We start from the raw sequence: 72089 nt of genomic DNA on the forward strand, positions 1-72089 counted from the left end.
AATGAATCCTTATATCTATAAAGATGTAAACTGACATCAAATAAGTGTAAACCGATAAACAGAAATCATACCGTAAGGTTTGGTTAGACCTAAGTTACCATAAGTATTGATCCTTTTGCAATCTTTATAAAACTGAATTAAAGGATTTTGAATCCATAAGTATTGATCCTTTGGTGATCCTCAGAATCTAATTTATGATACTTGATGCAACTAACTTATGATATTATCTGGGATTAAACCCAATAAACCAGGGACAAGCCCAAAAAATAAACTGGGGACAAGCCCGTGCAACTGGGGACAAGCCCGTGAACTGGGGACAAGCCCGTGTAATCTGGGGACAAGCCCGTGTAATCTGGGGACAAGCCCGTGTAATCTGGGGACAAGCCCAAAAACTGGGGACAAGCCCAAACTGGGGACTGGCCCAAGGATACGGATGTCAACTGGGGACTCGCCCAAACCGGGATTTAGCCCAAACGTGAGATAACGTGAAAACGTTATAAACCTTAGCTAACATGAAAATGTTAGAAACCTTTGTCTTGAGATAACGTGAAAACGTTATAAACCGGTGGTATGGTACGTCTACCATAAATCATAGGATCATCCATATAGCCGAAGACAACGAAATTGTCAGCCACTAAGCGTGTGCTGGTCCCGCTGCCCCGGACTATACGTTGGATAGCGTGCGCTCCAGGCGAGAGTGGAGAAACTCTAATTTATAAGAAAGGTGAAAACCTTTAAACCTTGGAGGGTATGACCATCGGGGGTCATACCCAATCATGGGCTAGGCCAAGGAAAATAGCGATGTACCTTAAGCGTGAGGGAGAGGTGGCCAACCTCTTAGACATTGAACCTCTTATTGAAACCTGCATTGTTACTTAAAAACTTCGAAAAGACAAACGTTAAAAATATATTATCCTTAATTTAATAAGAATCTGAAAAGGATAAGTGATCAGATAGATGTTACCGATTTTAGGATCCTAGATCATTTAAGGATACTCAATCCTCTTAGGATACTTGATCCTGATCAGAAAAAGTACTTCTTGAGGTGGATAGCATTCCATGCTCTTGGTAACCTGTTGCCTTCCATAGTGAGCAAATGATATGCCCCATTTCCTGCCTCTGACTCGATCTGATAAGGACCTTCCCATTTGGGTGCTAACTTCCCATCAGCCGGATTGGCTGTATTTTGGAAGGCTTTCCTCAAAACTAAATCTCCTTCTTGAAATCTTCTTATCCTTGTATTTTTGTTGTATGCCCCAGCTATCCTTTGTTGATAAGCTGCCATTCTGATCTTGGCCAGGTCTCTAAGTTCTTCAACAGTATCGAAGTATTCAAGAAGGATTTCTTCGTTGGCCTCAGGATCATGTATGCTCGTTCTTGCTGTAGGAACCACCATCTCTGTTGGGATTACTGCTTCTGATCTGAATACCAACGAAAAGGGTGTTTGGCCTGTTGCATTCTTGGGTGTTGTCATGTCAGCCCAAAGAACATAAGGTAGCTCTTCAGCCCACTTTCCTTTCTTGGATCCTAGCTTCTTCTTTAAGTTGTTGATGATTATCTTGTTCCTAGACTCCGCTTGACCATTAGCTTGAGGATGTACCGGTGTGGAAGTAATCATCTTAATGCCCCAACTGTCACAAAAGTTAGTGGTTCTTTTCCCAATAAACTGGGAACCATTGTCACAAATAATTTCTGAAGGGATACCAAATCTAGTAATAATATTTCTTTTAATGAAAGATATCACCTCTTTTTCGCGTACTTGAACAAAAGCTTCTGCTTCTATCCATTTTGAAAAGTAATCAGTCATTGCAAGCATGAATACTTTTCCTCCTTGTGCCTTAGGTAGTTTTCCCACAATATCCATGCCCCACTTCATGAAAGGCCATGATGAGGATATAGGATACATAGGTTCTGTTGGTTGATGTAGGATGTTTGCATGCTTTTGACAAGCATCACATTTCTTTGAGTATTCCATGGCATCTCTCTTCATTGTTGGCCAGAAGTATCTTGTTCTTAGAATCCTAGAAAACAGAGCTCTACCTCCAGTGTGATTACCACAATCACCTTCGTGAAAATCTTTGAGCACCTCTTGAATTTCAGGATGCTCGATTCACCTCAAGTATGGACCAGCAAGAGATTTCCTATACAGCACATCATGTAAATAAATGTATTGTGATATCTTGAGTTTGAAAGACTTCGGATTCTCCGTGGCTGGAATTTCTCCATCTTGAATGTACTTTTTGATTGGGAGGATCCAAGATCCTTGGTTGTTTGAGGATGATGGACCCCAAAGTATGATTTTTTTGTCAGTTGTTATCTCCCAACTTCTTGTTCTCCTATTGCTGGCTAGAGTATATGAACGATTGGGATCTTCGTGTCTTTTGGAATCTTTAAAGATGAGGATAAATTTGCCAAAGCATCTGCCCCAGCATTCTCTTCCCTTGATACCTGTAGAATGCTAAACAATTCGAAGGATTTTGCTAATTCCTTCACAACATCTAGATATTTGATTAGTTTTTCTCCTTTAACAGCATATGAGCCATTAAAGTGGTTAGCAATCAACAATGAATCTATATATACTTGAAGATACCTGATCCTCATGTACTTAGCTAATTACAAATCTGCGATCAAAGCTTCATATTCTGCCTCATTGTTGGTGACTTGAAATGCGCATGCAATGGACTGGGGTATTATGTCCCCCTGTAGCGATTTTAGTAGTATGCCCAATCCCGTTCCTCTTACGTTGGATGCTTCATCTGTGAAGAGGATCCAAGGATCCCTGGTTTCTTCTAGTTGCTGCACTTCTAAATCAGCTTCCTTTTGCATGTCACTGTTGAAATCAGCCACAAAGTCTGCAAGTGCCTGTGATTTGATAGCTGTTCTAGGCTCATACTGAATGTCATATGCACTCAGCTTCATAGCCCACTTGGCCATCCTTCCTGACAATTCTGGTTTCTAAGCACATTCTTAACAGGATAATTAGTTCTCAAAATAATAGTATGTGTTTCAAAGTAATGTCTTAATTTAGTGGAAGCCATAATCAAAGCAATGATTAATTTGTCAAGGTGAGAATACCTGGCTTCTGCATCTAATAGACTTTTACTTACATAATAAACCAGGTGCTTTTCACCTTCATGATCCTTGACGAGGACGGCACTTACTGCATTACCTGAAGCTGCTAGATACAGATATAAGGATTCTCCATCTACAGGCTTCATCAGAGCTGGATCTGAGGATAAGTAATCCTTCAAGGCTTTGAGCGCAGCCTCATGCTTTTCTGTCCATTCAAACTTTTTGTTTTTCCTAAGGATGTCATAGAAGTCTTTGAACTTCTCTGAGGATCTGGAAATGAATCTGTTGACAGCAGCTATCTCCCCGTCAATCTTTGGACATCGTTAGCGTTCACATGGGACTTCAAGTTGATGATGGCTTCGATTTTCTCTGGGCTTGCTTCAATTCCTCTTTTAGTCACCATGTATCCTCGGAACTTCCCAGCCTTGACACCAAAGTGGCATTTTGAAGGATTCAGCTTCATATTGTACTGATCCAGGATGTTGAAAGCTTCTTCAAGATCATTGAGGTGATCCTCGGCTTTCTTTGACTTCACCACCATGTCATCTATGTAGACTTCCATGGTTATAAGAGTTGCAACAAGACAGGCCTGCCAAGAATAACATTGCAACAAGACAGATTGTCAATAACACAAAATTTTTTATAAGAGTTTAACCCTTCAATATAGATTGGGAGGTTGATGTCCCCCAATGTTTTCTTGGTTTCTCCACTGAAACCAACTAACACCGACGTCCTCGGAATGATCTCCAATTCTGGGATGTTCATCTTCTGAAGCACACCGTGTTGTATGATGTTGACCGAGCTTCCACCATCAACTAGGATCCTGTGCACATAATGGTTAGCAATAAATAAAGTTACAATCAAACCGTCGTGGTGAGGATCCTGGATGCTTGTCTTATCTTCTTCATCAAAGAAGATTCTTTTGTCAGTCGTCAAAGTACTGGATATGACTGGTCGTTCCCCATTATCCAACTTGGTTTCCTTGGCAAGTCTCTTAGCTGCGGAGAAGGAAGTTCCACATATGTCTGAGCCACCGGAAATGAAGCTAATCACTTGAGCATATGGTGGGGGCGGAGTTGCTTTTTGAGGAACCTCTTCAGGATCCTGGATCCTTGACTTTTTTCTTCCCGACAGTTCCTTAAAATGGCCCTTACACAGGAGGTATCCAATTTCCCTCCTTAAACCGATGCAATCGTCCGTCATGTGGCCAAAATCCTCATGGAAAGCACACCATTTGGATTTGACTCTGAAGGTGGTTGACTTGTCGTTCTTTCGGGGCCACCATGCTTTCTCACCTAGATCCTTCATGGCACAAATTAAACCATGAGTATCTACTGAGAAGCAGTATTTTGAGATGCTTGGGTAGTCTTCATCATCGTCTCCTTCTTTAACCGCTCGAACATTTTGATTGTTGAATTTGGAATAGGGTTTCAAGTTGTTGTTCTTGAACGAGAACCCTTACTTCTTGTTGGAGGATTCTTGCTTTGCATGACTCCCCAGACGATCCTGGATCCTCTTGCCATCTTCCAACCGTATGAATCTGAGTTCCCTGTTTCTGACTTCATCTAAGGACCTGCAAGGAGTCATCACAAGATCATCATAAAAGGGGGATCCCCTCTGAAGTCCCATCTTGAATGCTTCAACAGCAGTAGCCATGTCAAGATTAGGGATTTCCAGAGCTTCCCTGCCAAACCTTGTAACAAAATCCCTAAGGGATTCATCACTAGGTTGGATAACTCGGTATAAATCACTAGTTAACTTCTCAAATTTTCTACTACATGAAAATTGACTGTTGAACAAGTTAACTAAGTGCGAGAAAGAAGTAATTGAAAGGGGAGGAAGACTTAGCAGCCACTTTAATGCAGATCCTGTCACTGGGGATCCGAAGCCCTTGCACAAACAAGCTTCTTTAAGTCTCTTAGGAATAGGATTGATCTCCATCCTTTCCCTATATTGTGCAACGTGCTCCTCAGGATCTGTGGTCCCATCATAAGTCTTCATGTTGGGGGTTTGGAATCGCTTCGGGATTTCGGCATCACAAATAGGTGGAGCAAATCTGGATAACTTGTGGCTTCCTTCTGGTATCTCGGGAATTGGACGGACCACCCCCGGTACACTGGATATCATATCCTTCAGCTTTTGTAGTTCCTTAGCCATAGCTTGGTTGATACCTACATCCTGCATGGAACCACGGTTAGCATCTAAGGATATGGGATCATAAAAGTTACCTCTTTGCTGGGTGAAGGTTGGCATCCCGGATGAGTAGCTGAGGTACGAAGCATCCGCTACAGGGGTCGGTCCACCGGAAGCGATGGTCTGCATGAGGATCATATCTCCTTCATGGACCTCGGATAACCTCTGATGTTGAACCCCTGAGGATCCTTGATCCTGGAAAAAGGATCTTTGACTGGGGGTTGAAGGATCCTAATGGTTGTGAGTTGAAGGATCCTGGTTGAAGGATGGATGATCCTTGTTGAAGGAACGAGGATCCTTGAGTTTGTTGACCCACGGACCCTTGTTGAAGGATAGATAATCCTGGCTGAACGAACGAGGATCCTTGAGTTTGTTGACCCATGGACCCCAGTTGAAGGATAGATGATCCTGGCTGAAAGAACGAGGATCCTTGAGTTTGTTGACCTATGGAGCCCTGTTGAAGGACAGATAATCCTGGCTGAAAGAACGAGGATCCTTGAGTTTGTTGACCCACAGACCCTGGTTGAAGGATGGATGATCCTTGCTGAAGGATCGAGGATCCTTGAGTATGTTGAGCCACGGATCCTGGAGTAGTGAAATCCAGCACCTTAGGTATCAAGGGAGTCTGATCCTTCGCTGGCCCTTTTCTTTTCTTGAGATCTTCAATTTCATGTAGGATCCTCTGGTTGGTTTTGTTCTGCTGCTCCATGTATGCCTTAACCTGTGAAAACATAGCAGAAACATCCTTGTTAGATTTAAACACCGAAGTGGCAACAGTGGTTTTTGAGCCCTGGAACACTGGAAGTTGCGTCTTGTTTCCAGCAGTAGTAGCCCTTGGTGCTCCCGCAATTGGAGGCATTGTTAGCGAGGATCTCGGTGGGAGTGAAACTGAGGAAGACATGGTTGATGAAGCAAAAGATTGTTGAGAGGCCATTGATGGTGATATGGGTATGAAAGGTTGAATATTGATAGGGTATTTTCTGGATTATAGCACCAATTACCCCATGGTGGGCGCCAAATTGTTTTGGATAAAAATCTGCTAAGGATAATGTATCCAAATTCGTTTAGTGAGGATTAGTGCTATGATGATGAAAAAAAGTATGTATCGATTGCAAACACAAACACTCGGATTTGTTACAGGGAAAAGCCCTTGATCTGGTTCGCATCGCCGGCACAAAAACCCCGGGTGATGACAACTCGTCGATCACCACTTTATTAATATAAAATATGAGGATACAAGGTTGGAGATTATGATCAGTGTTTACAATAATTCTAAGTGTGTATGTGTGTATGCTGCTGAATTCGTAGTGAGCAGAGTGTGTTGTTCTCTCTTTTCCTAACTGATCATAGCCTCTATTTATACATCAAAGATAATAATTCAATGGAGTTATGAATAATAAAGACTATTAACTAATAATCCCTAAAAATCCGCCATTGCCTTCAATATAATCATAACTGCCACTTTGACCACGTGCTCCATCACTCAGGCTGCGAAATAGGAGGTAGACCAGGTCTTGGAGCCGTTACACTTGATAAATATCAGCCTTCATATAAGAAACTACCGTTAATAGCACCAAATACCGAGGATCCATGATCCTGACATAGCTCTGGAACTCTTCAGAAGGATAATTGATCCAGACACGTCAATATCTTCTTTACTGCAAGTTAGTGGATAGACTAAGTCTTCTAACTGTTATACCTTCTAAATATAAGACTACACATGAGAACAACCGTTAATTATTAATAAGTACTGAGGATCCTTGATCCTGATACGATCTAGAATACATGCTAAGGATAACTGATCCAGACATATGTCAGGATAACGTATCCATAGTGTCAAATTTCTGTGCACTAACAATATATACCTTTAATCACCCATTTAATTCATTTTACACACATTCCATACACCTCCCAAACACACACTTAAGCTCTCTCTCTAGTCTCTCTCTCTCTCTAGCCGAAATCTCCAAGGAAAACCGATCCCGATCTAGGGTAATGATAGTATGATATTGTATGAGCTTAAATTTGTTAGATATGGTCACGAAACGATGAGCCAACACCGTTAAACCGTTTAAGTCACGAGATCCAGGTGGAATCGGGTATAAACAGAACCTATGATGAGTATAGGGGTCACCCTAGCTCAGATCTGGATCAAACGGGACGAAAAACGGTGAAAAACGAGTTAAAACTCGTTTTTCCGGCGAACCCGCGGTTTTCCAGCGGCGGCGCCGGAAAGGCGGCGTGTACGAGGAATGGAATGTCAGAGCTTGTTTCTGACATTCTCTTATCTAACCCTAATTCGTTAGCGGAGGTCTAACGAACTAGCTTTGATTTGTTACTGATTCATTAAGGAAAGACTAACGAACTAGCTCCAATTCTTTAAGTCCATTTCGTATGTTGACCAGTTCGTTATAAGGTCTAATTCATTATGAGGATTGGTTCGCTATAAGGGGTCAATTCGCTAAGAAGTTCAATTCGTTAACCAGACCAAGCTCCAATTCTTTAAGTCCATTTCGTATGTTGACCAGTTCGTTATAAGGTCTAATTCATTATGAGGATTGGTTCGCTATAAGGGGTCAATTCGCTAAGAAGTTCAATTCGTTAACCAGACCAAGCGAATATGGCCCAGTTCGCTATAAAGGCCAATTCGTTATGAAGTAACGAATTAGCCAATTCGTTATGGAAGACAGGAGTAACGAATGAACCCCAATTCGTTAAAGAGCATATTAACGAACTAGACTTTGAAAGAATGACAGAATAGTCCCTAGACTTAGAGAAGAATGATTTAATTACTAAGAAGCCCTTGAACTTTTAAGATATCAAATTAATTAATGATTCAAAATTCTAATGAAAAATGTGATAAGACGGTTATTGGAAATTAAATTTTTCCAAGATGACCTGGCAGCTCGACCCCAGCCAGGGGCTCTGCCCCTTGAACCCTGCTAGGGGCTGCCGCCCCTAGACCCCGCTGCCAGGGGCGCTGCCTCCGGACCCCCGTTCGTTGAGGGTTATAACTAAACTAGAAACGCGATGTGAGTAGTGATAGTTAATTGATACGTGTAATTGTTATACAGTTAGTCGAGCACAGCTAAGGAAAGGAATAACAATTAACGGTGAACGTAATCGAGTTTAGGTGAGTTTCTAACCCCACTTCCTTGTTATGTTTTCGAGGTTGTGTGCATACTCGATGTGATAGTTAATACACTTACCTTAAGTGGTAAGTGTATGCTTAGTATGATGTATGAATGATGATTGCTTGACAGTGTGTGAACGATCTTCGGATATTGCATGTACCGTTAGGTGATAGTCAAAGTTATGAATGATATATATGATGTATAAATGATGTATGTATGAATATATGTGATGCATAAATGATGTATGAATAAATAAGTACAAAGTAAGCATGATATGTTGACGGTACGTGAACGCTCTTCGGAGATTGTACGTATTGTCAAGGAAAATATGTAAAGGACAGGTATGTTTCAGTAGCATGAATTAAAAGGGACCAGACCCCAATAATATCTGTGAGGATAGGGACCAGACCCTAATAATATCTGTGAGGATAGGGACCAGACCCTAATAATATCTGTGAGGATAGGGACCAGGCCCTTATAATATCTGTGATGGTAGGGATCAGACCCTAATAATATCTGTGATGTTGGGGACCAGACCCATATAATATCTATGAGTTTATAGGGCGGAAGGCTCTTTAAGTAGTATGGATATTTATGTATGTAAAGCAAGGTATGAATAATGTACACACCTTCGGGCTCGTGTGCAAGTTTGAGAACAGATTGTATGTTGTATGATTAACTAGAACTCACTCAGCGTAGCTGACTTTAGTATGCACGCAGGTGAGTAGAATGAGGAAGATCGCTTAAGAGGAGGCACATGGCATGGACTTGAAGAAGTTGGCATCTCAAGGAAATGCTATGTTATTTTAAAGACAATGTTTTATGTTAAAATATTTGGAATGCTCCTTAAGACAAGAAATATGGTTATGTAATGTAATGGTTTGAATGTTTTAATATTCTGCGAATGTTTTTATTAACTCTGATATTTAGAACTGCGTTTATGAATAAATCCAACGTCAAAAGTGAGGCACTGGTAACGGGGCCTTACAATGAAGGGTCGTCCCCCAAGCCTAAAATGAGAGTCATGATTCCATACGAAAGATTCCGCATGCCCTCGATAGTGAAGGAGACTGCCCAGCTGATGGAGGAAGAGGAACCTGAGGAAGAAGAGGATCTGGAAGAAGAATCCGAAGAGGAATATCCAGAAAACCCCAACGAAGTAACAACACCAACGGAAGAAACATTCTCTCACCGAAATCTAAGTTATGGCTCTGTCGATCCTTATGTGCCATATCTCGAGGAACTCAAAAACAAAATATCATCAAGCTTCCCACCATACCAAGGCGAGATTCCGTAAATTGAAGACCAAGCAAATGAAATCTGTGAGCAGAATGAGGCTGCTGAAGCTTTCTTCAATTACTCGTCTAACGTCACCGCATCGCCATACCCAGATCCGAGGAACCATTACGATGTGGTCATGATGGGGTACCGCGATCTGCCACCAAAGTATGGATACCCAAACGAGATCCCTCAGTCACAAGAGGAGCATTTAAACCGAGCCTTACATGAAACAGATGACTTGAGAAAGAAGATATCTGTGTATGGAAAGAAGAAGAAGAAGATGGGAGAAAAACTTCTAAGGAAATATAACAAGATGACAAAGATGGTAAAGAAGTTTATCAAGGACTGAAGAAATGTGATATGAGAGAGTGGTATTGTGAGGAATATGTGTGTTTGATGTACGAATACATGATATGTGTAATATGTGTATAATAAGGATAAGTACATATATATCAAGTAAATGATATATATATGAATGTTGTAAAAATAAATAAATATATATATATATATATATATATATATATATCATGTTAAGATATATATATATATATTGTGAAATAAATAAAATGTGTGTTTTAAGAAAATAATTTCAGTTAAAAGAAAAAGTCAAAAAGAAAAGAACAATGTCTCAACAAAGAAATAATATTGAAAATGCTCGAAAAGAAGCTGAAATAAGAAAAGAAAAGGGAAAAGATCCTGAGAAAGAACAAGACGAACAAATTCCCGACAAATATATGAATCAAATTCAACGCATGATCAAAGAAGCCGTTAGGGATGAAACCGAAGCTAGATCTCAATCTAAACAATCTAAACATTCCCAATCTGTTGAACTTTCTCGTAAATCTGTCAAATCCCGTCCAAAACCATCCCATATTGAAGAGAGTGCACATGAGTCAAATGTTGGAGATTGTATTAGACAAGAGTTTAAGAAGTTAAAGATAAGTGGTTGTTCATTCAAAGATTTCAAATATTATGGACCCAAAGAGTTTCATGGTGACAAGGGAGCCATTACAACTGTGAGATGGCTGGAAGAGATGGAATCGATAGTAAGCATAAGCAAATTTTATGATCAAGAGAAGATTCAATACCCTGCCCAGATGTTCAAAGGTGAAGCGTTAGAATGGTGGAACGCGTTGATTATGAGTAGAGGAAGACAAGTGATGTACAATCTATCGTGGGAAGAATTCAAGGAGATGTTGATGGCGAAATTATGTCCGATGCATGAGACATACCAAATCCAAACTAAATTTCTCATTCACAAAGTCGCGGGAACTAACCTCCGCGAATACAATACCAAGTTCCACTAGTACTGCGCCTCGTTCCCCAGCTGGTTAACTCTGAGTCCAGCAAAGTCACCCGATACATATGGGGATTGCCGCGGGAAATCCGTGTCATGGTGAGATCTCATCTCCCACAAACTTCCGACTCCGCGATGGAGTTAGCTGGCTATCTAATGGGCGGCATGATCCGCAATAAGGAGGAGGACAAGAAGGTCGTATCGACCAACGACCAAAGGAGAACGAGAGGAAGTGCCCGATTCAAGGGCAAAGGCGTAAATCAAAACCAAACTAGATTCAGTTCTAATACCACGCCATGTAAAACATGCAAAAGGTATCACAAAGGTCGATGCCACTTCACTCCGTCTACCACTGCAACTTTCTGTGAATCATGTAATAGACCTGGCCCTGGGACTTTGTTACCTGCTTTACTAGCTATAGCCCTTGTTGCTGGAATGAAACGAAGCTTTGGAACAGAATTATGCTTCTTGCTAGGCCCTGATGGCCGTAGGAGGCCTTCACGCAACGATCGATTGCTGGAAGAAAAGGATGACTTGTTACAACTGCAAGGAAATGGGGCATCTTAGCTTTGAATTCCCTAAAAACAAACCCGTGACTGTTGGTGCGGGTGGAAGTGGTCAAGCCAAGAAAGGCAACGCAAGAGTCTTCATTCTTGACACTAAAAAGGCTGCTGACATGCCGAAAACCATCATCGGTAAGTTTCTAGTCAATGACACTTATGCTAGAGTTTTGTTTGATTCATGTGCCAATTTAAGTTTTATAGATTATAACTTTTGTAGTCTATTAAACGAACCTTTAACAAAACTAAATAAAAGTTTAAGCATCGAGACTGCTAGCGGTGAAATAGTTATGATCTCCGAAGCCTTTGAAAACAGAAAAATTCTTTTAGCTGGTTATATTCTGCCCATTCAATTATTGCCAATGACTCTTGCTGGTTTTGATATTGTACTTGGTATGGACTGGTTATCCAACAATCATGCTCGTATCATTTGCAATAGCAAAACCGTTGAACTTCAAGCACCTGATAAACGAACTATTCGAATTGAAGAGGACAAAGATGCTGGCCAAGTTAGCATAATTTCAATGATTAGGGCTAACAAATGTTTGAATCAAGGATGTTTAGCATTCATTGCCTATGCCACTGAAGAATCCAAACCATAGGAGATAAAGGACGTGCCTATTGTCTCTGAATTTGCCAATGTTTTTCCAACGAACTTCCTGGAATCCCTCCCGATCGTGAAGTAGAGTTTAGGATCAATCTCATTCCCGGTACTGCTCCGATCGCCAAAACACTGTATCACTTAGCGCCAACTGAGATGAAGGAATTAAAGAAACAACTCGAAGAGATTCTTGAGAAAGGCTTCATTCGACCGAGTTCTTCACCATGGGGAGCACCAATTCTATTTGTCAAGAAGAGAGATGGATCCATGAGGATGTGCATTGACTACCGAGCGTTGAACAAAGTTACTATCAAGAATCGTTATCCACTCCCTCGAATCGATGATCTCTTTGACCAACTCCAAGGCGCAAGCTTCTTTTCCAAAATCGATCTTCATTCTAGTTACCATCAACTCAAAGTCCAATCCAAGGATATTCCGAAAACCGCATTCCGAACAAGGTATGGCCATTATGAGTTCACCATTATGCTATTTGGACTTACTAAGCGCCAGCTGCATTCATGGATATGATGAATCGAATTTGCAAGCCATACTTAGATAAAGTTGTTATCGTATCCATCGACGACCTACTTATTTATTCTGAATCTAAGGATGAGCATGAAAATCACCTCCGAACATTGCTTGAAATAATTAGAACCGAGAACTTGTACGCCAAGTTCTCGAAGTGCGAGTTCTGGTTGCACGAAGTACAATTTCTTGGTCAGATCATCAATGTCAGTGGTATTCAAGTGGACCCCGCTAAGATTGAAGCTATCTCTAAGTGGGAGATCCCAAAGTTGCCAACCGAGATCCAAAGTTTCTTAGGATTGGCCGGCTATTATTGTAGGTTCATTGAAAACTTTTCTCGTATAGTCGTTCCCCGAACTTCTTTGACTCGCAAAACATCAAGTATGAATGAGGAACTAAGCAGCAAGAGGTGTCCAATATACTTAAACAAAAGCTTACCCAAGAACCTATACTTGCCTTGACAGAAGGTACCGAAGACTTCATTATCTTTAGTGATGCGTCTCATTCCGGGTTAGGATGCGTACTGATGCAACGAAAGAAAGTGATCGTTTATGCCTCTCATCCACTCAAGGTGCACGAAAAGAATTATACAACAAATGATCTAGAGTTAGGTGCCATAATTTTTGCTTTGAAAATATGGAGGCACTATCTCTATGGAGTAAGATTTATCGTGTATACCGATCACAAGAGTTTGAAACACGTATTCAAGCAAAAAGAGCTTAACATGTGTCAACGATGATGGATGGAAACTCTCAACGACTACGACTGCGAGATCGTTTATCACAAAGGCAAAGCCAATGTTGTGGCCGATGCCTTAAGTCGTAAGGAACATGAAAAGCCAAGAAGAGTCTGAGAATTAAGACTAGAACTTCAAGTAGATCTTCTCGAACAAATCAAATCTGCTCAACTACAAGCGATCAATGAAAACAAGATCACCGATGAAAAACGTAACAGCACCATTGACTCGCTAGTCAAGGGTGACAATGGTATCCTTAGACTCGGTAATAGGATTTGGGTACCAATCGTTGGGGACTTGCGAGAAAGAATAATTAATGAAGCTCATAAGTCCAAATACATGATGCACCCCAGTAGTGACAAAATGTATCAAAATCTCAAACCAAACTACTGGTGGAATGGGATGAAAAAGAGCATCGCTTTGCATGTTGCGAAATGTCTAACTTGTTTAACAGTCAAGGATGAACATCAAAAGCCATCGGGATTGCTTCAGCAACCCGAACTTCCTGTTTGTAAGTGGGAGTTAATAACCATGGATTTCATCACTAAACTCCCGAAAACGACTCGACAACATAATGCTATTTGGGTTATTGTGGATAGATTAACAAAATCCGCACACTTCATACCCCATCAACGAATCGTATTCAATGGATAGATTAGCGCGCATCTATGTGAACAACATCGTTACTTTGCATGGAGTACCGTTGTCTATAATTTCTTATCGAGACAACTGTTTTACGTCTCATTTTTGGAAAAGCTTCCAACAAGCGTTAGGCACAAAGTTAAACCTTAGCACCGCCTATCATTCACAAACTGATGGGCAAAGCAAAAGGACAATTCAAACGTTGGAAGACATGCTCCGCACTTGTGTGATAGACTTAGGTGGAAGTTGGGACGACCACATGCCCCTAATGGAATTCTCGTACAACAATAGTTATCACACGAGTATTCAAGACGCACCATTTGAGGCGTTATATGGTCGAAAGTGTGTTGGTCTGAATCCAGAGACAATCAATTATCTGGACCCGAGATAGTCCAAGAAACCACCGACAAAATATTACAAATCCGCGAACGACTTAAGACGGCCCGTGATCGCCAAAATAGTTTCACTGATGTCCGTCGTAAGCCGTTGGAATTCAATATTGGTGACAAAGTTCTTTTGAAAGTCTCGCCATGAAAAGGCGTAGTTCGTTTCGGAAAGAAAGGAAAGCTAAGTCCTCGATTCGTTGGACCCTTAGAGGTACTTGAACGAATTGGTACTGTTGCATACCGATTGCGAATACCCGAGGAAATTCAAGGGATACCCGATGTATTCCATATCTCGAATCTGCGTAAATGTTTAACCGACGAATCTCTAACTATGCCATTAAAAGATGTTGAAATTAACGAGAACTTAAAATTTGTTAAAAAACCAATACAAATCGAAGATTCGAAACTAAAGAAATTAAAGAGATGAACATTTAAGATAGTGAAAGTAAAGTGGGACTCACGAAGAGGCCCCGAGTACACTAGGGAACTTGAATCCGGAATGAAGAAGAATATCCCCACTTATTCTAAAGAAGCAATATTGAGGACGAGATTTATTTCAAGGTGGGGAGGATGTAACATCGGGAAAATATCGGATTAAAAATACCAAATTTTCAAAATCAAAGGATCAAAACTGTCAAATTCTAAACCTTAGGGTTTAAAACAAAAATTCTAGTTTCCTATCGCGATGGATCAGAAGGGAAACCCAATGCGTGTCGCGATGGGTTGTCTGACAGTGAGGCACGTGGCATGCCACGTGGCCACACGTGGCGCCACGTGGCATACCTATATGGTGACTGGCCGTGGCTACGTCACGATACGCGACGGGCTAGCTTAAGGCCATCGCGTATCGCGATGCCTCCTCAGATTTTGCCTATAAATAGCAAGCTCGGGTTCTTCACAATTCACACCAAATTTCACTTATATCTCTCTCTCTAGCATCTCTCTAAGCCCAAGAAACATACCCTCGATTACCTCGAAGTTCGTGCCCTCGATTCCTCGATAATCTTGTCAAATAACCGACGTTTCCTCGATATTGTGCCACATCCCATCGATGATCCACAAAGAAGGTGTTGCTATTCTGACATCTCAACGACTCGTCTCGAGAAGCGTGTTGGTGTGTAGAGAAGTGTTGGAGTTTATCGTTGTTCGTGTGAAGAAGAGGTGTCGAAGGAAAAAGGGTTTTGGTCAAGAAGAAAAAGAAGGCGAAGCGGCGTTGAAGTGTTGCTCAATTTTATAAAGTTTCATAAGCCAACAAAGGTAGGCATAATGACGAATAAAATAATGATAAAATATTATAAAGGCTTAACACCCTAAGTCGAGGTTATACTCGATACTTCGATAAATAAAAGAAACATATAACAAAGAAAAGAAAAGAAAAGAAAGAGATATGTATATATATATATGTGTGATTATATATATGATTCTTTGTTATAGAATATTATTCAAGCAATAATAACTATTCTTAAATAATAAAGAAAAGAAAATAATACGTTTCTTAAAGAAGAAGAAACGTAGGGTGTTATGAAAATAAACTAAAGGTTTATATTATAAAGGAATATAGGTTAAAACAAAGACTTTTAATTTATAAAAGAAAAAGAACACTTTTTAACTAAAGGTTTTAAAGTAAAGAAAAGAAAAGAGATTTGAACTAAATTTTCACATAATCGAGGTAAAGATTATAAAAGACTAAAGGTCTTAAGCCGGATTGTATATCCGACTAACAAAAGGTTATACTCGTACTATAGGTGCGAGATAGCAACGGGAAAGACCCTCGGACGGTGAATTGAAGTCGATCCAAATAAAAAAGGTGAATACGCCCCAAACTTTACAAACTTGTTTTCAAATGAGTCAAACGTGTTAAATGAAAAGGTTTAAATAAGACTACGTGTCTCTAAAAACATTTATAAACAAGAGTATAAGCCTAGCCCTCAGGCTGTAATATACGTTTGTCTGGATCCTTACATATGTGGTATACACGGTGGGCACACCGCACCACGCCTGATCGTATTACGCTTTCATGCGGGGAGCACGACCATGTGTATATATATAGGTACTTAACTAAGTCGAACACTGCGGTGTTTGCTGAGGTATTTAGTGTAAAGACTCGAGTTTATATTTGTGTTGTTTTAGCTTTGTTATTCCTAAGCCACTATGGGCCGAGACATGCGTAGTCTCGAGGTAATAAAGTAAAAGAAAATAATTTAACGTCAGGATATTCACCAGCATTCGTTGCTGATGTATTTTCTTAAAATTTTGCATGTGACCAAAGTTAGAGCTTAGGAAGACGAAGTGCTCAAGATATCCGATGGCTCGGATCTTTTTGTATAAAACTTAAATATAAAAATGGTGGTTTGTAAATTTAACGAGTAATATTTTTTTTTAACTTAAAACGGGTATTTTATAATCCCGTCTTTGTAATGCAAATATTATATTTCAAATCCACATGTTTTCAAGACTTCCGCTTTTACTACGTAACTCTAAATTATTTACAAATGTGGTGCCAACTATTGGTCATACGCCCAGGTCTAAGATGGGGTGTAATAAGTATGCATGCTATAATTGTATTATTAGTTTTATTAGTGTATATTCAATTTGGTTTTTGTTTTATACAAGAATGATAGATTTTTAGGTTTAAAATTTATGAAATAAAAGATTAATCGTACTTTATGTAATTTGTATACTTTATGTAAATGTGTATTTTTGTGTAATATATGTAATTGGTATATAATTTGTATAATTTATGTAATTTGGATAATATTGTGTAATTTGTGCATCTTATGTAATATTTATGTTTTTGTGTAATATATGTAATTGAAAAATTTGTGTAATTTGTGTATTTAATGATTGGGTAATTAGTGTAATTGATGTAACTGTAATTTGGGTAATGACAAAAAATATTTGATTTAAATTAGAATATTATTTTTTAATAAAAAAATAAAATGGTAAAAAATTATTATAATTAAATATAAAAGTACAATATTAATGTTTTGTCTTATTTGTATGCATACTTTTTTCACCATTTAGTAATATTATTATTTCTCTCTCCTATATTAATAGTATATTAAGTTTAATTTCTAACTACATACTTTATAACAGTTAATTAATGTGTGGTTAAAAATTAAGTTTTTAAAGTTTTTAAAACTCAACATGTTTTCAAATTATCTCTCCTTTATATATATATATATATATAGGGGGGGGGATTTAGAGAGAACTCTTTTTAAAGAGAAAACTAGTAAAGAATTATTTTTAACTATTTTAAAAAAAATTATTTTGTGATTTTTTTTGCTTTCCTCATTCTAATAATAAGATGATATTGATACTAAAAAAAACTTGTCGGTGTAGTACTGTAATGCATATGTGCACTAATGCCTATTGCATATATACAATAGTGTTTTATTGCATATAATACAACACAATTTCATTATTCAATACACACTATTGAATATATGCAAATAGGACACTAATAATTGTATGCAAAACACATTATCGCATATATGTAATACAACACTAATGCACATATGCACTACATCGATTTTTTTTTTAATTTTTGTATATAATATAACACTATTGCAAATAAACAATACAAACAACTATATATATGTTATTCAACACTATTTCAAATATCAAAATGCACACTATTGCACATATGCATTATAAAAAAAATCGGTGTATTGCATATATGCATTACTCGTTAATTTTTTTTATTTTTATTTTTTGTTGTGGTTAAGAATAACAACATATAAGAAGGATGAAAGAAAAAAAATTAAAATATTTTTTTAATTAAATTAAAAATACTTCATTATTAGTTCTCTAGTTCTCTCCATAAAATGAAATTATCTCATGATCCTCTATATAAGTGTGTTATTTGGTGATATCATAACAATTCTTCTTAAACTTATTTTCTTTCTATATTGTTGATATGTTGTTTTCACAACAATAACAATGTTTTTCAAAGGCCCTGCCATAGTTAATTCTTAGCAAAGTAACGTAACATTGGTACTATACTTATACTGCTAGTTTTGATCATTCAATTAACATGCATTGTAGACCACTGAAAGTTGCACAAAGAATAAGGCATATTTATGTATACATAATGAAGACTCCCAACATCTTCTGCATACTTACAATAACGACACGACACAACTTTTGTTCTCACTTTTTGATTAGCTTATATTTGGCTACCCAGTTTTAGCTCAAACAAATTTGGGTCACTTTTACTCACGCACAAGCTATTGCATACTTGCTTGATCAATTTAAGCATTAAACTTATTGTAATGTCTATTTTTATGGCCACGCGTACTCTCAAATACTTACAGGTTGGTAACATTACACAATACCACTTTGCAAAGCACATATCGCATGCTTGAATTAATGTAAATCATACTCGTCATAAAACATTAGAAATAACAACAATCTCTAATTGTATGTATTTAAACGAGCTTTGAAATTATAAATTAATGATATATACTCATTTTACAAACATCACATGTATCAAATTGTAAAACCCTTCGTGAAGTATATTGATCAAACGTGTCACGCAAAACTCTGATACATGAGTGAAAAAGTATATACACGGGGCATTTCACATATTCCCTATTTGTCATTCTTAGAGCATTCCCAGCCTATCTCATCTCTATAATTACACTAAAAAACACTACGTTTCTACCATGTTCAATTAAATAATATATTTTTTGTATTTAACATTAAAATTTTTCTCTCCTCTACTTACAACCAATTTAAACAAATCTTAAAAAATAAACTGGAGCAAACAGATTTTTTCCAAATTTATAAAAAAGTCACAAACTTTTTAATCTCCTCCACTCAATCATTTTTAATCCTGTCCTATAATTCATAAAACTATATAAAAAAATTAGATGATGAATTGAGAATCAATTAATAATTTTTAGTTTTCTATGTAAGAAAAGGTACATAAACGGCCCAAATGTTGCATGGTTCATACCATACCCAAACTATTATGTCCTTGTTAGTGCATAAGTGGTAAAAGAAATGAGAATATATTGTGGAGGTCTTGGATACAAACATCGACACCACCATATTTACTTTGTGACACGTAATTTATATTCCTAATGTTGGACGTGAAACCGATCAGTAGCTGACGATTAAACCATTATTTGGAAACTATTACGTAAATCTAATCCTACTATACTATTAAAACAAATTAGTTTGCCTCCACATGCCCCTTTCCTATTAGAAGATTACCTTTCCTTCCAAAATTATCTTGCACTTCTCTATTTTTCTTATCATTTAAATAAATCAAACATAAATTATATTCCTAATAATTAAAATAATTAATGTATTCATTTAAGTCAATAATAATACCGGTTTCCAAGTTTCAATTCTTTCAACTTCATTACACCCTTTCCTTCATACTCAACCTTAGCTAATCAACAAAATCCTCCATACAATCGGCTATTATTTTATGTCAATCAGACAATGATTTGATTAGATCCGACATATTCAATTGACACCGTCGTTCGTCTAAATAAGAGCAATCGACAATAAACGGAATACTCAATTACATCCCGGAAACGATTTTCGTCAATCGATGAGTAGATCCATGTCGATTGTTAATCAGATCTTCACTTCGATGGTTGTTTTACCGTCAATCGATGTTTTTTCTGGTTAATATTTTATATTGTTAGGATAGTATGTTTAATTATCCTAGGTTAGTATTTTATATTGTTAGGATAGCATGTTTAATTCTTAATCTTAATTGTTAATGTTAATTGATATTTTTAATTGATAATTCCTATGTTTCCTATGGTTAATAGTTAATGTATAATTCATTCCAGATTTCAATTACATTATAAGTTAAATGTTAAATTTTTAATTTTTAATGTGTCATTGATTAATTTTCAATTATGGTATTTGTTAAATTTTTAATGTGTAATTGATTCCAAATTACAATTATAGTATTTTGATTTTTATTGATTCATATCATTAATAATACCTAACAACTTTTCAAAATCGGAATTTGAATTCGTAGTCAACTTGATGTCTAATTTTGCAAACATTAATTATAATATAATTAAATTTATATCAATTTGAATTCGTATTCAACTTAATGTCAAATTTTGTAAACATTAATTATAATATAATTGAATTTATATCATTTATGACTTATGAGTTATTATGATTTTGTTAAAAATAAGTCCCTAATTACATTCTGCAAATTTACTATATTTATTAATCGGTTATTATACAAATCCCTAATATATTTTTTAATTTTACTATATTTATTAGTAGCAAAATAATTTTATATCAATATCAATTACATTTTTTGAAATCCCTGATTGTATTCCCTAAATTAACTGTATTTATACCTTTCCTTTTTTTTAACAATTCAAACTTTCTAACAAATATTGTTTATCTATATATACTATAACTAGAATAAAGAGATTCACACACTTCTCACTTACTTACTCTTCGATTCATATTTGTATCATTGTCAACGTTTTTCTTTCATTTTCTTTCATACGGATAAAGATTTTTTTTAACTCATCTAAAAGTTAATTAATAAATCTTGAATCTTTGCTTGAATTTTTATTTGTTACACAGCAACATGGAAGCATCAAGCATTACCATGTTCAACGGTTTGGATGTTTCGAACAACAATTATGTACTGAAGGTTCGTATACTTAGACTATGGCGTTTGAAGGACAACAATAAACTAGAAGAGGACTGGTCCATAAAAATGATTTTATATCTTTCTCCCTCTCTCTCTCTCTCTCTATATATATATATATAAATAAATATATATATATATATATATAAATATATATATATATATATATATATATATATATATATATCTTGCGGTTTAGCCATTTTTTCCGACTTTCTTTTCCATATTTTCCAGTAATGTATTTATTATACGCTAATGGTCGATTCTTATGTATTATTCGCTATTGTCATTGTCATTTCATTTTCTTTGCACTTTGTTGTTTGTATTGTTTTTAATTCTAATATGATTTTCCTATAATCTGTTTAGGTTCTACATCAAACTCCAAGATTCAAATTGCATGTTGAAGTTTCTATAACTACTCTATCTTTCATACAATTAATGGTTTATTTAGGCTGTGATTAAAATTTCTCTAATTGCATCTATCCACCATTGGTAAATCTAACTAGACCAAAATATATGTATTTATTTTTAATTTAGCCGGAATAGTATATTATGTAACATTAATTTAATTTTAATCATTTCAGGTTATAGCGACCCAACTTATAAAATAGCTAATTGCCTGGAAGGAGTATTTAATGGAAAACTGGTTTTATTTTTGTACAACAATAGATATTAAGTTACGATTATTTATGTATTTATACAGGTTACACAGTTCATGTAAATTAAATCATTTTTATATGATCAATTTTTATTTTGGCTGTTAGCACGTTTGAATCTTATCTTGAAACTTCTATCAATTGTTAACATGTGCGTTAATTTTATTTATTTTTTATTTTTTTACACAAATTATTTTCCAGTTTATTATTGGCTTCTATTTATTTATGTTTTTATAATACCCTTAATTTATTCTCAATATTCATAACAAATTTAAACCCTTTTTAAATACGGAATTTGACCAATTTTGCAACAAACCTTTAAAGGTTTCCATACTCTTCAATCTCATCAAGATTTCCATTTTTTATATTTGACCATTTTTTAGTGTTTCAAAAGTCATCATTTTAATGTTTCAAAGGTCAAAAATATTTCGATAATTTTTGAAAGCTTTCTAATTAACCAATTTTGTTTTAAATTTTACAAGTATGTCTATATTATTTAGTAAAATTAGTAAAATACAACCTTACTTTTTCGATTTAATATATCTAACTTTTGAGTCATTGAATGTAACGAAACAAAAGTTAAATTAAACATTCATTTATAATAAAATATACATTTATTTATTTATTTATGTTTTATATAATACCCTTAGTTTAGTCTTAATATTCACAATAAATTTAAACCTATTTTAAATACGAAATTTGACAATCTTTCAACTAACCTTTAAAGGTTTTCATTTCTTCATCTCATCAAGGTTTTCATTTTTAATATTTGACTATTTTTTAATTATCCATAAATGTCAAAATTATTGTCTAAAATAAACCCCCCTATTTTAATGTTTCAAAAATCATAAATGTTTCCATAATTTTTGGGAGTATTTCTAAATAACCGATTTGATTATAAATTTTGTAATTATATCTAAATTATTTAGTCAAGATTTCTCAAGCTGTATAGGTAACAGATTTGTGAGTTAATATGTGATGTTGGTGATTGGGTTACTATCACGTTATTATTCATATTTTGTTTTTAGGTATTATAGATTTTTATTATATTGTAGTTATTTTTTTGAATGATCAACAAGTTATATTGCAGCTTTTAAGCTTTCAGTCAATTATTCAAAGTATTACTATAATTATATAGTTATTTATGGGTATATAGATGTATAATTAATATAATTATGGTAACATTTAATATTTGATTTGACTTACAATAATGATTTCCTTTATTATATCAATATCAATATTTGAATATTTATCTTTTAATATGTTCATAAATGTCTTATATAATATTATTGTTACAGGATTTTAATACTTTCAAAAAAAACTAAAATTAATCAAATCATTAAGTAATTTTAAGATTTCTCAAATTTTGACATATATATATATATATATATATATATATATATATATATATATATATATATATATATATATTATTTCTAATTTTATTTTTTACTTTGTGGTTGATTTTTTCTTTTTATCACCAATTAGATTCTTAAACATTCAATTGATTTTCTTTATATTATTTTTGTGATTGTATTTAAATGTGATAGGCTAAAACAAAAAGAGTTTAAGGATCATAACAATGCTTGCATTCTTATTTGATCATTTTCAAAGAAAGTTTAGTGAGTAGTTCAGTAAATGAAATATTATAATTATTAGCAATGACTTACTACACATTCCATTTTTGGATACATTTCAAAAACATAACATTTATATAAAATTATTTAGTTCATATAAGTAAAAGATTCACAATATATTTCAATATATTAGCATATATTTATAATTGACATTTTTTATATAATTTTTTCCCGTGTAGTACACGGGTCACTAACCCATAACCTACTAAAGCATATATTTTTGAATGTTTTTCTTAATGTTACAAAGTTTTTGGGCATGTAACATATGAATTAAATAGATTTTACATGTTATTCTTAATGTATTTTTTTGGTTCATGGTTTAAGTTATAAAGATAATTGAACTTGTAATTTTATTCTTATAAATACCTTATAATTCATATATAGTTATATTTTTTTTAGAAATACAACTTTTTACAATTCATTATAGTGTATAACATAATATATATTTTCCACCTGTGTGGTAAACGGTTCTTTGATTTACTAACCCGTGTTGAACATTTCTCTTTTTATTTTAAGATAATTTTTTTACAACAAAATTTTAGTCTTCGTAAAATTATATTTTAAATCCGTGATAATATTTTTTTTCGAAAATATCATTTTTATGCCCACAAAATGTAATATAATAATATCGGTATTAATTTTTATTTCTATAATAAATCACACCAAATTTTGGTTTGACACTTTGAATTAATAGTGGATAAATATATCAAAAACTTATTAAAAAAACCATAAATAAAGATTATTATATGAAATAACTGAATTTACGTATTGTATATCATAATTGTCACGACTCAAGGTGGATATTTAAAACATCATTTATTATTTTCAATATTTTTTATGAACAATCTATTATTTTTAACACATAATCATTTTCTTACGTAACGACTTAGAATCAAGTTCGGAAATGTTAGATAAAGAAATAAAGAATTACATGAAGATAATGTTGGATTCTCAAAATCTTTTGGTTCAAGGATACCGTATGGTAAGAGATTGTTTTAAAAACGATCCCGGTATGGATTTAAAGTTGTGAATTATTGGAACAAGGCAAAAAGATGCACGGACTTACAACCTGCCAAAAATTTCTAAAGTTGCAGCGTTAATCGTTGGTGATATTGATGACACAATAGATTAGCGCGATATAATTGCAACGACTCAAAGTAGATCTCTAGCAATAGTTGGAATATATATGAGAGACCCCTTTTCTAATTATGGTCAACAATATGTTGCTTTATCAATAGTGAAGAATAGAATGGTATTAAAATGTATATTTTGGAAAAGTAAGGTAAAGTTACAAACAAGACAACAAATATGGTTTATAAGGAAATATTTAGCAGTTTATGAATTTGTAATTTTTAAAGTTTTAAATTATGTTTCCAAATAATGTTTTATGAATATTTTTTTTAGTATATTTTTGTTTTAAGTACTTTGTTTACCTAGGAATATGAATTGCAATTATATCAAATAATTCTCCCAATAAACATATGAAACAAACTTTTATCATCTTAAATATGTCTTTAGTTGATGATTTCTATATTCCACCCGTGTTGTACACGGGTCAATAACCTAGTCTATACTATATAATAAATAAAGGTTCTTAATGTCACATGGCATCACATAAGAGGACCCGGGCACCACGTGATGGAGCACCCATCACGCGTGATGGGTTTTTTAACACCGCCGCCACTCCCCTATCAAGCTTGATGGAGGTCCTTTGCGTGATGGCCATCACGCGTGGTGATGGGTGAAAACCAAGAAATCTATCCGTTGGGGATGATGAGGACCATTTGATTGGGTGAAAATCAATTCCATCACACCACACCACCACCCCTAGTAAAAAACCATCACATGTGATGGATTTGGGGTTGGTGATGTGACACCATTTGATTGGGTGGGGTGTGTGATAAGTGATGCCATCCCCTCCCCCCCCCCCCCCCCAAGATAGCTTCTTACAAATTTTCCCACCCCTCTCTCTCTCTTATTAAATGTATTTCCTTTTTAATTATTATTTTTATATTTAACTCTTTTTTCCTTCTTAATCAATTATTTTCTCTTTTTAATAATTATATTTTAATTTAAAATTTTAATTCAAACATAGATATATTATTTAGTTTTATATAAATATGTTGTATTAGTTATTCATATTAAGCTTTTATAAGTAACAAATTTTCACGTTGATTTAGTTAAAATAATTAATTTTAAATAAAGAAATTTTAACTTTATGTTTGTTTTACAATGAAGATTAATAAAAGCTAAAGTCAATCATTATAGATGGTTTGATTTGTTTTTGAGACAACTTGTTTTAACGCGTGGGAAGTGATGTGTTTTATTATCTAAAGTTGAAATAAAAAAACAAAATGAGACTACTAATTTTGATATGTAGGTTAAAATTACAAATATTGTATACAAAAAAAATAGGAATATTGGATTTTAATAATCCCTTTTAAATGATATTAGCCGATAATAATCCATATTCGTTTTATCGTCACCTGCGGTCCCAAATTCAAAAAAGTTGGCCCCCAATGGTCCCCCGTTAAAAATGACTTTACGGCGTTATAGTTTTTTCTGAATTTCAAACCAATGTTTTAGGGTTTTTAATCGTTAAGAGTATATAATTCGATTGGTGTAAAACTTATTTTGAAATAGTGCTTCAAAATGACGAAACAATGCTTCAATTCGGGTGTTTTAAATAATTAATTTTAAATAAAGAAATTTTAACTTTATGTTTGTTTTGCAATGAAGATTAATAAAAGCTAAAGTCAATCACTATAGATGGTTTGATTTGTTTTTGAGACAACATGTTTTAACGCGTGGGAAGTGATGTGTTTTATTATCTAAAGTTGAAATAAAAAAACAAAATGAGACTACTAATTTTGATATGTAGGTTAAAATTACAAATATTGTATACAAAAAAATAGGAATATTGGATTTTAATAATCCCTTTTAAATGATATTAGCCGATAATAATCCATATTCGTTTTATCGTCACCGGCGGTCCCAAATTCAAAAAAGTTGGCCCCCAATGGTCCCCCGTTAAAAATGACTTAACGGCGTTATAGTTTTTTCTGAATTTCAAACCAATGTTTTAGGGTTTTTAATCGTTAAGAGTATACAAGTCGATTGGTGTAAAACTTAGTTTGAAATAGTGCTTCAAAATGACGAAACAATGCTTCAATTCGGGTGTTTTAAATAATTAATTTTAAATAAAGAAATTTTAACTTTATGTTTGTTTTGCAATGAAGATTAATAAAAGCTAAAGTCAATCACTATAGATGGTTTGATTTGTTTTTGAGACAACCTGTTTTAACGCGTGGTAAGTGATGTGTTTTATTATCTAAAGTTGAAATAAAAAAACAAAATGAGACTACTAATTTTGATATGTAGGTTAAAATTACAAATATTGTATATAAAAAAATAGGAATATTGGATTTTAATAATCCCTTTTAAATTATATTAGCCGATAATAATCCATATTCGTTTTATCGTCACCGGCGGTCCCAAATTCAAAAAAGTTGGCCCCCAATGGTCCCCCGTTAAAAATGACTTTACGGCGTTATAGTTTTTTCTGAATTTCAAACCAATGTTTTAGGGTTTTTAATCGTTATGAGTATACAAGTCGATTGGTGTAAAACTTAGTTTGAAATAGTGCTTCAAAATGACGAAACAATGCTTCAATTCGGGTGTTTGAACTTACAATTAACCAAAATCGAGTCGTTTTGATCATTGTTTCGAGCTAAGTTTTACACCAATCAGCTTGTATCCTCCTAACGATCAAAAGCCCTAAAACATTAGTTTGAAATTCTATAAAAAACTATAACGTCGTTAAGTCATTTTTAACGGGGGAACATTGGGGGCCAACTTTTTTGATTTTGGGACCGCCAATGGCGATAAAACGAATAGAGATTATTATCGGCCAATACCATTTAATAGGGATTATTAGATTTATTAATTTTCAACAACTTTTTATTTCCGTATTGTGTAATATGTAATTTATTCTACCTTATGTTATATCTTTATATCATTTGACATATTACATTGTGTTATTATCTAAACAAATTTATTTATTCTAACTCGTGTTCTACATGGGTCTTAATGCCATATGTCATTACACATGAGTGATCCTTACAAAATTTTCTCATTTCTCTCATGTTAAATATATACTTCTTTTTCTTATTAATAGTTTTATATTTATCATTTTTTATTTCAATCTATTATTATTGAGTGAACTACGATTTTCATCCCTATGGTTTGTCGAAATTTGTGGTTTTAGTCCAATAGTTTTTCCTCATCTCTCTCACATTAACTACATTTCTCTTTTTAATATTTCATTTTCAATTTTTAATAATGTCATCATAATTTAAAAGAATTAATACCATCATAAATATGTTAATTTGTCTAATATAAAATGTTTTGCATCAGTTATTAATATTAGATTTTTATACGTAACCAATACGAAACGAGTGGGTTTCTTTAACCGATTAAAGTATCAAACATTGTTCATGTCAAAACAGTTTAAGATTAAAATGAGTTTTGGTCCACGAGTTGGTTTAAAAAAGTTGTCATTTACAACTAAGTTTTGATATAGAAAATAACAAAGAAATAATTTATGATTTATGAATTTTCAAATAACTTTTTATTTTCAAATTGCGTAATGTGTAATTTTTACTGTATAATATATAAATATGTGATACATTTTTTTTTGTATTTCACATTATGTTATTATTTAAAAATTTTATTTATTTTAACCCGTGTGCCACACGGGTAACTAACCTAGTAAAATAATAAACATAAAATTCCCATAATGTCTCATTAAAGGATAGAGATTCAATTTTTATCACAATAAATAAAAATTTCCAGACATGTTCCAAACAAACACGTCTTTGACGTCGTGTTAGACCTCAATGCGTCTTTCACGACCTGTTAGCCTCCAACACGCATCTTTCACGACCTGTTAGCATCTAACAATTTTTGACAACCTGTTAGCCTCTAACGCATTTTCATGGCATGTTCAGCCTATTAATTGTTTTTCTTATATTACATTATTGTAATTAATTTTATACATATTTGGTTTTTCTTTTATAACTTGTAATATATAATTTATATACAATTTCGAATATGTCGTTGAGATGTGTTTATTTTTTCTACATGCTGTCATAAATTTGACTCAAAACCGAGTGTCATATTAATATCGAAATGTTCAATAAAATTTGAACAGACTCGGTTTAAGTAAAGTTTATGGCAACACGTAGATAAAAATAAACACGTTTCAACGGTATATTTGAAAGTTTATAAAACTGTATGCATTACAAGTTATTATAAAAAAATATGAATAAAATTAATTATAATAATGTAATATTAGAAACAAATAATTAATAGGGCAAACATGTCGTGAAAGAGGAGTTAGAGACTAACATGTCATGAAAGATGCAAATTGGAGGCTAACAGGTCGTGATAAATGCGCGTTGGAGACTAACGTGTCGTGAAAGGCGTGTTGAGGCATGGCATGATGTCAAAGACGCGTTTTTATGAGACAACTCTGAAAACTTTTATTTATAAAGATTAGAGACAAAAATAGAATCTCGCTTCATTAATGAAACATTTTGAGAATTTTCTCAATAATATATGTAATGAAAAAGAAATTTATATTTAATAAGAAAATAATAAAAACAACGGTAGTCCTATCATCATCTTGGCCCTTTGGTGGAATTGTGACAAGTGTTGTTTATTGGGATCCGCACTTTTTATCAACTCCAAGATCAACGCGACCAAAACATCTTTCAAACACAACACAAAAACCTTAATTCAACTTCCACCTCTCGTCATCTCTTTTCCCGTTGGCTTAAACCTCGTATTATATTCCCACCAAAAGTACATCCATCATCTCTCTGCTCAACCCACCCACAAAAATAAAATAAAACCAATTTTAGTTGCATTATGTGTTGTTTTCGTGTGAAGAATCTACGGATTTAACTTTTGGGTTAACTTTAGTTACAAGATTCTCTCAGTTTGGAGACTCAACGCCACTTTTTTATATAAAGATTCATCTATATATATACACATACTTTTATTTTTCACATTGTAATCCAAGACTACTAGAGTTTTCGAATACTATTTCCAAGTTATGGATTCGGGTTTTCACCGTGATCAAACGTTGAGCTTCGGTCCAAAACGACACACTATATCCTTCCAATCGAGTGGTGAGATGATCATGAATAATATGTTGTCTGGGAATTCTGGTATGGTAAATAGTGGGTTGTCAAGGCATGGCCAAATTGGGAATTTGGGTGCTTCGGGTGTTTCCAATTCGGTCCCAGGGTTGAAGCATGATGCGAGTTTGGCTGTCGAGTGGTCGGGTGAAGAACAGTGTAAGCTGGAAGAAGGATTTTCCATGTAGGTATCTTGTTTGATTTTATTTTAATGTTATTGACCCTAATTATTGCAACTATCAATATGTTTTAATATTATCTTACCATGAATGGTTATTTGGTAATGTTCTTTATTGAATAATATGTAGATATGCAGATGAACCTAACATCATGAAGTATATCAAGATAGCCGCTACATTGCCTGATAAAACTGTTCGTGATGTCGCCTTGAGGTGTAGGTGGATGATGGTAAGCTTGTTACTCATTTTTCTTGACATCTTTCTTGCACTTTTATTTGCTATTAATATCATGTTTAAGATATATGGCAGAGCAAAAGAAGGAAGCAAGACGAGCTCAAGTGCGGGAGGATGCTAAAAGATAAGAAGGTACGCCACTATGCCTACACGACTAAAGCGTTATATATTTGTTCATAAATCAGGGTACTTTCGTCTTTCTTGAGCAAACAAATTTGGATAGCTAATATGTTTTAAATTTGCTTCTCAACTTTCATAACCAGCCTTTACAATCGGATAAACTAGTGGAAATATCACCAAAGCCAGTTATATCATCGAATTTAACCATGAGTGTGGCTCCGTTTTCTGTTACCACAAATAATCGGATCCAGAGTCGTGGTATACCTTTAGAAGGTTAGTTACTATGAATGCGTCATGTTACATTACATCTGATTATCTGGTTCTGATTAATGAGTATATTAGTATGTTACGTAATCAGTTTCTAAATACACATCCAAACACTCCTAGTTGAATCTCGAGGATTCTATTATGTATTAACACGCTGATTTTCCTTTAACTGATTTATGCAGCATTAAGCACGTCCCCAAGGTGTCTTTTGGAACAAAACAGGCAAGTTCTCGGTCAGATATCGGCTAATATTTCTGCCCTAAAAGTAAGTGTTTTGAATTCATTTGTTTGATTAACATATTGTTATGTAACATGTACCAACAGCTGCATGATAATGTCAAACTTTTCAGTCACGTGAAGAACAATATAACCGCTATCTTAAATGAGTAAGTTGAACATTCATCAAACTTGTACATAATTCCATTCAAAATAGAGTCCATTTGGTTCAGTTTTTTGAAGTCAGAAGACAGGTTTAAAAGTCAAAGATAGACCATTTGGCTGTTTATTTTAACTCAGTTTATGAAAATTATCACAGCATGAGATACATTCCAGGACCGCCACTGCCTATATCTTTAAACACAGATCTTATTAATACCATTCTTCCCACCACAAGCCAGGTAAGTAATGTAACCAAAAGTCAACTGTCTGACAGTTGACTTTGATCTTTTTTCTATTCAATTACTTTTGTGTAATCCGATGATTAAATGGTTGTTGCCTTTTAACGATCACAGACAATGACTTTTGGTTCATCAAGCAGAATGCATCTTAAGCAAGAGCCTGAGTATTGAGTTGGAGACCGTTGAGTTGTAACTTGTAAGTATAGGATAAAACCTTCTGTAAATTATATACCAGTTGACCCTTTTGGGCTTATTCTATATACCTATATCGGTTGACCACTCGTGTCTATATCTACATCAACTAGACAACTATACAAATACTTGTAGAATGATGCCATTTTTGGAAAGCTAAGAATGATTAATTGGCCTGTCCAACTACTTTTAACAAGTCAAACCTAGTAAAATATTGGCATAATGAGATGCCATCTTTCGCAAGCAAGGGACGAGAACCAAGCCCAGAGCCTAAGCTTGAGCTTAACTCGTTGAATTGAATAAACCTATAGCTCGACTGGTGAATAAATTTCCAAGCTCGAGCTCAACTCATTTATTATTTAGTTAGTTTAATCATGTACATGTGTAATTAGTATATATATATTATTTAATCAGTTTTATCGTAAACATACTTATATAAATATAGACTCGCTTAGGGCTTAGGCTATGGATCCTACTCAAGCTTGGTATATAAAGTTTGGGCTCGAGTTCATTTATGAAATAAATCAATTTAGCTTCAAACTTATATCCTTTTAAAGTCGACTCAATTCTAGCTTTTAACGAGCAGAAGATGATGAGCAACACATGTTGTCATGTTCTAATGATACTTTGTTTCTATACACAAATAAAAATTATCTATTCATATCATAAATCACTCTATAGTTGATTAAGATCATCACACAATTATAAAAACAATAAATCCCTTCTACACAAATAGACTACTCAAATTTCATAAACAAATTCAACCACCCATAAATCATATGCTCATATGCACAACTCATCTCTAGGCAAGCTTTGAACGGTATCCGACCATCTTCCCGGCGAATTATCACTGCTATTAGAAGAAACATGCACCGCTTCTGCCCGAGTTTCCCTAATCATCCTCAACACCTCCTTCATTACGGGCTGGTTCTCAGGGGCAAGTGAAACACACAACATTGCAATATTCAGAAGTGCCGTGAGTTTCTCCTCAAACGCCTCGTTCCCAGAGGATGTCGGCTCATCACCCGACTCTATTTCTTCTTCTCTAACGGCTTTCACCCATTTTGGTATATCTGACCCGTGTTCCACAACAATGTCCTGGAATGGAGTTTTTCCTGTTAGAAGCTCTAACAGAAGGACACCAAAGCTATAGACATCTGCTTGTTGGGTGAGGTGTCTACGCGGGTCCCGGCATTCTGGGGCGCGGTAGAAGAGGGAAGACGCGCTTGATTCTTCGGGGACATCAGGGTTTCTGAAAGACATTAAACTGTAATCCGTGAGGCAAGATTCGAAGTCTGAACCTAAGAGAATGTTGGAAGATTTTAAGTTTCCGTGGGTGAGGCCGGGATTCTGGTGGATGTGTAGAAGCCCGGTAGCCAAATCCTCGGCTATCTTCAGGCACGACGTCCAGTGAAGAGGCTTCCTGCTGCCTGATGTCCTTGATCCTGCAAGAGCATTGCATAGTTTAGTATGACATTCCTGACACGACGCGAAACAGAATACGAAAATAAATGGGTTAACCGAACACAATCATTAAATATATAAGTTAACCATTGACCCGTTTAAACCTTTTAAAAAAAGGTACACTTCAAATTACAAAATAAAAGCGTTCTACACATCTAACTAAATATCAGAATATGTAAATCACCACAAATATAATGTGCGCAATTTATAACTTGCCCTTGTTTTCAAAGAGCATCTGTCTTCTTTAGTATGATAGTATATATCTTTTTTCAAGTCTACATATATTTTCCGTGTTATATAGAATAATGGGCGTAACATGTAATTTTGTTTACTGGGTGTAAATGAGTCAGTGCACTTATGACTTGTGATTTATTTGAAATCGTCTTGTTTAAATCAACGAGTTTGGGCATGTGTCAGAGCCAAGAGCTCATTTTAAAAACAAGCTAAAGCTCAAGCATTACATATCAAAGTTTGGTATTTAACTCTTAACTTTCACACATTGTTAAATAGTACTCCTAACTTTCAATTTGTTACCCACCACTCCCAACTTCCACTCTATTTATTTCTGGCACTCCCCAACTTAACGGACCCTAACTCCGTTAGTGAAGATGCTGATGTGGACGTTTTATGCTTGAGGTGGTGTGCCTACGTGGAAAATACCCTTTTCAAAAAAAATTTAAAATTATTTTGAAAAAGTTAAAAACATTTTAATATATATAATGATTAAAAACAAAATACCCAACCCTACCTCCCCATCTCCCCTTTGTTCTTTGTTCTATTCACTACTGACATTCCTCCCTCTCCGACGAGTCACCGCAACATTTTCCGATGAAGGCTGTCGTAAACAACCACCACCATAGCATAAAACCATCACATATGGAAACCATTAGCACCACGATTGGTCCATCCCGTCTTCCCCATCTACCGCTGCCATTGTTTTCGCTTCCACCCACCACCATCTGCAAATCGTTGGTCAACAACCCACTCCCATCTGAAAACCTTCATCATCTCTCTCTAGATATGTCGTTGAAACCATGATTAAGGTTACTATCAACGCCGACGGTTTTATCAACAAAGGGTTTTGGTAACAACCCATAAATGCTCCATCATTGCTTGATTGTCTGCCCTAGCGACGTCGGTGCCGCTGCAAGGGAAGAAATGCACCCTGATTAGGTTTCGGATAGTCATGATTAGGGCTCTTTTATTGTTCTAGGGCCAAGTTGGGTTTATGCTAGCCATGAATATAGTTCGCTTATGGCTGGCGGTAGTATTGTTGGCAGCGGTGGAGATGCGAGACAGTTGATGTAAAGAGTTTTTGAGAGAGATAAGGGTGTTTAAAGGGTTTTTAGTTGCAGTAAAGGTGGTAGACGGTGGCATTAATGGAGGGGGGAGACGATTGATGGTTGTAGTGAAGGGTGTTGATGGTGACAGTGGTGTTGTGTGGTGGTGGTGGTGGTGGCATTAGAGAGAGAGATAGAGAGGGTTTAAGTAATTGAAAGAGAGAGACTAATTTTCACTTTAATTTTTTTTAATTAGGTGTTTTACATGTAGGCGTGCCACCTCAGCATAAAACGTCCACATCAGCATCTACACTAACGGAGTTAGGGTCCGTTAAGTTCGGGAGTGTCAGAAACAAATATAGTGAAAGTTGGGAGTAGTGGGTAACAAATCGAAAATGGGGAGTGGTATCTACAAACGGGTGAAAATTGAGAGTATTAAAAACCAATATCCCTATTTATAACTATACATAAATAATAAATACACAGTATACATGGTTTTATATATAAAAGATTTAATTATATGATTAACAATAAAAAGTTTGTCCGAAATGGATGTCGAAACAAGAGTAGCTGGAGTTTCACAAATCTCATACTTGTCTTGGCTCGATTAGGTGTAAGGTATGGATTTCGTAAGCAAACAAAATATTTTATATCAAAATAATATTTATATATAAAAAAACAATTTAAACATTGAAAGAATATACAAAGAAGACTGTCGGTTGTCTAAGGGGGTGTTTGTTTTTTCTTCAAACATCTTCAAGGAGCTAATGTCTGCAGGCGCGCAGACATTACCCTTGAAGACTGTTTGTTTTTTTTCTTAAAACAGATCTGAAGTTATCTTCTTTCATCTTAAAAGAAAAGCAAGGAAATCTTGCTTAAAACATCTTCACAAAAAAACCTTTGCAGCCACCCTCTCATCCACTGCTCCTACCACCGTCCGCCAACACCACCACCCACCGTACGCCGCCACCACCACCCCCGTACCCCGCCGCCACCGTCCACCACCATCCACCGCCACCACCACCACCACCGTCCACCACCCACCATCCATCACCACCACCGTCCACCACCCACCATCCATCACCACCACCGTCCGCCACCACCACCACCATCCATCACCGCCACCACCACCATCCATCACCCACCACCACCACCATCCATCACCGCCACCACCACCGTCCACCACCCACCATCCATCACCACCACCGTCCACCACCCACCATCCATCACCACCACCGTCCGCCACCACCACCACCATCCATCACCACCACCGTCCACCACCCACCATCCATCACCACCACCATCCATCACCACCACCACCATCCATCACCGCCACCACCACCATCCATCACCCACCACCACCACCATCCATCACCACCACCGTCCACCACCAACCAAAACCATCCATCACCACCACCCATTGTCCACCACCACCATCCACCGCCACTACCCACCGTCCGCCGCCACTACCACCATCCACCACCACCACCTTCCACCACCCACCAAAACCAAATCGGCATGGCAAGCAAAGACTAAAAACTAGATGTAACTTGAATAAATGACTTCTATCTTGTGAGATAAGTTTGACAGTTATGCAGACAGTATCAGCTTATAAAAACAAACAGTCTTATATTTTCAGCTTGCAGATCTTCAGACCACATCTTCAGTTGCAGACATGAAAACAGATGAAATCAGCTTGCAGACAGTTTATGTCTGCAAAAACAAACAGCACCTAAAATTAGATCATCTTCTTTCCTACCAAAATTTCAAAGTTTTCGGCTTTTGTTGATTCTAAACTGAATCACGATATTTTAAATTTTTTTAAATAGATATAACTAGTTTTTAAACCATGAGATTGTTTTATATTTTTCTAATATTTATTTACTTTTTGAATTTTTATTTTTTTTATTGTATGAAAGTTAATAATATACTTATGGTTTGATAATTAAAGAGTTTTACAAATAAATGAGCTATTATAACCCGATTTAAAAGCTATATGGGTTTGATGAGACCCAAGGTCTGTTTATTTTTTTACTATAAAATTAGTTTTTTAATTATAACTAATATATATATTTTTTAAATAAATCATATATTAAGTTTTAGTATATCCCTACTTTATATGATTTTATATCAAACATTTGGTGAGATTAGTTTTAATTTAATGAGATTTCATAACCCGTTTAAGAAATATCTGGGTTTGATGAGACCCATACCCATGGATTCGGGTCAAATGAATGAGAAGTCTCTATTTAAAAATCAAGCAAATCTGGTGACTCCAAAAAAAGGGGGAGCGACCATATCGCAACACGTAGGATTTTTATGGTTTCATTTATATATATTACTAGTTTTTATCCCCCGTATTACGGGGGGTATTTTATAATTATTTGTTTCTAATATTTATTTATTTTTTGAATTTTTATTTTTTATTGTATGAAAGTTAATAATATACTTATGGTTTAATGATAAATTGTTTCTCAAATAAATAAGATGTTATAACATGATTTAAAAGCTATATGGGTTTGATGAGACTCAATACCCGTTTATTTTTTTACTATAAAATTGGTTTTTTAATTATATATATTTTTAAACAAATAAGATATTAATTTTTAGATACTTTATAGGATTTTTACATAAAATATTTGGTGAGATTAGTTTTTAATTTAATAAGATGTTATAACCCGTTTAAGGAATATATGAGTTTGGTAAGACCCATACCCGTGAATTCGGGTCAAATGCATGAGAAGCCTCAATTTAAGAATCAAGTAAATCTGTTGACTCCAAAAAAAGGGGAGCGACCATATCACAACACGTATGATTTTTATGTTTTCGTTTATATATATTATAGATATAGATTTCCTTTGACAAAGCTTATATTAATATAGATTCTTACCTGTGTTCTCATTCCATGACATAAGTTAAAAAATATGAATTTTTCAATAAAATAAAGGGATCAACATGTGTTGTCTGATATTTAATCGTACATTGTTTCAAACGGCCATCCGTATAGAAGTTGAACGAAAGTTTTGATGAAATATTTTTGAAGTTTGACCAATAATGGTCAAAACGACCATCCGAACATTTTTCAAATGGTTTGGTCAAAACAACATTCCGAGTGTTTTATAAACAGCCGTTTGATAGCATGAAATCAAATAGGGGTGGTGTAGCTATAGTACAACCCTAAAATAGAATGTTAAGTGATGGAACGTACCGTGGATGAGAGAGAAAAGACTGTCATTGGGGAAATAATCGTATACCAGCAAACGTTCCTCTTTAGCTTGGAAATATGCCCTCAGTGGCACTAAATTCGGGTGCCTCAATCGTCCAATGACGTCCACGTGTCTCCGAAACTCCTCCACCCTTGGATACCTCGCATCTTTTAGCCGTTTCACCGACACGATAAATCCCAACTCCATCACGCCTTGTACGTGCTCCCCACGGTCCCTCTTCCCAACGTCTCTGCTAATGCTTTCAACAAATCCTCCAAGCTATAACTAACTTCCGGTGAATCCCCGTCGTCGAAAAACACCAGCTTCCCTATCCTACCACTCTCATCACCTTCCGATGTAAACTCACTTTCCCCATCTTTCGACACCCCTCCCCCACCACCACTACCCACCACTGAAGCGACCGTAGCCCCTCCTTTCACACCAACTTCCCGCAATTTATTTCGCCTCTTTTTTAGACATATTATTAAAAATAAAATTATAATAAATACTAACAAAACCCCAACAATAGAGCCTGCTATTATAACAATATTTCTAATTTTCCGGTGACGGTATGACTCCCGATTTGGACTCGCCGGAGACGGAGCTACAATACACGAAATATCCAACGAAACACCGCACAAGTCCACATTACCTGAAAACAGGGGTGTGTATAAAACTTAAAAAATGTGTCTTAAACCGAAACAAAACCGCAGTTCAGTGTTATGTTATTCTAAAAACCGAACTTATGGTTCGGTTCAAGTTTTGCATGTAATACAATCCAAAAAACTGAACCGAGCCGAATTTTCTGGATTTTCATATATATATTTTAATTATAAGTAATTTATAAAAATTTAGTAAATATGTAACAAATATATTTTATTCTAAATGTACATTAATCTAATCAATTAGTTATTAATTAACACATGTTATACCTAGATTTATTATTCAGGGCCCAACTTTTTTATTTAAAATTTTCAGGCTCAAATAACAAGCCGTAAAACCGAAACTGAAATGAAAACCAAAACCTAACGGCTTTCAAAGATTCAAAAACCGAAGTTTTGGTTGTTACCTGAAAACGAAGACCAGTTGAATCTCATCAACACAGGAGTCGCCGGAATCTCACCGGAAAGCTGATTATTAGACAAATTCAAGTATCTCAATTCCGTCTGATTCAACGGCGGGACTTTCCCGGTGAACCTATTACCATCCATATAAAACACATACAATCTCTTCACATTCACCACAGCATCCGGAATGGGTCCGGTAAGCCTGTTACCGGAAAGCACAATAGTTTTAAGGCGGTGAAGCGTAGTAACAGACGCCGGAAACCCGCCGGAAAAGTTGTTGTAAGACAAATAGAGTGATTTAAGGTTTTGTAGGTTAAACAGCTTTGGGATGTCACCGGATAATGAGTTTTGCTTTAAACTCAAAACACGAATCTGGTCTAACTGGTTAAGATTCTTTGAATCTAATGTACCTGTTAGATTCAGATTCTCAAGAACAAGCTTTGATACTCTGCCACGTAAGCATTGTTTTACACCTTCCCATTTGCAGTAGTCAGTTGAGCCATTCCATTTCAGTGAGTTAAATGGATCAATGGACGATTTTAACCCTACAAGTGCTTGCTCATCATCACTTGTTACACATTGAAACCAAGAAATAATAATAATAGTAGTAGTAATTGTTATTATTATTACACAAAGGTTTATCTTCATGTTACTTGATCATGAAAGATTGAAGGTGCTGTGGGGTTATAACTTATAACTTATATAACTTATAAGTTATATATTTATGTGACAATGGAGGAAAAGATTATTTGAAATCTAGTGTAATTGATGAATGATTGGGAAGAAAGAGAAAGATCAAAAAGGGACCCTTACCAAAATAGGATTATGGATGTTGACTATAAAGTCAACATCTTCAAGAATCAAACCCACCATGGAATACTTGTACTTGTTCTTGGTGTGTAGTGTGTGCTGCATGTGTATTTGAAGGTGTTGGGTTGTTTGTTATGTTAATATTATAATCCAGTTTATGGTATACATTTTTTTATTGTTATTATTAAATAAAGAAATGTAAAGAAATGAGTGATTTAATTTAAGAGAGATAGGATAGAACAGGTGAAGAAATTAAAGAGTATTAAAGGGGTTCATAAAACCTGCAACAGGATGAGCCAACTACGACGTCAACCGTCTCTGGTTCACGACTAGGACTAGACAACATGCCTGTTGTGCACTTATGCGTGCTTTTATTTACTTCACTTCATTTGTTGCTTTTTATTTTTTACAAAAGGACCAATATATGGATATGATATGCACTGGGTTTGTAACCCGCCCGTCAACAACGTGGTTTTCATTCGCCTTACATGTGGCGTTGCTGCACCTCCCATCTGCGGCTTTCCGGCGTAAGATAAGGGTGCCTTAGTTTAATTATTTAATTTTTTTTCTTGTTTCTTCTTATAAAATTAATATTTAAGTATTAAAAACTAGGTTGCATGTATGGAGATGAGATGAGATCATTGTGGGTAAAAAATACAATTGTGAAATAATGGGTAAAAAGCTTGTGCGGTATTTTGACTAGGTATGTATGTGAGAAGAATCTGTTGTAGCGTTGCGGACAATGTAATAAACTAGGGGTGGGGGTGCTCTCGGGGAGAAGGGCCCGGGTATTCCGGGAGCACCAACGCCATTTATTTGAAATGGGGTAGTTGTTTCGGGTAGTATCACTCGTTGGAAGGTGTTTGTGCAGTGGCGAAGCTTGGACTAAGACACATGGGGGGCTCAAGATGTATACAGAATTTGCACAAACGAAGGGGGGCTGAGCTCAAATTTCCGGCCGAAAGCGGGTAAATATACATTACTACGAAAAAACCGGGGGGGGGGGGGGGGGAGACTCCCGCCCCTAACTAACCTTCGCCAATGTGTGTGCGCACGTGAGAGAGAGAGAGAGAGAGAGAGCCAAATAGCTTATTGGACAAGAGAGAAAGCTGTAGAGGTTGGTGGAGAGGAGAGAAACCTACAAGGGTTGGTGAAGAAGAGAGAGAGTTTGCAGGTAGTCAGGAACACCGCTGCCAGTGGTCATGAGTTCTGACGTGTAGGCAGCGGTTTGCTGAGATGGCACCATGGTTATGGGTTTTCACTGTGAGTGCTCACACAACTCTAAGGCAAAGTTGTGAAGAATGCAAATAAAAACGTACGAAAAGTTAGGGTCACAAAACAAATATAAAGACACTTCCCATAAAGTCCTATAAACCTAATACGATGTCTTCAAGAACTTAATCTCCAAGCATGTACCATTAGAGGTGCAAATGTAGTAAATCTCGTCTAATCTACTCATCCTCTCATCCACAATGATGGCTTCCACGGTTGTCACTTAAGGATGTCATATGTCTCCTCTTCATGCCTAGGCTATCTCAATCTCCCTCCTTTATCTTATACGAGATACTTGTCATCCCCAATGTCTTATGAAAAACTTAACTCTTATTTGTCAATTATTGTGTGCTTACAAATCCACATCAACATCCTCATCTATGTTACATTCAACTTTCAAGCTTGTGCCCTTTTAATAGCTTTCACGCTTGTGCCCTAAAAATCAGCTTCGTGTAACATAATCAATCAGACTACAGCTCTATAAACGTTCTTCACACATGATTCCACAATACCAAAATTACATATGAAGCACTTCATCACCAAGTGGCTATATGCTCATGTCACAAGTAAATAAGAGAGGTAGATGTTCAAGTTTGTCATAAAGATATAAAAAGGGTTGATTAATTTTGTTGAAATAGTTAAAAGGAAAAAAAAAAGGATGTCAAGTTAAAGTAGTGTAGTGAAGGGGAACATGGAGTTGGGTTCATGTTAAGATGATGTGGGCAACAGCCAACATGTCAGACCAGTTGGCAATCTGACATTATTGTTTCTTTCCGACTTACACCCAATCACACTTACTATTTTTCTCACTATCGTAAGATATACATTTTATGAATTAACATTTCAAGGTTTTGATTAAAGTAATGAATTATTGAGATAATTTGCACTGATTATTGTCTTGATAAAGACGATAAATAAAAACATAAACAATAAAAATCAAATATAAAGGTATTTGTTAGTAATAAAAATATATTAGCTATACGTTGTAACATAGTTCTGTTTTATACGCACGAAAGTATTAAGAAACAATAAATCTCCAGACTCAAATATCATCAACCCGTTAGGAATGCATTGAATGTAAAACATAGGTGAACTTAACTAATATATTTGTTTGAGTGGAAACAATATGTTGCTACAAGAAGGATGGATCATGAGAGATGTTCAACGTTCTAGGGTTGTTAGGCTCGTAACCCCCTTTGCTTGTGCATATATCATGAAATAAAATAACTCGTTATAATTACCGGTGTCTTTGAACCACAATGGCACGATACTCAGCAGTAATGATTTATCCAATACAAGTATATAAGAAAGATGTGCAATAAATATATATGTATGAGATGTTAAGAGCATGGAAGTAGCCAAGTAGGTGGCGACTAGGACCGCTCATGCTAGCAACAAACAGCTAGAATGGTTGCGTCGGAAAAAGAGTTGCTTTTAATGACGGGTTGTTGTTTCAATAACTTCAGGACTTCTTCCTCAAATTATGTAGAACAGGCATTAGTTCACATCCGAGCTATAAAACTATACGATAGGTAGGTAGAAACAGTTCTTTAAATTAAACCAAGTTATCTTCATATTATGCTCATCGCACCACAAATATAGTCTGTTTTTCCCCGGATGGATGGCCCATCCAGAAGCTCACATATTTGTTTTTGGTTGCACCAATGGATACTTTTCAAATTGTCACCCATCCTGGTACTATTCCCATTTGAGCATACTTAATGTAGAGTTTTCATATGCTTCACAACCAACTAAGCCCAAACGCGTTGATGATTTAAGAGAATAGGACATTCCTTATTAATAAAGAATCTCTCTAGTCTACTTCAAATGTTGAATTTGCATAGAGTGTTACAATTGATCAATTAATCTTCTCTGTATCATTACAATCACCCCCCCCCCCCCCCCTTAGGGACTCATCGGGCACAATGAGGTTTGCTCCATGATCTTGAACGGATAAGGAGTGTTTTTGATACACTTTGTAACATATCTCGCCCTCGCACCAAAGCGGATAATATTGGTGGTATGAAGGGTTATATGTTATTTTTACATATATATAGAGTAGCAAAGGTTCGGTTATAAATAATTTCATTCAAAGTGTTTTTATATACGTTATGAGGTTGGTGACTCAATGAAAAGACAAAGTCTCTTAATAAAAAAGAAGTTATAATTAGTCAAACCCAGAATTCATGGGTTCAAATCTCTAAAGGTAAAAGAAACATTTCTTTAAAAAACTATTTTTTATTCTACTTATAATTTATTTAAGCATTTATGTTCGCATTTTTTATTTTTATCTATATAATTTAACTTAAACAACTTTCACGAGAAAAAATTTATAAGTTACAAAGTTGTAATTATGACTTTTTAATAATTCATAAAAAGATGAAAATAAGGAGTCCCAAACACCCCCTAAATTTAATTCATCTCTTAAAAGGCCACAACATCTTGTTCCTTATTTGTATCTTTATTTAATTAAATAATACATTTTAATCAATGTTTTCAATTTTTTCTTTTTCTTCTATTTACAAATATTTTTTAAAACCAACAAAGATGCATTAACTACCTAGCAAGGGGCTAGAGAGTAGAGATCACCAAGATACAACCAACAAATAACAAAACACAAAGGGCTTTACAAGCCTAACCCCAAATAAAATTATATTAAATCCATGTTATAGCTGGAACCTACACGAATCCTCCAATAACAGACTATGCCTCTTGAACCTATTCTTAATTCATAGAAAACCAAGAGATTTAATCTCTTCCACCAAACCACGGAGATGGACCGGGACCCCTTGTGAACAAAAGCATTCCGTTTCTTCCAAAGGCACCATATCGAAGTCAAACTTACCGCATGAAAGCTTTCGTCTTCATTTATGGAAAACCCAAAGATCTGTGCATCTCTAATAAATCCCGAACTTTAAAATCAAATATTGGAGGAACCTTACACCAAAGAGAAATCAAGCTCCATACTAATTATTGGCAACCTCACAAAAGAATTATATTGAATGAACAATGAGATGATATAAATAAGAAACCCCTGTTCAGTCCATATAAGAAACCACTGTTTATAAATTTAATCAATATAGCTTGTGGATAAAAACATATAAATAACGAGAAAAGAGCAAGATTTGTTTTTTTCTCTTTATGTTTTTATATGTTTTAAAAACATAAGTAAGATGAGATACGCATGTTCTTTACTCACATAGAGTTATGTAGAAACACTAGAGGGTAATAATGGAAAAGTAAACGTATATAATTTCCTTTTAATCTTATTAATTATAATTAAGAAACTGGTCGTGTCCAAAAAAAATAATGACCTGCCATGTCCAAATCCTTTCTGTATAGCACACCGAATAATTGTCAAATCAAGGTAATAGTTTATAGTTGTATATTATTGTGGTTTTCAGAATCTGGATTAATCTTTGTAAGAACTCAATAATTGTTAAATCAAAACTACAAGTTTTCGTTTTATTCTTTTGTTGATTTGGAAAATATTTCATTAAAACTAATGTATTTATTGGATTATATATCAAAGAAAACCATTTTCAGCCGAAAACATATATTAAAAAAAAGTAGCAACAATTTAAGTTAACCAAATAAATTACCAACGAAAATAAACACTTGAGCAAAGTATTTTAAAAAGGTTTAATGCATTGGGCAAGGGACGGCATGCCCAACACACTTATACGTACAAGTGGTGTGGTTGCGGCATGCTGGCACCCATGCGACAGAGATAGTGTGGCAAGCCATGCCACTAGGGAACACTAAACGGCCCTAGTGGCAGCGACACAACAATGATAGTGTGTGGCAAGGTGATGTGTCTATCAGCTAATTGTTTCTTCACAAGTTTGCCTATTATTATTGTTATTATTATTTTAAATCAGGGATGAGGGATGTAAAAGACGAAAGATGACTGTTGTAATGGGTTAGGGATGGTTGAGAGCAAACTGACGTGTAGCTGATATAGAAAGAATTGTGTTCAGGATGTTAGAGCACATAGAGTGGAGCTGAGACTTGAAGGGAACATGGGATAACATCCGGTACCCCGGTGGGACATTTTTTCCACGGTCACTCAATGTTAGGCAATTCAAGAATAAAAATGGAGAGTCAAATTTTCATCCGGGGAAAAGTGGAAATTGGAAATCGAAACGACTCCGTATGCTCTTAGAGACGACAAACACCACCCTAACTATTCATCCGAACTAGGGGTGGCAATCTTGACCCAAACCCTTTCAAATGAGTCAATTTGAGTTGTTTTAAAAGTTAAATGAGTTGGTTTGGGTAAAAGGTTTTAAATAAATGGGTCAAAACGAGTATTTTGAAATTCCATCCTTTTATTTTCGAGTCAAAATGGGTCGACAAGTTCAAAGAAATGGGTCGATGTGGGTTAATGTTCTAAGGACATGTGACAGGTGTCGGATCGGAACGGGTTTTTGTACAAGACAGGTTTCGGCACGAAACGGGTTTCAGATCGGAACTGGTTCGGTTCAGGTTTCAAGTCAACACGAGTTTTCACCCATGACGTGTTGGGTTTTGGTTTCTTTCTGGTCGATTCCGGACTCGTTTTTGTTCGTTTTTTCAGTTTTGTTTTTGTACGGTTTGAATTCTTTTAGTTTCGTTTTGATTGATTTTTTCGATTTCAATTGATGTGGTCCGGTTTTGGCTTTTTGTTTCTTTGTTTCATTTTCGTCGATTCTTTCGGTTTCGGTTCAATTCTAGATATGTTTTTTTATGGAACGAGGACAACGTATAAAACATTTTAGTGCTTTTACTTTTTTTGTTTATGATTTATATTTTGAGTTATAATTTTTTTATTATTATTTTTGAATACTTTTTGAGGGTTTTTGATCTTAATAAAAAACCCCTCAAAAAAATTCAAAATAAATAATTCAAAAAAATAATTAAAAAAATCATAACTTAAAATATAAGTAAAAAACGAAAAATCTAAAAAAACTAAAATGTTTCCGCCGTTATTCTCGTTCACCAAAAAAAAAGAAAAAAAAAAGAAAAACTCAAAACCCGGTTTGACCCTAACCTATTTTGACCCAAACCAAAAAACTCTTTTTTTAATTGACTCGTTTTGACTCAAACTCATTTTGACTCATACTCGTTTTGACCCATGACTCATTTCAACCCATGACTCGTTCGACCCAACCCAACCCATCTGCCACCTCTGATCCGAACAATTGAAAATCGATGTTCCTATAATCTATCGTTACACGTAGACGTGCACAAAAAAACCGGTTCCGGAACCTAACTGGTGGAACCGAACCGGAACCGGTTCCAGTTCCAACCCGGTTGGAACAATACCCGGTTTGGGTATTTTTGTACCCGAAAATCGTACCCGGTTCTCCTATTTGTATGTCAGTACCAGTTCCAACCCGGTTCCTACCCGGTTCTTAATTGGAACCGGTTCGGTTCGTACCCGGAAAAACCGGTTCCGACGGGTTTTTTTGAAGGGTCAAACAAGAGTCAAACTAGCCGTTGGAACCGGTTCCAACGGTAATATAGCCGTTGGCACCGGTTTTTTAGACACCAATTAGCTGTTGGAACCGGTTCCAACGGTAATATAGCCGTTGGAACCGGTTTTTGAGACAATAGATCCGTTGGAACCGGTTCCAACGGTAATATAGCCGTTGGAACCGGTTTTTGATGCCCAAACCTATATATAACTTGTTTCCATTAAAAACTAACTATTACAAACCTATATATAACTTGTTTCCTATATTTAAAAACTAACTATTACAAACATTATTAAAACATAAACGATACTAAACATAACAACTAAAACATAAAAAACAAAGTCCGTCGTTTTAATCCGGGAATACTTATTTTTGGGTTGTAGAGCCGGACGACTCTCCCACTTCCGTTTTTTTAGCTTCCAATCTTCTTTTCTCTCGACAATACTTATTCGTATGTTTTCGTAATGTCGAGTTGGACCCTGCTTTAAGAAACTTCGAGCAATATTTGCAACGTGCCAACTCATGTGAGTCGGTCATGAGACACAAATCGTAATGAACCCAAACATCGGGGCATCTTGTTGTTTCGATCACCATAACAACGTCATCATTGGTTGCCATTTGTTGTCGGTTTAAGGTTAATTGTGGTTTGGAGTGTGTTTTATAGTTTTGGAAGTGGTTTAACAAGTAAACAAACAAACCTTGCTATTTATAGTAAGAAAATAACCTATTTATAGTTAAAAAACCGGTTCCAACGGTCAAAAACGGCTATATAGCCGTTGGAACCGGTTCCTAACGGCTCTTATATTTAAATTTCAAAAAAAACCGGTGGAACCGGTTTTTACGTAAAAACCGGTTCCGGTTCATACCCTACCCGGTTCTTAAAAGTTCGCATATCTGGGCATCAGTTCGGGTCGGGAACCGAACCGGTTCTTGATTGGAACAGGTGCCATTTTACCACCCGGTGTGAAAAAACCGGTTTGGAACCGGTTCGGGTTTTCCATTTGAACCCGATTTGTGCACCTCTAGTTACACGGGTGTAAGCGGGTGTGTCCCATTAGTGTCTACATAAATATAAAATTCAATTCTTTTGAACAGATACAATTAAAATACGAATAATTTTGTTGGTAAGAGGGTGCATGCGAAAAGGAGCCAAAATTGAATGTCTGCATTGAATTTGTCGTTGCATGCATCATCACATGTACCATTGATTAAAATATGATGTTTTTTCGGCTTCGGGTGTAATGTCAACTATTTTCTCTTTGAGCTCGTTTTAAAACTTGTCACTTTATATTTTAGATACTAATTTTATTTTATATAATAGTATTATTATATATGCTTTTACTTAGACCATCTCCATTAGACGGTTTTTGTGTGGTTCAAGCCAACCCAAAAATCAAGTAACCACTGGAGAGTTTGCTTTAAACCAAAAGCCAATTTTCAAGTTTGGTTTGTCAAACCATCAAAAACCGAAATTTTTTCAGAAATAGTGCTTTTAAGAAAAGTTGTTTCAAAAGTGGTGAGGTTTTTTAAGTATTTTCAAAATTGGTGTAACCGTGGTTTGAAACCACGGTTTGTCTTTTTTCCTTAAGTGTGTCAGGTGAGTTTTCAGAAAACAATAAAGTAAGAATAAAATAATACAAACCGTGGTTTGAAACCACGGATTGCACCCAAAATATAAACCTAATACTGCTTTCCGTGAGTGGGGTGGTTTTGATGGTCAAGCCATGGTTTGAAACCACGGTTTGATATTATTATTATTTTTTTTTGAAAAAGTACAGAATATGTTCACAAGCATCTTTTTGTTTTTTGGTTAACCTGTGGTTCAAGACCATAGTTTCTAATCTCACAACATAGGTTATGAAGCTCCTAACAATTTAATTGAAGAAATGATAGGATGATTTTGAAGAGAATTCACAATCAACTTCCACATATATATATATATATATATATATATATATATATATATTGCATGTACAAATAATATATAGATTCCAAAAGAATATTTTAATTAAAAATACAAGGTTTATGGATTCATTATTCACTTGTAGTGTCACTTCAATGGAGAAAAACAAAACTATCAATATCACATGTGAACAATACTTAGAAAAATCAAACCGTGGTCTTGAACCACAGGTTGACTAAAAAACAAAAGAAACACATGTGAACATTCTGTACTCGTCAAAAAAATATAATTAAAAACAACAAACCGTGTTTCAAACCACGGCTTGACCATCAAAACCATCCCACTCATGAAAAAGTGGTATTAGGTTTATATTTTGTGTTTAATCCGTGGTTTGAAACCGGGGTTTGTATTATTTTATTCTTACTTTACTATTTTCTGATAACTCTCCTGACACATGAGAAAAAAAAACACAAACCGTGGTTTGAAACCACGGTTACACCATTTGTGAAAAGCCTTAAAAAAGCCCACCACTTTTGAAACAACATTTTTATAAACACTAATTTTGAAAATATTTCATCAAAAACCATCAATTGGGGTCCTAACACTACATCTTTTATTAAAATATTATGCATATATACACATTTTCTTTATATTTATTTCAAAAATTATGTATTTTTTTTGTTTGTCTATTTTTTACGTAACGACAAGTTTAACAGTTAATTTTTTAACGGCTATTTTTCAACGATTTTATTATCTATTTTACAACGCTTAATTCGAATTAAAAAATATTACAAGAAGTCTTAGAAAAAATAAACGTTACAAGAAGTCCTAAACGTTACAAAGAGTCCTAGAAAAAAAAAATGTTACAAGAAGTCCTAGGAAAATAAAAAGTTACAAGAGAGCCTACTAAAATAAAGAGTACTAAATTTTTATTATATTGCTATTTATTTAAAAAATTAAATATTTTATAGTATTGTGAAATTCTTATTTAAAATAAATGTAAAGTAAGTGATGATGTGAAAATGTAAAAATGGTTTGAGAAAGTGTGTGCCCTGCTTGCGGTGCGCGAATATAATGTATATATGTGTGAACCATCGGGTGGGCAAAAGTAAAATTGCACTAATTTTGACGTTATTTTATTAATCTCGTGAAAATAACGTTAAAAGTGATGGAAGGTTAATCAGGCATCATGTGGTGGCGTTGATAGCCGAAAGACAAGGGTACATGCACCAATCAGCCGGCGTCCCGATGATTGAGTGATATGTGCTTATGTCCAAGGCTTGATGCAAAACTACTATCGAGCCGGGGGTCTCACCGGAAGCAGCCTCTCTATCCTCATGGGGTAGAGGTAAGGCTGTCTACATCTTACCTTCCTCAGACCCTACCATAGCTTTGCTATTGGTGGGATATACTGAGTACGATGATGATGATGGCATGAGAAAGTGTATTGTTGGAGTAAAAAGTGTTGTTTTTAAGAAAGCTGATGTGGCAGTAACGTGACTGGTTTGAACTGTTATAGATGGTCTTAAAACTATTATTATTATTATTATACATGTGTTTTTAAAATTCATATGGAACTCAATTCTATAATTGAAATCGAAGGACCTCTAACCTAGTGACACGGCGAGTTTAAATAAACTTTTGTCGTTTTAAATGTTGAAAGTTAAAGGTGTGTTTGGGATTGCTTATTTAAGAAAGAAATGACTTTTTGTTAAAAGAACTTATTAGCTTATGATTTTTTTTTAAAAGAAGTTTTTAAAAAAATGTTTGGATTAGCTTATGTATTTAGGAAAACCAAAATGACTAAAAAGACACTCTTTTTTAAAAAATGAATGTTATGGGTTTTGATGGTTAGAGGGGTGTAATATGTAAATCAAAATCATTAAGTTTATAAGTTACAAATTCTTAAATTTTCAAGGCCCACTTTATTTTGCCTCCTCCATAAGTTAAAATTCATAAAGCCTTATGGTTTGCCAAACGCCTTATACACCTTGTTAAATTTTCAAACAATTGATAAGTTATAAGTTGATGAAAATAAGAAATCCTAAAACCCCCTAAATTTCATGGTTAACAAAAGAAAATATAATTTAACTGTAAAGTTAAAAATTGTGTGAGCTGACACTCAACAAAAAGATTCAACAGTTGGAGAAGTATTATTGATGTAACCGCACTCAAGTTTCAATACAATCTATTGAACAACCTTGATACATAAAAATTAAGGCCAACTTTTATAAAAATAAAAGAACCGAAAAGGACGACTCACAGGTAGCAAGCCGTCAAAACATACAAAGGGGGAAAAACAAGTACAACCAACTTCTAAGCAAATAAATTGATTCATTTCTTAGCTATTTTTTATATTCAAAATCAACCTTGAAGAGACTAGGTCGGATGAGGCCCAACAAACAGCCCAAGAAACCTGGCCCAATGGCAGCCCAAGCATTCCAGACAAAGTCCAAGGTCAACCACCGACCTGCCCCTATTTACCTGAATATCTCAGAAGTGAAGTGGACAGGATCTTGGAGGGAAAAGATTGTCCAGCGGATAATAACCGGCCTCCAACCCTAGTCAGAGGGACCAATGGTCAATAGAGAGAGCCTGAGGTGCAACGATCCTAGAGGAAGATTCCCTTAGGATATTATACATGTGTGCATTCTCTTTGTAACAAACCAAGATGAATATAATAAAATAACTCTCTTTGACTCCAGATTGTTCATAGTCCTCTCACTGAGGTCTTAAAGGAAAATCTGATACAATCACACACTTACACTCCCCACTCAAACACTCACTATCAATGGTGGTTTCAATTGGGGTTTCTACATTGGCGCCATCTGTTGAACCTTGAGCTCCGGCAAAAGGTTTCCACCCACAACCTCTAAAGAATGCCCGACAACCACTATCAAATTCACCTACACAAAAACCCAGCCCCACTCTTAACTTCCATCGCCTCCGAGATCTCACCGGAAAACAGTTCTTGGTGCGGCCCGCCCGCTGTTTCGGCAAACTAATACCAACCCACTTCAGATTTTACGACGTTATGTCCTTTACCGGAATCTCCTTTCGATTCTTCGGAGTATTCCATGAATTCAAAAATCTTGAGATCTTTTCCGGCGAGCCGTGAAAAGTCAGACACATCCCGCCTAAAAGAATGGATGATCAAGTCTTGAAGGAAATGTCACTACTGTTTCCTTCCGGCTCAGGTGACGACCACCACCAAATACACCGCTGCCGTCATTTTCTCTTGCCGGAAAAAGGTCATCGGTGTTTTCCGTCCACTTTTTCGGTGAACAAGCACCAACCTAGTTGAAGTTGTCTTCGGCGTTTTTCCGTTGCCGGAACCTTTTTTCGTTGTCGACGTCTTTCCGTTGTCGGAATCTTTTTCAAGTTTTCGGAATATTCCGTGAAGTCAGCAATCTTGAAATATTCTTCGGCGTGTCTTAAAAAGTCATATATGATGATCTCCTTCAACCAGCAAGACACATACCCATCTTCTTTTGTTGGTTTCAACTATGCCTTCGCCGCCGGACGTTTGAATCCGATGTGACGTCGTCGGTTGCTGGAGCTGATAACATATGACCTAGTCCAACCTGGTTGAAATAGACATGCTTTGATGAAACAAAGGTCGCTGGATCTGTTGCCTCGTCGGAGTCCCATGAATCGGTTTAATGAGGCAAATTTGAGTTATGTGAGGTTTACGTTTGAATTCTAAAGATGGGATGAATGTTTCGCGAATACTCATAGGCGAATCTTGGAGAGTTATAGTCGGTTTTTCGCGATTAAGTTGTCGGGTTAGAAAGGTGGGTTAACAAGGTCAACCACCCTAGATGGATAAACACATAAAAGGTATCTTTAATCATTTTTCTATTTAATTATATTTTATATCCTTATACCAAAGAATGAGAGATGACAAAATCTATATGGATATAGGGTCAGAGGGTTTGACCCTAGTGGTAAAAAGTCAAATTTTCTTTTACTTCTCATTTAGGTTATCAAACACACTAAAAATCTAGAGTATTGGGTTTCACACTCTTTTGTTATAAAGAAGAAGAAAGGAAATAAACTCAAATTTTCATAAATGAAGGCAGTTATTTCATCTACTTTATAAAAATGAGTGGATAGGGAGCCCACTTTTAAAAGGTTGATTGGAAAGTTTCTTTTTAAAAGTTGATGTGATGTTACATACCCACATGAACCATCTTTTCGTCTTTTGGGTCAACAATTACTCACCTTATACGTTTTAAAAGTTTGGAAAGTGAGCCCCTCCCAGGGGTGTACTGGGCTGTTACTTTAATACGAAATCCCTTCAGAATGAAATCCCATACAAAACAACTCATTCATAACAAATCCCCAAAACTAAACAAACCCCAAAACAGCCCCTCCAGAACAAAGTTTCTTACTGGACCATCTCCTCAGGATGAAGTCCTTTACCAAAAAAATCTCTCCAGAACATACCCCCTTACAAAATAATTCCTCCAGGACAAGGTTCCTTACAAAATAATTCTTCCAGGACAAGGCGTCCGGGGACATTTACTTTAATATGAAGGTCCTTCTCGTGATTCAGAACAAAGCCCCTGAGCCCCTTGCCAGGAGGTCACCTGGGGCATTTACTTTAATATGAAGGCATTTCTTGTGATTCAGAACAAAGCCCCCGAGCCCCTTGCCAGGGGGTGTCTTGGGACATTTACTTTAATATTAAGGACCATCTTGCGATTCAAAACAAACCCCCTTGCAAATAACTCTTCCAAAAGCAAGGTCCTTTGCGGGACCATCTCTTCAAAATGAAGCCCCCTACTGAGCAATTGCTCCAGAACTAACCCCCCGTGTAATATAATTCCTTTAGAAAAAGGCCCTTACTAAACAATCCTCCTTACCAAAACCCCATCCAAGACAAGCCAGTCATAACAAAGCCTCCTTCCCAGGAGGAAACCTCATTTCAAAACAATCCGTATATAATGATGCTCCTCCCAGAACAATCCCTTCATTACAAACACTCCTCCCATACAATCTCTGCTGAAGTCCCTTGCCATATTACAAGAATTTTTTTCAAAGAAGAAGATTTCCTTTCCAAGGAAGGAGGTATTTAAAAATTCCCTCCAAAAAAGAAAGCATCATTTGGGCAAGGGTTCCCTGTAAAGGAAAACAACCTCTTCCAGATTTTTCTTCTCAAGAAGAGTAATCACTTTCCAATTAAGGAAGTACTGCTGAAGTCCGTTGCCATATTACAAGAATTTTTTTCAAAGAAGAAGATTTCCTTTCCAAGGAAGGAGGTATTTAAAAATTCCCTCCAAAAAAGAAAGCATCATTTGGGCAAGGGTTCCCGGCAAAGGAAAACAACCTCTTCCAGATTTTTCTTCTCAAGAAGAGTAATCACTTTCCAATTAAGGAAGTATTTGGAAAAGTTTTTTCCCATGTGGAAGGAGAGCCTTCTACAACAACATCTCATATTGCAAGATTTTCCTCCAATGAAATTAATCCCCTTCCATTGGACGAGGTATTCGAGAAACCCCTCATGTGAGGAAAGAGAGAATCCTACAACAACTTTTTACATTACAAGAATTTTATCTGAAGGAGAATAATCCCCCTTTAAGGGATGGAATGTTTGAAGGGGACGACATATGTGAAAGGTCAATTCCATTCAGAGGGAACCCTCCCCCCAACACCAACATGGAGCTAGGGGACTAATTTAACATTTTATCATTGTGTCGTGGGTCTTCGTCATTGAAGTTTATTTAATACGAAAAGAAGGACCTCGTTCATCAGCTTCTATGCATGAAGATGCATCTCATAAAGAGATCACCATTTTAGAGAGATGTCCAAGGAAAAATAATTCCCTTCCAATGAATGAGAAGAAGGGTTCCATTTTAAAGAATGACAAAGTCGCTATGAAAGGAAAAAAGCCTCATGTGGTAACACTTCACATCCAAAATTTTCCATGGAAAAGAAACTTTCATATCCCTATTATCTTTTATAAGAAGAAGATGGACCCCTACCAGTAGCCCCTTCCATCATCTTCATGTGTAAGACTTCTAGTATGTATTAAAACTAATTATGCTTTTTATATTTATGATTAACGAATATAATTGGTCGATCGTACTTATAATTCTCCCAGATGGGATAAAGCCCTCTAAAAGAGGCATCGTACTGATAATTCTCCCAAATGGGATAAAGCCCTCTAAAAGAGGCATCATACTTATAATTCCCGCAGATTGGATAAAGCCCTCTAAAGGAGGCATCATTCTGATATTTCCCCAGGTGGGATAAAGCCCTCTCTAAGAGGCACAACACTTATATTTCCCCAGGTGGGATAAAGCCCTCTTTAAGAGGCACGAAATTTATAATTCCCCCATATGGGAAAATGACATTAATTCTCCTTCACAGGTGTGAAAGGAAGGCCCGGCTGAGGGGCTTGGATCCATATATAAAAATAGCCCAATCCACGAAGGCTCAACGTGTGACATCTGCCCTGATCCGACCCGACCCAGGTACCCGTTTCTCTGACCCGATCTCTTTCTTTTATGATTTAATATTTATTTATACTTATATTTTACTTTTAATAATAAAAATATATATTTCCTTCCCGCCTTTTTCTCTCTCTTTCTTTCCGCCGTCCCCTCCCTCTTCCTTCTCTCATTCCGCCTTCTTTTCCCTCTTGTCGCCGTCCCGCCCTTAAGCCTTGTTTCCCTCAACTCTTTGCTTGTCCTTTGGTTCTTCCCGCCTAAGGATGTCTGCAGCTCCACGCGCCAGACTCCTTACATGGAAGCCTGCGTGAAGACATCTTGTTCCTGCGATGCGTGAAGAGAACTCTTCTCGCAGCGCGCTAAGAATGCATGTTCTTCCCGCAATGCGCTAAGAATGTATGTTCTTCCCGCGATGCGCTTAGAATTCTAGTTCACGCAGCACGCTAAGGATGCGATTCTTCCCGCAGTGCGCTAAGGGTTGTTGTGCCAGCCTTCGCGCTCGCGCACTCAGCCTTCCCGCGCTTAACCCTTGTATCTTCTGTTTAAATCTAGCCGTTTGCTTTTGTGTTGTCTTATCTTTTGAGCCGTTGACCTAACCCATCTAATGTCTGAATAGTTACTTTCGGCGCAGCATGCGCACCAACCCCATTGGTTGACAGATAAAGTGACTGACATAATCTTTTGAGATCTGCTTTTGCCATGCTTGACCAGTACCTTTATCTGATCCGCCCATGCTTTTTACTGTTCCCTGTCAGCTTTATCTTGCCCCCTGCAGCTGCCATATCTTTTGATATCTTTACTTTTCAGAACTTTTTACCGTTGATATCTTTTCTTTTACTTTTTGAGATCTTTTCCCCTTTTTCTAGGGTTTGTGTCTCCTAGGGTTTTCCTATAAATAATAATAATATTTTCATAACACATCACACACAAACACTTAATCTCTCCTGTTCTCTTGCTCCTTGCTCTCTCTGCCGTCTTCCTCTCCTGCCTCCGTCTTCCTCCCTGTTCTTCCCTGCTTTTCCGGTAATATATATATATTATATATAATAATTTACTTATGCTAACTTATAATCAAGACTTAAAACAGATCATTAAAACAATAATCTTATTTATAGGTTAACTTGTGCTTGTTTAAAGTTGGTTCTTGCTTTATCTTACACCGCATCGTTTATCAAGTGAGTTATCTCGTATCTAATCCCTTTTTATTTTAAATGCTTTGGGATGTTCATGTGTTCATACAAAACTTGAGTCTTAAACTGTTTATGAACTTTAGTCGCGCAGTATCCCATGTGTTGAGGACGTAGACTTGGCTGTTTATTTGTATGTGTGGATCATTAACCGTATGGACGGTCTATTCCGCAGTTTTCATGGTACCATTAGATGAACACGGGAGAACATTCGTTTATGATTTTCTCTTTTGTTTACACATGCACAGTTAGTCTTGTTTGTGAGCTCAATTGTGAGCACTGGCAGTCTTGTCTCTTAGAGTTGGTCCCGATCAGATTACACCCTTGTTGAAAACCAGACATACACATGTTGCGCGCAGATTTATTGTTATCTATGTATTGTATTAAACTTGATTTCTCACCAACACGCAAGTGTTTGACGTTTATTTTAACACATGTTCAGGTTTGCAGTAGCTGTTTTGGAGCTTGTGGACACGTAGGACGTTTTTACTTTTGGACCTAGAATTAAAATGTATCAGGACAAGTTAATGATGTTTGAATGTTATAATTTATAATATATTGATTTATGTTTGATTTATGTTCTTTATTTTCCCCGCTGCGCGTGCGCGATAAAATGTGTATTAATAAATATTGACACCAATAGTGTCACGAGTAATGAAACAATATGTGGCGCCCCGATGTATAATCCGCCTTTGGTCGGGGTGTTACAGATTGGTATCAGAGCTCGTTGACTTTAGGATAGGTGGTTAGACGTAACGGCCTAGAATACCTAAGAGTCCCTTCTCGCGCATGAGAGAAATCTCATGTTTGCGCGCTTATTGTTAATTACTCGTTATTTATGAATATGCTCGCACTTGCGCAGTATATGATTTTATGTTCTATTTCGCGATATTTCGATTTTGGTTGAATTTCGATTTTTATTGATTTTACTTACATATTCGTTTGTGGGATTTGAAAATCCGAAAAGTCATGGTGATACATGAATAGTTGATTTTCAATTTCCATTTACGATTATGTTCTGAGGTTGGAGACTTGAAAAGTCATGGTGATACATGAATTGTCAACCTCCAATACTCATTTTCTTGTATATTTTATATTGAAGATTGGAAAGTCATGGTGATACATGAATCGTCAATCTCCAATACTCGTTTACTCGTATATTTTAAATTGGGAATTCGGAAAGTCATGGTGATGCATGAATTGTCGATTTCTGATTCGAATTTGTTACCTTTATTAAGTCTGCATTTTGGGTCATTTATTTTACTTTAACTTTTGATAGCATCTAACTCCGTGAAACCAAGCTTTATAAAGTTATACTTTGCGATAAAACCAAGATATTAACTAAAATTAAAACTTTTATAGAATGCCTCCGCTATCTCGCCGATTTCAGAGAAGAGAAGCCTCGCGCATGCGTAGACAGCAACGTTCCCAGGAAATGGCCGCCGCAATAGCCCAAGCTTTGAGCCAAAACAATACCAACACCTCGAGTTATAACATTAAGACATTTAATGCGGGTAACCCTCCAAAGTTCACAGGTCTCGAAGGAGCCACCGTGATGCTCCAGTGGCTCGAGAAGATAGAAAACACTTTCCTTCACACCCAATGCCCCTCAGACAGACGAACCCTATATGCTTCCAGTGTCCTGGAATCCAGAGCGCTTACATGGTGGAATGGAGTAGCTCATGCGCGTGGCGCAGAGGCTGCTTCTAGCATGACATGGGAGGAATTCAAGGAAATTCTTACGCGAGAATTCTGCCCTCCCAACGAAGTAAAGCGCCTGGAGGAAGAATTTTGGAACCTGAAGCAATACAGTGGAGAAGCGCGCGAGTACGCGACGCGCTTCCATGAACTAAGCCTGCTTGTCCCTCACCTTGTTACCCCTTCCCGCCGAGCCATAGAGAAATTCCTTGGGGGTCTCCCCATGGAAATTCAAGATTCTGTATGGGCCAGAAACCCAGTAACCCTCCCTGACGCTATTGAGTTGGCCGCTGTGCTCAGCGACAACCATGTCAGAGCAGGAACTCTGTTCCTGCGGGGAACTGAGAAGACCAAAACCACCAAAACTGTCCCTGAACCCGCAGAAACCAAACCAGAACCCTCAAACCGTAACAACCTCAAGCGCAGGCGCAAGGCCTATGCGCTTACCAACCCGCCCATTGTCCAGCAACCCGTTTACCAACCCCCAGTTTACGCGCCTAACCCACTGTCAACCTACCCAGCACCTCCTGCAGTCCATAACTATGCCTTAACCAATCCAGCACTCCCTGCCCCGCCAACTAAGAAACCTTACACAGGAAACCATCCCTTTTGCCCAACCTGTAGATTTCACCACCCAACCCAAACCCCGTGTCGACTTTGTAACCGATGTGGCCGTACTGGTCACACTGCTGAGAACTGTAGAGTCCTTCTCGCCAATCCAATTGCGCCAACACCACCAGTCTACCCGCAGAATCCACAACCAACCTACCAAAACCCACGACCCAGATCGTGCTTTAACTGCGGTGATCCCAGTCATTTCCGGAACGCGTGCCCGAGACTGCAAGTGCAAATCACACAAGCGAATCCGGTGAACCAGATTTCGAACCAAGTGACGCGTGGACGAGCTTTTAACATAACCGCGCACCAAGCGCAAGCGAATAATGACGTAGTTAATGGTACATTTTTACTTAACGGATTTTATGCTTCTGTACTTTTTGATACTGGCGCCGATCGAAGCTTTATCTCTCGCGCCTTCGAGCAGAAGCTTGCGCGACCGCGCAACGATTTAAAAGAAGATTTTTCAGTTGAATTGGCTAATGGTGAAATTATTTTAATTAACTCAGTGATTAAAGATTGTACGCTTAATCTTAACGAAAACGATTTTCTGATCGACCTCATCCCTATGCCTCTTGGAAGCTTTGATGTTATTATTGGTATGGACTGGCTCTCGCATAATCGCGCCGAAGTTATTTGCGCCAAGAAATTGATTCGCCTACCTCGAGAAAATGGTGATCTTTACATTTACGGCGAAAAACCCTCCAGTGGTCTTAAACTTATGTCTTGCGCCGAAGCCCAAAGGCTCATGCGGAAGAAGTATATTGCATTCCTAGCCCATGTGGTTAAGCCTGCTGAAGAGAAGAAGCTTCGCGATATCCCTGTTGTGCGTGATTTCCCTGAAGTTTTTCCTGATGATCTTCCTGGTATCCCTCCCGCTCGTGAAGTCGAGTTCCGTATTGATCTTGTCCCTGGTGCTTCCCCCGTAGCTAAATCTCCTTATCGTCTTGCACCCGCTGAGATGCAAGAATTGGCCAGCCAACTTCAAGAGTTGACTGCTAAAGGATTCATTCGCCCTAGCTCTTCGCCCTGGGGTGCTCCGGTGTTGTTCGTTAAAAAGAAAGATGGATCGTTTCGCATGTGTATTGATTACCGCGAGTTGAACAAACTCACCATTAAAAACCGGTATCCCTTACCGCGTATTGACGACCTCTTTGATCAACTCCAAGGTGCCTCTTGTTTCTCGAAGATTGATCTCCGCTCTGGCTATCACCAGTTGCGCATCCGCGATGAAGATGTTCCGAAGACTGCTTTTCGAACTCGTTATGGCCATTTTGAATTCTTGGTCATGTCCTTCGGTCTAACCAACGCACCCGCCGTTTTCATGGATCTAATGAATCGGGTGTGTAGGCCTTTCTTGGATAAATTCGTGATCGTGTTTATCGATGATGTTCTGGTGTATTCTAAGACCAAGGCCGAGCATGAGCAACATCTTCGGTTGGTGTTGCAGAAGCTTCGAACCAAGCAGCTCTATGCTAAGCTTTCCAAGTGTGAATTCTGGTCTGATGAAGTACAGTTTCTTGGTCATGTTGTAAACAAGATGGGTATTCATGTCGACCCATCCAAGATTGAAGCAATCAAGAACTGGATTACGCCATCCTCTCCTTCTGAGATCCGTTCCTTTCTAGGCTTAGCTGGTTATTACCGGCGCTTTATTTCGAACTTCTCGAAGATCGCTTTGCCTTTAACAGCTCTGACGCACAAAGGTAAACCGTATATTTGGGGCTCGAAGCAAGAAGAAGCCTTTCTGACGCTCAAGCGTTTGTTGTGTAAAGCTCCTGTTCTTGCGCTACCTGAGGGTAATGATGATTTTGTCGTGTATTGCGATGCATCCAACCAAGGTCTTGGTTGTGTTCTTATGCAACGAGGCAAGGTTATCGCTTACGCATCGAGGCAACTTAAGGTTCATGAAAAGAATTATACAACTCACGACCTCGAACTTGGTGCAGTTGTTTTTGCCTTGAAGATCTGGAGACACTACCTTTATGGTACTAAGTGTATCCTCTACACCGACCATAAAAGCCTTCAGCACATCTTTGATCAGAAGGAACTTAACATGAGACAACGCCGATGGAACGAACTCATCAGCGATTACGATTGTGAGATCCGGTATCATCCTGGTAAGGCTAATGTGGTAGCCGATGCGCTCAGCCGAAAACCCTGCCAGCTTAACTGTATTTTGCCGCGCACGCAGCTTCACTTTGCGCCGATTCAAAGCAACCTTGAATCGCGTATTCGTGACGCGCAGCGCGCATCCATCAGTAACGGTAACCTTCGCGCCGAGTTAGCGTGTGGCGCGGAAGCGCACTTTGTCCCTAATCTGAGTGGAATTCTCTGCTATCTTAATCGCATCTGGATCCCCTTTGATGAGAATCTTCGCGCTGATATCCTGAGTGAAGCGCACAAATCTCGGTATTCTATTCATCCTGGCGCTGATAAGATGTACAAGGATTTGCGCATAACTTATTGGTGGCCCGGTATGAAAAAGGATATTGCTGTGTTCGTAGCTAAATGCCTGACTTGTTCTAAAGTGAAAGCTGAACACCAACGCCCATCTGGTTTGCTCGAACAACCAGAAATTCCTACGTGGAAATGGGAATGTGTAGCAATGGACTTTATTACCAAGTTACCTTTGACAGCAAGCAAGCATGATAGCATTTGGGTAATAGTGGATCGATTGACTAAGTCTGCTCACTTCCTGCCCATTCGTGAAAACTACCGTGTTGAGCAACTCGCGCAGCTTTATGTCAAGGAAATTGTCTGCCGCCATGGTACTCCTTTGAGCATCATATCCGATCGCGATGGCCGTTTTATATCTCGCTTTTGGAAATCTCTCCAATCTGCGCTAGGAACTCGCTTGGACATGAGTACGGCATATCATCCTCAGACTGACGGTCAGTCTGAGCGAACTATTCAAACTCTTGAGGACATGCTCCGATCTTGTGTTCTTGATTTTGGAGGTAATTGGGATTCGCACCTGCCTTTGATTGAGTTCTCTTATAATAACAGCTATCATTCCAGTATCGGTATGGCCCCATTTGAAGCACTTTACGGTCGTAAGTGCCGCTCCCCGATTTGTTGGAGCGAAGTGGGTGAAGCTCAAATCACAGGACCCGAACTTGTTCAAGAGACAACCGATAAAATCGCCAAGATCCGTGATCATCTGCTGACTGCCAGAAGCCGACAGAAGAGTTACGCAGATCGTAGGCGAAAGCCTCTCGAATTTCAAGTTGGTGATCTTGTTCTCCTCAAAGTGTCGCCCTGGAAAGGTGTTGTCCGCTTTGGGAAGAAGGGTAAGCTTGCTCCTCGTTATGTTGGTCCATTCAAGATTCTCGCGCGTGTGGGAAAAGTTGCCTACAGACTTGACCTGCCGCCCGCGCTCAGTAATGTGCATCCAACGTTCCATGTATCCAATCTCAAGAAGTGTTTAGCTGACGAGAACCTTCACATTTCACTCGATGAAGTTCAAGTTGATGAATCTATGCATTTCGTTGAGAAGCCTGTTGAGATTATGGATCGCGAGGTTAAGCAAACCAAGCGCAGTCGTATCCCTATCGTGAAAGTTCGTTGGGAGTCCAAGCGCGGAGCCGAGTTTACATGGGAAAGGGAAGATCAAATGAAGATCAAGTACCCGCACCTGTTCTCTGCGCAACCTACTTCGAGATAAATTTCGGGACGAAATTTCTTAAAGTAGGGGAGACTGTGACATCTGCCCTGATCCGACCCGACCCAGGTACCCGTTTCTCTGACCCGATCTCTTTCTTTTATGATTTAATATTTATTTATACTTATATTTTACTTTTAATAATAAAAATATATATTTCCTTCCCGCCTTTTTCTCTCTCTTTCTTTCCGCCGTCCCCTCCCTCTTCCTTCTCTCATTCCGCCTTCTTTTCCCTCTTGTCGCCGTCCCGCCCTTAAGCCTTGTTTCCCTCAACTCTTTGCTTGTCCTTTGGTTCTTCCCGCCTAAGGATGTCTGCAGCTCCACGCGCCAGACTCCTTACATGGAAGCCTGCGTGAAGACATCTTGTTCCTGCGATGCGTGAAGAGAACTCTTCTCGCAGCGCGCTAAGAATGCATGTTCTTCCCGCAATGCGCTAAGAATGTATGTTCTTCCCGCGATGCGCTTAGAATTCTAGTTCACGCAGCACGCTAAGGATGCGATTCTTCCCGCAGTGCGCTAAGGGTTGTTGTGCCAGCCTTCGCGCTCGCGCACTCAGCCTTCCCGCGCTTAACCCTTGTATCTTCTGTTTAAATCTAGCCGTTTGCTTTTGTGTTGTCTTATCTTTTGAGCCGTTGACCTAACCCATCTAATGTCTGAATAGTTACTTTCGGCGCAGCATGCGCACCAACCCCATTGGTTGACAGATAAAGTGACTGACATAATCTTTTGAGATCTGCTTTTGCCATGCTTGACCAGTACCTTTATCTGATCCGCCCATGCTTTTTACTGTTCCCTGTCAGCTTTATCTTGCCCCCTGCAGCTGCCATATCTTTTGATATCTTTACTTTTCAGAACTTTTTACCGTTGATATCTTTTCTTTTACTTTTTGAGATCTTTTCCCCTTTTTCTAGGGTTTGTGTCTCCTAGGGTTTTCCTATAAATAATAATAATATTTTCATAACACATCACACACAAACACTTAATCTCTCCTGTTCTCTTGCTCCTTGCTCTCTCTGCCGTCTTCCTCTCCTGCCTCCGTCTTCCTCCCTGTTCTTCCCTGCTTTTCCGGTAATATATATATATTATATATAATAATTTACTTATGCTAACTTATAATCAAGACTTAAAACAGATCATTAAAACAATAATCTTATTTATAGGTTAACTTGTGCTTGTTTAAAGTTGGTTCTTGCTTTATCTTACACCGCATCGTTTATCAAGTGAGTTATCTCGTATCTAATCCCTTTTTATTTTAAATGCTTTGGGATGTTCATGTGTTCATACAAAACTTGAGTCTTAAACTGTTTATGAACTTTAGTCGCGCAGTATCCCATGTGTTGAGGACGTAGACTTGGCTGTTTATTTGTATGTGTGGATCATTAACCGTATGGACGGTCTATTCCGCAGTTTTCATGGTACCATTAGATGAACACGGGAGAACATTCGTTTATGATTTTCTCTTTTGTTTACACATGCACAGTTAGTCTTGTTTGTGAGCTCAATTGTGAGCACTGGCAGTCTTGTCTCTTAGAGTTGGTCCCGATCAGATTACACCCTTGTTGAAAACCAGACATACACATGTTGCGCGCAGATTTATTGTTATCTATGTATTGTATTAAACTTGATTTCTCACCAACACGCAAGTGTTTGACGTTTATTTTAACACATGTTCAGGTTTGCAGTAGCTGTTTTGGAGCTTGTGGACACGTAGGACGTTTTTACTTTTGGACCTAGAATTAAAATGTATCAGGACAAGTTAATGATGTTTGAATGTTATAATTTATAATATATTGATTTATGTTTGATTTATGTTCTTTATTTTCCCCGCTGCGCGTGCGCGATAAAATGTGTATTAATAAATATTGACACCAATAGTGTCACGAGTAATGAAACAATATGTGGCGCCCCGATGTATAATCCGCCTTTGGTCGGGGTGTTACACAACGCTTATGATTCCCCAGAGGAAAATGGCCCATTCTAATAGGCTCAGAATCTACATTCCCCCGAGTGGGATATGGCCCATAATAGAGGGCTCATGACTTATATATTTCCCGCTAAAGGGGACACCATACATATACGCCCCCCAACATTTTTAACTTGATTGTTTATGTTAACTGGCAAGACCTTGCAAAAGAAACATATAGAAAGTTTTTGAATCATCATACTTAATGTCGGGGTCTTGATATATTTTCAACAGATATCATCACTCTGAAATTGTTTATATCATCGTTTCTATGTCCAATCCTAATAAAGCAAGAACAACATGATCATTATTAGAGCTTGTTAATTGGCTACTAACAACCTTTGCAGGGTTATACAAGAAGAAAAAAGAGATCACGTACAACCAACATAGCTACCTCAGAAAAAAAAAGTTAACCTTTTCTTGGTTATGTTAAAGAAACTGGGGCCTAACGTCCTTTATCCCAATCATAAATAATTGGCATAAGGTACTGGGGGACTTGAAGAGATAGTTCCAGGTTTAAACAGAAAAAGGACCGCGTATTTCTATCATGATAGATTTAAATTGTCAAGAGAATTAAGGCAAGAAGAGTTTTGGAAACTAAATATCATCTACCTCAACAAAAATATAAAAAGAGAACCTTAAACGAAGCTGGCCCAAGGAATAGGTCTAAAAGGAGTAAAAGTAATGAGCATTACCTCTATCATGAGTTATAAGGATAACAGACGGAGAAGACTTGAAGAGGTCACCCTTGAAAGGGGTTCCCCAAATGATAAGATGAATAGGTCCAGTAGCAAACACGAGCTCAAATTAAGGGTCGCTAAAGTAATGAAGTCTAAAAGAGAACTAAAAGTCCTCCCAAAGAAAGTAAACAAAATAAAAGGTTCTAGGGGATTAAGGACTTATCATATTGATCTGAATAAATTAGTTGAATCAGCCCAAAAGAAAGGGTTAAAACAACACATGTGACATGCCATGTTGTTGGAATGGATGAAACCTAAGTCAAAGAAAACAATGCCGATGAGAAAGCTCCTAGGACAATAACCAGCGTGTAATAGTTCTATGGATATTCTTTTTATCAAAGATGTCCCCAGGGCTATATAAAAAGTGGGGATCTTCCATTCGTACTCACCCATTCCAACATGAAAGAATAAATACTCACAATTATTTTGGCGATCGGAGTTTAAGGTGGATCATACAAGAGGTCGAATATAGACTTGTTTTGAGTCCATTATACTCGTCATAAATAACGAGCACAATGGACTGGGGAGACTTGAAGAGCCTACCTGGGAATTGGGCTCTTTGAGCTGGGTCACAACTCATTAAGTGAGGAACATGGTACCTAGCCCAAGAAAAGAGGCCCAAGGACAAAGGGTATCTTAAGATAAAATACCAAGTCAAAGGGGCCAAAAGTTACGGTGCACCTGACTTGGGGGAGGTCCCAAGGCACGCATACTCCAGGAGGCGAGACAATATCTAACGGATAAAAGGAGGCCAGCCACCGCCCCAAGGGGAAGAGAAGAAAGGGAGTACTGGAGAGGAAGTGGAAGACGGACTTGGACTAAGTTCATTATCATGGTCATAAATAACAAGAACAATAGACTGGGGGACTTGAAGAGAATACCCCGTATTTGGCCCAATAAAGCCCAAAAGGCACCATCAAGACAGACGAGCCCAAGATAAAAGGCCCAGCCCAGGGATACCCAATTCACACCAAGACAAAGACTGAGGTCAACGAGGGACCAGTCGATGTTGGTCAGGCACCCGACAAAGCTGGAGCTTACGTATTCCTGGAGCAAAGGACAAACCCGACGGACAAAAGCAAGCCTCCCGTGGAAGTCAGAGAGGGAGAGAAATAACCAGTGGGTAATAGGCGAGACCCTAGGGTATCGGTCCCAGAAAAGATTCCTCCAAGTCTCAATGGGCCTGGCCTATGAAGGAGCCCAAAAACCGTCAGCCCCAGGCCAGAAGACTTGAGGAATGAGAAGGAAGTTGGACTTGAAACAAATATATTACCGTTGTCATAAATAACAACGATAATAGACTGGGGACTTGAAGAGACTAGGTCGGATGAGGCCCAACAAACAGCCCAAGAAACCTGGCCCAATGGCAGCCCAAGCACTCCAGACAAAGTCCAAGGTCAACCACCGACCTATCCCTATTTACCTGAATATCTCAGAGGTGAAGTGGACAGGATCTTGGAGGGAAAAATTGTCCAGCGGATAATAACCGGCCTCCAACCCCAGTCAGAGGGACCAATGGTCAACAGAGAGAGCCTGAGGTGCAACGATCTTAGAGGAAGATTCCCTTAGGATATTATATATGTGTGCATTCTCTTTGTAACAAACCAAGATGAATATAATAAAATAACTCTCTTTGACTCCAGATTGTTCATAGCCCTCTCACTGAGGTCTTAAAGGAAATCTGATACAATCACACACTTACATTCCCCACTCAAACACTCACTATCAATGGTGGTTTCAATTGGGGTTTCTACAAACCTCAAGTTACTCGATAATTTAAAAATTAGTGGCAACTTAATCTATGCAGGAGTCTCAACTCTTAAGCGAAAGTTTGAAAGTTTTTGATAATAAAATAGATGAATTTTTTTTATAATAATCAGTAAGCCATAAGAAATCTTTTGACTCCATTCCTTTTTGGTGATATGGAGATCTTAATTAAGACATTGATGGATCAGTAGCATTGACATTTATTAGCAAGGTAGACATAGTGTGTACTGCGTAGTTGAGGTGTTTGCCCTTTATAAAAAATAAAAAGAAAAAAAGGAAAAAACCTTTTAAACTAGTTTTATACCCGTCCGGTGGACGAGTAGTTTTAATGGCAAAACTAATTTCCTATAAATTCTAAACGGAAACACTAATGCTATCTAATGCCTTTAAGCCCAAGTCACCAGTTTCTCAATTTCTTGATTAACTTTGTGTAGCAGCAGCATCCAACACTTCTATGTTGACACATCACACACCCATAAAGGTCTCATCAGTATATTCTTCTAAGAAAACCTGAAATTTTCATATAAAACAACATAGGTGGTGTTAATTAGTAAATAGTAAAAACGAAATTATTGATTTTTGCATCAAACAAAAGATGCAAAGAGAAAAGAGACATAAATAAAGGATCGATACCCACCATAACGATTTTTTTTTGCTACGTCGTAAGTTAGATACCCATCGCCAAAGCGTTCAGATAATTGCCATTTTTGACTCCGCTTCATTATCTTGCAAATGTTCAAAACATATAATGAAACATAAAGTAATTACTAAACTATTGATTAACTTCAACAATACCATGGCACTTTCTTTAAAAACTCTCAACTACCATGAGTCCACATTTGCACAAATAACTGATCAACGTCGGTCATAAAATAAAATGAAAATGTTTAGTTTGACTTTACCAGGTGAAACAGTACATTATAGGTGACAAAACTGAACATTAGATATTGAGAATGTAGAAGTACAATTAATCAAACTAATAGTTGGAAAACTGACGAATGCGAGTTGAAGCCAGGTTAAATGGATTATGTAAGCTGATTATCTCATAATTCCCCTGAAGAAACACTAATTGACCCCAGGCAGATTACGGATAATCTGGGGGTTAAATAGATGTTTCCCACGAGGGGTTATGTCCGGCAAAGATGGTTCTTCTGGTGACCTGCAAAACAGACACCGTGAGCTCGTCACTTAGAAGGGGGGGGGGGGTACCTCCTTGTGACCACCCTCCGGCGTGAGAATCAGACTAGATTGCTCTTGAATATAAGTGTATATTAAGAGATTGCTAGAAAAGATAAGATGTGATAAGGTAATGTAATGTAATGTGTCCATACCATTCCAAGGTGTTGGAGTATTTATAGCCGAAGGTAGGTTTCCAAGCAGGTACAGCCGGCTGAATAGTATTCCTGTTCTGCCAACTGTGGGCTACGCACGTGCCATGCTGGTGGTTGGTGGGTAGGCAGCGGCTGATAGTGACCAGGCCGGCTGTGTACTATTCCTGTTCCACCAATTGCAGGCTATGCACGTCCTCCGACAGGTTGGTGAGTAGGCAGCGGCTGATAGTGACATACAGTACAAGAGCGTGCTGCTCGTCATACTGTTGTCAGTGAGCTGTCGTATCTTTGGTCAGATCTTTTTGTCCATACCTCGTTAGGTACAGTACAAAAGATCCTCCAGTATCGTACGGACTGGCTCATTTGTGCGGGAGTGTTCCCGGCTTTGTGCGGAAGTGTTCCCGGCTTGCTCACTCCTTCTTCAGGTGACATTACTGAATTATTTAAGAGTTAAGTGCCTTGTGCGTGTAGCCTTGCTGCGCGGGTAGACTTCCCTGATGGCTAGTATCCGTTGCTGCGGGAACAGGCGGAGTACGTCGACCATTGGGAGGCTTTTCCTGCGGGAACAGCTTGCGTACTGCGCGTAAGGACGTCACGTCTCTGAGCATGGTGGGTCCTGCGGATCCAGTTGGTTTCTGTGCAGACGTCTCTTCAAGGTGAGTCTTGCGAGTTTAGCCTTTGCGCAGACGTCCCTGTTGAAGGTGAGTCTTGCGGGTTCAACTGCGCAGACGTCCCTCTTTGAGGTGAGTCTTGCGGGTCCAACTGGGCTCTGCTGGGACCTACCTCTTCAAGTCCCCCCAGTCCAATGTTCTTCTCACGAATTGTTAATAAGTGAGGTGAACTTTTGAACTTAAGCAAAGGGTTTTGAAAAGGGTTTAGTTTTAAGGTTTTCCATGGGGATTCTTCCCGCGGAAGTCCTAATGTCACGTGCAGAAATTCCCGACTTTTCTGCTTGATCTTTGGGTATGATGCGGGTAGGTCTGTAACCTCCTCGCAAGTCAGAAGCGTTGAGTTCCACTTGTATAGATTCTCCATGAGGTTTTGGTAGTTTTGAACATAGTGATCAATTATGTTAAAACAACAAATTCCATCTTGGAGCTTCAAACAATCTAGTTCTCGACGTTCCCACTATGCGGGGATGTTATTCCCGTTTCCGCAAGCATGGCCCAGAAGATCCTTCTTGGTTTCAATTCCCTACGGAGTGCTAGGTATGTGAAGGGTTTCGCCTTGACACTGTACCCGCACTCGTCTTATAGTTACTTTACTTCCAAGGTATTCCTGGCTTCAATTCCCTGCGGGTGCTAAGTATGTGAAGGGTTTTGCCTTGACACTTTACCCGCACCCGTCTTATAGTTACTTGGTCGCCGAGGTATTCTTGGCTTCAATTCCCTCAAGGTGCTAAGTATGTGAAGGGTTTTGCCTTAACACTGTACTCGCACCTGTCTTATAGTTACTTGGTTGCCAAGGTAAGGGGTATAGTCCCGCATACTTTTGAATCTTTTTGAATCTTTTTGAAATTCGAAGAGTTGGTGAAAGGATAAGAACAGTCCAAACTGTTGAAACGTCGTCCGACGGTTTCTTCTGACAGTGTCAGGATGTGCAGGAAGTTATGATGACGTGACAGTATATGGTCATTCCAGACGCTTTTTCAGGCGCGTGGGCGCGAGTTTTCGGGCGCGTGGCCGCGAAGTTTACGGCACGCGTCCTGTCAACAGCTGTTGCCAGCTTGCTTTTTCCACGTGTCATAGTTTCATTGCACCAGCGTTTTCCTCTCTCTTCCGAATTAAATTCATCGCATTCATTGCGAGAAGTATATAAAGGGAGGAGAGGTTGCATCTCAACTCACAGTTTCACCTCTCTTCTTTTTCTAAACGATTTCCGGCGAATACTCTAACTTTTTTGTCGAGCATTCTCCTGAAATCGTTCTTGTTTACATCCCAAACATGTCTTCTCATGATCCTGAGGTTACTGTCGAGGAGTCCGATGTATACCTCGAGAATCCGTCATCCACGTCGGACAAGGATGACAAGAGTACTGCTGGCGAGTGCCAGTGTGCTCTTTCGGTCGACCTTTATCAGTACGTCGTCAGGAAGTTCATGCTCGAGCCTTTCGAGCCTGAGTTTCCTGCACCTCATCAGACGGTGTACGATGCCCCCAAGGGCAAGATAAGGGTGTACGCTGCATTCTTTGTCTATAGGAATCTCAGGTTCCTATTGACGAAGTTTGTATACCTTGTTCTAGAGAGACACGGTGTGCATCTGACTGAGGTACACCCAATGGCAATCGCCAAGATCCGCCATTTCGAGTGGGTGTGTCTCATTCTGGGTGTGGAGCCCCATGTTGACCGCCTGATGACCTTCTATTCCTGGAGGTGCATCCAGGGGTGGTATACCTTGGTCAATCAGATCAAGGGTTTGAAGATCTGCGCTACCGAGCGCAGTCTTCGATCTTGGAAGCGGGAGTTCTTCTATATCTCCGCTCGCGTCGTCCCCATAGCGATGACGTTCAAGAACGGGAGAGCTCTCCCGAACCTTCACGCCTCCAACTACCAGGAGGCGGAATGGTTCTCCAAGGTTTCCCGGATCCAGTCTCCGGTTTACCGCTTTGCGGAGTCCGGGATGGTGATGCTCGGGATGAGCCGGGTGTGGAAGGAGGCGTCACAGATTCCCATCGTCCTCGAATACGGTTTGAACTCTGTCTCTTACGGTATGCTTCATATTATCCGTTAATTTAGGGTTTTTGTTCTAACCGTTTTTTCTTTTTGTTTTCAGAGGGAAACGACTTGCAGTCTCTCCTGCAGCCGCGGGAGAGTGATGGTCCCGCTCGGATGGGTACTCGTGCTCTAGATGAGAACGAGTTGCCCATCCTTGAGCAAACGGCGGATCGGTTCGTGGAGGTCTACCCGCCAGGCCACGAGATCCTGAGCGCCAGGCGGCCAGGTAAAGAACTTTTTGACCCTCGCCCTCTCAATGCTCAAACCTCTGCGGGAATTCCTCTAATTTTGTCATCTTCTGATGAGGAATCCGCAGATGGTCCTTTCTTGGCGAGGAAGAAGAAGGCTGCTGGCGAGAAGGGCAAGGCGAAGGTTGCCTCCACTGCCGATCAGGGGAATCGGTCAGAGTCGGAGACCGAGAGTGAAGAGGTGGCGGGGAACCCTGGTGGTGATGAGACCACTGTTCCGGAGGTTGAGACAGCTGTCACCTCCGGGCAGCCTAGTACAACGACGGTGACCGGCGTGAAGAGGTCGGCTCCATCGGTTTGTCCCCGCCTATTCGCACCTTCAAGCTCAAGAGGACTCGTAAGTGTAAACTTTAACTTTAACTTCATATCTTTCCGCCATTATATTTAAATATGTTGTCTTCATGCAGGCGTGGATGCAACCGCATTCCAGGGTGGAGCTGGGAGGAGCACTTCTGGACCCATGACGGTAGGTTTGGTCAACCTACCCGAGGCGATGACCCAGGCGGCTGCGCCTGCTTCACGTGTTGGTTCAGTTGCTCACTCGGTTGAGGCAACTGTTCCAACTATGACGTCGTCTCCGCCGGCTGTCAGTGCCATATTCACTGATTCCTTCACTGAGCCGGCGGTGAGTTTTTCTGCGGGCTCTTCCGCAGCGGCAACCACGGTTGTGAGTTCACCTCCGGTGAGTTCACCTCTGTTGGTTCCTACGACGGCGGCTTCAACCGCGCCTCTTGCACCGGCGACCACCTCGCCCCCGGCCGGTTCAGCAGGTATGTTAGGGGTTGGGGCGTCTAGCCAATCTTTGCCTCCTTCCCATCTGCCTGACCTCTTGGATGGATATCCGTTAGGTTCGGGTGATGGGTTTGGCGGCTACAGGCCTGTCGTCGACTCTACAGGTGCGTAGGGTTATTTTGGCCTGTTATGTTTTTTTTATCATCTTTTCCTAACTGCGTTTTGTTTTTGCAGTGTCGGATTCGAATGAGGTGTTTGTTCCGCGGTGGAACATCCGCCGGGGAACCACCCTTCGGACGGCTGTGGACTGCGTCGAGTGGGCGCGCTGTGCACTGGGAGAAGCTATGTCAAGCTATCAGGAGGGTAGGCTGACAAACGAGCTTCGAATTCTCCTTGCCCGGATGCAGCCGCGTCGAGCTGCTTTGTCGTGAAAACGACAAGTTAAAAGCAGCTCGTATCCAAGAAGTAGCTCAGGCGCGGGCTGTCCGAGAGGAGAACAGGAGGCTCTCCGCCGTTGCTACGGAGAAGGAGAAGGCCTTCAAGGCCCTTGAGGTTGAAGTTCAGGCCCGTCTCGAGGCCCGTTCCAAGGCTGCCCAAGCTGTTAACGAACAGCTTCGGTTAGCTAAGGAAACCGCTCGGAACGCAACTGAGAGGGCCACCAGGGCTGAAGCTGTTGCTGAGCCTCTACACACCGAGAATGAGGAGCTCAAAGCCAAATTAGAGAGGCTCCAGCAGGCTCATGACGCCTTGGCCATGGAAGACGCCAAGAAGCTTCAAGAAATCTTGGACCAGAGGGGTATGCTTGACCATACTGAGCGTAAGTTAAAGGGCGTTGAAGAGGCTGCTGCTAAGGAAGTGTTGCTTGCCAACCATAACAAAAGTGAAGCCGAACGCGCCCGTAACCAAGCTCAAGCTGCCCTCCAGGAGGCTCTGGTTACCAAGGAATGGCTTCTACGAGAAGCGTTGTCGCAGGTAAGCTTAGCTTCATAATGTCTTCACGCTTTTCTTTATACTTAGAAAAGGTTTTGATACTTGTATTTTTGTTTTGTAGGTTGTGCATCGGGTCTTCACGGACACATCATATGACGATGCCATGAGCGCAGCCCTCAACGCTTCTCATGAGGATGGGGAAAAGGCTGGCTTCCTGCTTGGTCTAGGGTTCGTTGAGAAGGGCATCTCACCTTCCAACTTCCCTTTATATGATGTGGAACTGAAGCTGCTTATGACCAAGCAGTGAACCAGTATGCTGCCTTCCCACATCCAGTGGTGGAGAAGGTGAACGAAGTTGCTGCTGCTGATGATGGGTTAACCATTCTCAAGACCTTCTTTGAACCGCC

General features: G+C 37.9%; 2 protein-coding genes and 1 pseudogene across 3 annotated transcripts; 2 read left to right on the forward strand and 1 right to left on the reverse strand.

The window, feature by feature from the left end:
* The first annotated feature begins 29356 nt into the window (after positions 1-29356).
* Positions 29357-30628, forward strand: LOC143623567 (uncharacterized). The gene is made up of 2 exons (XM_077094439.1): positions 29357-29753; positions 29878-30628. The coding sequence occupies exons 1-2, from the start codon at positions 29485-29487 to the stop codon at positions 30101-30103; spliced, it is 495 nt and encodes a 164-aa protein (XP_076950554.1). The 5' UTR covers positions 29357-29484; the 3' UTR covers positions 30104-30628.
* LOC143623599 (uncharacterized) lies at positions 30309-31157 on the forward strand. Its single transcript, XM_077094461.1, has 5 exons — positions 30309-30375; positions 30552-30634; positions 30694-30755; positions 30905-30986; positions 31101-31157. Exons 1-5 carry the CDS (start codon positions 30309-30311, stop codon positions 31155-31157), a joined length of 351 nt encoding a protein of 116 aa, XP_076950576.1.
* Positions 31158-31796: 639 nt separating this feature from the next.
* LOC143623568 (inactive leucine-rich repeat receptor-like serine/threonine-protein kinase At1g60630) lies at positions 31797-39014 on the reverse strand (annotated as a pseudogene). Its single transcript, XR_013151920.1, has 3 exons — positions 38198-39014; positions 37131-37780; positions 31797-32623 (listed from the first exon to the last, which is right to left on the reverse strand). The product of XR_013151920.1 is annotated as an inactive leucine-rich repeat receptor-like serine/threonine-protein kinase At1g60630 (transcript).
* Between the last annotated feature and the right edge of the window lie 33075 nt (positions 39015-72089).

The sequence above is a fragment of the Bidens hawaiensis genome, unplaced genomic scaffold (assembly GCF_021521415.1).
Source record: "Bidens hawaiensis isolate Kalapana, Puna unplaced genomic scaffold, B.hawaiensis_p1.1 tig00003506_1, whole genome shotgun sequence".
In the NCBI taxonomy this organism is placed as follows: domain Eukaryota; kingdom Viridiplantae; phylum Streptophyta; class Magnoliopsida; order Asterales; family Asteraceae; genus Bidens; species Bidens hawaiensis.

What these genes read in the sequence shown, in the direction of transcription:
- LOC143623567 (XM_077094439.1), top strand. Translation starts at nt 29,485, where the DNA reads ATGGATTCGGGTTTTCACCGTGATCAAACGTTGAGCTTCGGTCCAAAA. An exon ending in CTGGAAGAAGGATTTTCCAT is followed by an intron (nt 29,754 to 29,877) that starts GTAGGTATCTTG and finishes AATAATATGTAG; the next exon opens with ATATGCAGATGAACCTAACA.
- LOC143623599 (XM_077094461.1), top strand. Translation starts at nt 30,309, where the DNA reads ATGAGTGTGGCTCCGTTTTCTGTTACCACAAATAATCGGATCCAGAGT. An exon ending in TCGTGGTATACCTTTAGAAG is followed by an intron (nt 30,376 to 30,551) that starts GTTAGTTACTAT and finishes TGATTTATGCAG; the next exon opens with CATTAAGCACGTCCCCAAGG. An exon ending in TTCTTCCCACCACAAGCCAG is followed by an intron (nt 30,987 to 31,100) that starts GTAAGTAATGTA and finishes TAACGATCACAG; the next exon opens with ACAATGACTTTTGGTTCATC.